The 72,089-nt window shown below is 37.4% G+C and overlaps 1 protein-coding gene across 1 annotated transcript; it reads right to left on the reverse strand.

Moving 5' to 3' along the window:
* Window positions 1-19,861: 19,861 nt before the first annotated feature.
* Window positions 19,862-53,907, reverse strand: PDIA4 (protein disulfide isomerase family A member 4). Its single transcript, XM_053714491.1, has 10 exons — window positions 53,753-53,907; window positions 48,115-48,286; window positions 45,892-46,097; window positions 43,582-43,720; window positions 35,128-35,333; window positions 24,060-24,218; window positions 22,818-22,969; window positions 22,236-22,392; window positions 21,464-21,697; window positions 19,862-20,589 (listed from the first exon to the last, which is right to left on the reverse strand). Exons 1-10 carry the CDS (start codon window positions 53,835-53,837, stop codon window positions 20,177-20,179), a joined length of 1,923 nt encoding a protein of 640 aa, XP_053570466.1. The 5' UTR covers window positions 53,838-53,907; the 3' UTR covers window positions 19,862-20,176.
* Window positions 53,908-72,089: the final 18,182 nt, after the last annotated feature.

The raw sequence follows: 72,089 nt of genomic DNA on the forward strand, positions 1-72,089 counted from the left end.
TGTAGAGAGAGAAGTTTTAAAAGATTTTTTATGTTTACTAGAAGGAGAAATAACAGACATAGCCTTCTTGATGGATTCAGAAACAAAATCTCTTATGTTATCAGGAACATTCTGCACCTTAGATGTTGAAGGAACTGCAACAGGCAATGGTACATTACTAAAGTAAATATTATCTGCTTTAACAAGTTTGTCATGACAAATAATACAAACAACAGCCGGAGGAATAGCTACCAAAAGTTTACAGCAGATACACTTAGCTTTGGTAGTTCCAGCACTAGACAGCGATTTTCCTGAAGTATCTTCTGACTCAGATGCAACGTGAGACATCTTGCAATATGTAAGAGAAAAAACAACATATAAAGCAAAATTAATCAAATTCCTTAAATGACAGTTTCAGGAATGGGAAAAAATGCCAATAAACAAGCTTCTAGTAACCAGAAGCAAAGAAAAAAAAGAGACTGAAATAATGTGGAGACAAAAGCGACGCCCATATTTTTTAGCGCCAAATAAGACGCCCACATTATTTGGCGCCTAAATGCTTTTTGGCGCCAAAAATGATGCCACATCCGGAACGCCGACATCTTTGGCGGTAAAGGACGTCAAAAATGACGCAACTTCCGGCGACACGTATGACGCCGGAAACAGAAAAGATTTTTTGCGCCAAAAAAGTCCGCGCCAAGAATGACGCAATAAAATGAAGCATTTTCAGCCCACAGGGAAAAAAGAGTCAAATTTTAAGGTAAGAAAAAAGATTGATTCAAATGCATTATCCCAAATATGAAACTGACTGTCTGAAAATAAGGAATGTTGAACATCCTGAGTCAAGGCAAATAAATGTTTGAATACATATATTTAGAACTTTAAAAATAAAGTGCCCAACCATAGCTTAGAGTGTCACAGAAAATAAGATTTACTTACCCCAGGACACTCATCTACATGTTTGTAGAAAGCCAAACCAGTACTGAAACGAAAATCAGCAGAGGTAATGGTATATAAATAAGAGTATATCGTCGATCTGAAAAGGGAGGTAAGAGATGAATCTCTACGACCGATAACAGAGAACATATGAAATAGACCCCGTAGAAGGAGATCACTGCATTCAAATAGGCAATACTCTCCTCACATCCCTCTGACATTCACTGCACGCTGAGAGGAAAACCGGGCTCCAACTTGCTGCGGAGCGCATATCAACGTAGAATCTAGCACAAACTTACTTCACCACCTCCATAGGAGGCAAAGTTTGTAAAACTGAATTGTGGGTGTGGTGAGGGGTGTATTTATAGGAATTTTGAGGTTTGGGAAACTTTGCCCCTCCTGGTAGGAATGTATATCCCATACGTCACTAGCTCATGGACTCTTGCTAATTACATGAAAGAAAAGGAAATTGATGCAGCCACATTTGTTGCTGTTGAAGTTGACGAGACAACAGATGTCACAAACAAATGCCAGATCTCTGTCATTTTCCGTTATGTGATGCGCAGTGAGGGGACATTTGAGGTGAAGGAGGCGTTCTTAGGTTTTGATGAAGTGATTGATAGACGAGCACCATCTATTGCTAACTATGTATTTGGTGTATTGGAAAAATACAATTGTATGGAAAAGCTGGTAGCTCAGACTTATGATGGAGCTGCTGTGATGGCATCAGATCTTAATGGGGTGCAATCTAAGATAAAAGAAAAAATTCCCGAAGCCATGTTTATACATTGTTATGCCCACAAATTGAACCTGGTGCTCTCGAATTCAGCAAAAAGTATACCTGAGTGTACAAGTTTTTTTGCAAAACTTGAAAAAAACACCTCTTTTTTCAATCAATCTACCAAGCGCGCTCACCTACTCGATGATGTTGTTAAGAAATGTTTGCCAAGAGCAGCACCCACCAGATGGAGTACACATTCAAAACTAGTGCAGACGGTCAACATGTACCAAACAGATCTGCGTGCTATGTTTGATATTATAAGCGAAAATGAAGGAGAATGGGATTCTGACACCACAGTGATGGCTGATGGATTTGATACATGGCTGAGTAAAGCATCTACCTGCTTTCTACTAATGGCATATGAGGATATTTTTTTAAAAACTGATATACTCTTTCGAATACTTCAGAATAGAGTAATGGATATTGCATTCTGCTGTGATCAAATTCGTGACACAATGTCATTTCTGCAGCTCCGGAGAGACGAATTTGATACGTTCTATGAACGATTTGAGGAAAAATGTGTCAAGCTTGACCTCAAAGAAAACCAGAGAAGCAAAGATCCTATTAAAGATACTAGGAGGAGGCTATATTTTAATATTCTGGATAATGTCAGTGTTCAGATGCAAGCTCGGTTTGAACACTTTGATGACCTTGCATTACTGACTTTGGTGGACTGCACAAAAATGAAAGACATGTCAGAAAATTTTGATGATACCAAACTGCAAACCCTTTCAAAATATGCAAAGCACTTTGACCTCCTTAGACTCAAGTGTGATCTGGTGGGTTTATATAGCATGGAAAGAGTCAGGAATGAATGCAAATCACCATTAGACCTCCTCAACTTTGTGGCTGCAAATTATCTGCTGAGGGGTCTTCCAGAGGCTGTAAAATTATTTAAGCTGGTGCTCGCAATACCAGCTACAACAGCCTCTGTTGAACGATCCTTTTCTGCATTAAAACGGATTAAAACACATAGCAGGAACCGTACGGACCAAGGCAGACTGTCATCACTGGCACTCTTGTCCATAGAGACGCCAAGACTTTTAAAATTAAGAGAGAGAAATCCAGAGGAGTTTTACAGCAAAATCATTGACAACTTTGTTGTGAAAGACCGCAGAATTGACTTAATTTATAAATGAAACTGTAGGTCTAACTCAATTGAAACTACAGCATGCATGCCTGCCTGTCTGTCTGCAGTACAAACATAAAAATATAAAGTTTAATACACCCCACATGTTAGAATTTGTTAAATTCATGTTATTTATTAAAGAGTTTTATTTAAAAAAAATGTTATAAATAAATTTATCTTTGAAAATAAAAAAGTCTGGTTTTTTTTATAAGAATTTATTTTGAAGTACAATTTTCATCTGATGCAATATTAGCCAAATTAAAAAAAAGCTTTATTCTGCAGGTAATCGACATATTACAAATGAGCTGGTGCTTTAGTGCAGTGTTTCTCAACCGTGGTACTCAAGTACCACAAACAGTCTAGGTTTTCATTATAGCGGAACTAGTGCAAAGGTGAAGTAATCAGCTGAGCAGTAACACCATGGTTACTAACATGGTATCTCACCCATAAACTGATTATTTCAACAGTGCACTGGATCACCTATAAAGAAAACCTGCCCTGTTGGGGGTACTTGAGGACAGCAGTTGAAAATAAATGTTTAAGTGTAACTGTCTGTCTAATTTTTATATTTCAAATCAAAAGGAAAAATTTAAATCTCATCACATAAAATGTTAAAGAAGATCTGCATCTGGGAAGGTAAGACCATGCATCCTATTTTTTTTTTTCGTTTGTCTTCAATGAGTATAAATACTAAAACTGCAAAATTTTGCCTATAATCGAATCATGTTTCTTACCTGTATGTGTGTGTTGTAATTAAAGTGCTAATTGCCCTTGTGCAACCTGCTAAATTATTTGTATATTTAAGCTACATCGATTAGGTTCATATATGGGTTTGTCGGGCATATCATAGCAAGTGCCTCACCAACCTCTGACTTCACTGCACGTCACTGCCTTAGATATACTTGCATTAAAGAAAATTTGTTCTTTAAATTGTAAAGCCCTCTTAGTACATGAGGGACAAAAAGTAATAGGGGGTTCCACATTGGCATCTAAACACAGAACATGTATTTTCCAGAAATTCAGCCATGACAACCAAACCAGCAATAGTAATATTGATCGTCTTTCACTTAATTAATCATAAATTATGAAAGCCAAAAATTGAATTTTTTTTTTTAAAAAACAGCATACGGAGTCTTTAAAAAATAAAACTGCAATAATTCTCTCTACTCCGCAATAAACTATGTAATAACGGGGAGCACTATTAGATCTTAAGTAAACTTTTACTCTATCTGCCCAGAATTAGCTATGCGTAATGTTTAAACAACTTTTGGCACTTGCACCTTGCCACAGCTCTGCACTTACCTGCCCCCACGAGACACTGAACACTCTGTGAGCAGCGTTCCTAAGCCTGTTTGTGAAAGTAGTATACACAAACTGACTTAGGCCCTACCGGAGCCCAGAGACCTGCTGTCGATCGAGGATCTGGATAACAACTGTGCGGGTAAGCGCACAAAGCTAAGCCCCGCCCATTGTGGGCGTAAATTAAGTCCCCAGCAAAGGAACCCGCCTGGAAATAAAAAATGTTGGTTTAACCACGTAAACCATAATAAAGAGAACCGCCAAAGTGCCCCTCAAATAAACAATACACTCCCGTCCTTTTCTTTAAGTTTCACAGTTAACGTTGGGGAAACAACTTCGCAATCTCCCAGCGTCAAGCCCACAAACATAGCATACCCACCGGGTTAACATTAGGGTACTGAAAAAACACAGTTGATTTCACCCAATAGAGAGGGGAACCCCAGGCACACCATCATGATCTCTGTGCAAGCTGATTACCCCTTCCCGGTATAGGGAATAAATGTCAGTCTGCTCTGAGATATCTCAGTCTCCCCAGAATCAAATGACTGCACATACCTCAATGCTGAGCGCAGCATGACGTGGTCCCACACAATGAAGATGTTCTTTTCATCACCTTCAGTCGATCTGTAGGAACAAGCAGGGTCTCAGATAAAGTTTGCTAAGACCATCATCATCAGGGCAGCGAATAATATGGGAGCCACTGCAAGATTTCCCCGGTTGCTGTCTACCCTGAGAAAAATAGTACTCACTGGTACCATTTAAAATAAAAAAAACTCTTGATTAAAGAAACTAAACTAACACCTCACTTTACCTTTTCCTATCACTAACACAGGCAAAGAGAATGACTGGGGTGGGAGGAGATATATATACAGCTCTGCTGTGGTGCTCTTTGCCTCCTCCTGCTGACCAGGAGGCGATATCCCATAAGTAAGGATGAAATCCGTGGACTCGTCATATCTTGTAAAAGAAATGTAGACAATTTAAACCACAGGTAAGAAAAATATTTCTTAATATGTTTATTTTTCCCAAATATGAAACGGACAGTCTGCAAAAAGGAAATACATAAACCTGACTCATGGCAAATATAAGTACTATACATATATTTAGAACTTTATATTAATTCATAAAGTGCCAAACCATAGCTGAGGTATCTTGAGTAATAAAAACATACTTACCGAAAGACACCCATCCACATACAGCAGATAGCCAAACCAGTACTGAAACAGTTATTAGTAGAGGTAATGGTATATGAGAGTATATCGTCGATCTAAAAAGGGAGGTAGGAGATGAATCTCTTCGACCAATAACAGAGAACCTATGAAATAGATCTCCCGTGAGGAAAACCATTGCATTCAATAGGTGATACTCCCTTCACATCCCTCTGACATTTGCTGTACTCTGAGAGGAATCAGGCTTCAAAATGCTGAGAAGCGCATGTCAACGTAGAAATCTTAGCACAAACTTACTTCACCACCTCCATAGGAGGCAAAGTTTGTAAAACTGAATTGTGGGTGTGGTGAGGGGTGTATTTATAGGCATTTTGAGGTTTGGGAAACTTTGTCCCGCCTGGTAGGATTGTATATCCCATACATCACTAGCTCATGGACTCTTGCCAATTACAGGAGAGAAAGAGACAATGTAATAATAAGTGTAATATGACTGAGTAGAATTTTTTTTTTTTTTTAAGCAATGCAACTTAATCCATTAATTGCTGTGCACCCCAAATTCATGCTAGAAATACTTGTAGCCCCTCATTTGATGCACCAAGGGTGTACTTTCTGCAAATGTGTGCTTTGTGTACCCCATTTTAATTTCTCAGGTAGCTAGAACTGTTTAATTTCTGAAAACAGTACAGTAAATTCTATGATGCTGTTTTTGATCATTTATCAAATTGACATGCTTGCAATAAAACAGTGGTAAAAAACAGTGAAATGTTCTTAATTTCTGCTTATTTCAGACAGGTTACCCACTACAAATATTTATCCACACAGGTTTTGAAGATGAAAAAAAAACAATATATAGTTTGTATAGTTTATTCACACAAACTTTACTTCTAAAAGTGTTTTAATGTGAACTGCAACAAAAAGCTCAAAACCAGCTTAGCAGCCAAAGAGTTAATCACATCATAAGATGATTACAGATTTATGCTAATGCAATAAATTCATAATAAACACTGTTCTTATTGTTTCCTTCCTGTTTCCCGATTACTTACTACTAACCCAATTGCCTTTAACCATATCCTGCTTCATTTGCAGATGCAGTAAATAGGAATAGAGAATATTCTGTACACCAGGGGTGGGCAAGAAGTAGATCACGGTCTACCAGTGGACCACAAGTGAATTTTAAGGTGACCGCCTGTAAGATTTTAAAAGTCTGCATAGCAAGAGAAAGATTTCTCACACATCTACGACGGCGAGGCTCTTCACTCAGAATCTAGATTCTGAGTGAAGAGCCTCGACACCATAGATGTATGAGAAATCTCTCTCTTATGCAGACTTTTAAAATCAGCAATGACCGAGTCTAAGACAGCGGTATGAGCACTGTACTTCAGCATGCGTGACACGGCTGTAGCTGAACTCGCTGCCCCAGCTTTGGTTACAGGACCTGCCCCTTAATCAACCTGACATGGCGTCCAGCCAATAAAATTACGTTGTAGAATGAGTCTTGAGCCGTCTTGATTGTGAGACTACTTATCATACGCAGGCATGGTACACAGATAAGGTTGCTCGACGGTCCCAGCTTGATGTAAATTATTTGTGTAAAAAATAAAATTTTCAGCCAGCAGGTCCTATTTGCGTCAAAAATACTATTCTTTGCGTTTTTTCAATAAATACATTATTGAAATTATTATTATCAAGATTTTTTTTTTTTTTTTTAAGCTATATGACCACATCACTTGGGAAAAAAAAAATAGAGGTAGCCCTTGCCTTACAAAAGTCTGCTCACCCCTGCTGTATATTATCATAACCAAGAAACACGTTGCATACTAAATAAAACCGACAGCCTCCATATCTCCTTGGTGTGCACTGTCTGTAGTCAGAGGGGGAGGAGTTTGAGTCTGATGTTTCAGTTAGCAGGAGACTGACTTCCAGCTGGCTTTTCTGAACCAGTTTGAGTGGTGCCTCCTCAAACTGCAATCTTTCTATTTTTAGACCACCACTCAACACAGAATTACGCTATGTCGGCACCCCATGGGCCCGATCCGATATGCGGCGTCGCCCGCAAATGCCGGCGACGCTAAATTTTGCGCTGGTTTTGTATTCTATATACGGCATAACCTAGAAGTTACGCTTGTATATTTCTACCGTCACCCGTAGTTTTTTGGGCCATAGGCACGTATACCAAACCAGCGCAGTTAGGTATCCAATATACAGCGTAAGGACTTACGTGGCGAAAATGGAGAAATCTTACTCCATTTTCACCTCGCCACAAAAAGCAGCCGTAGTAAGCCTTACGCTGTCTATTGGAGCCCGTAACTCCCTAAACGAGCTACAAAATAAACCTAACACCTAACGCATGCGCAATGTCTATCTACCTGTCAACCGCAATCCCCCGCCGCAATCCCTAATAAAATATTTAACCCCTAAACCGCCGCTCCCAGACCCCGCTGCCACCTACATTAACTACCCCCTAATGTGATCCCCCTACACCGTCGCCAACTTTATTAAACTACCCCCTAAAGTGAGCCCCTTACACCGCCGCAATCTACCTTACCTACCCCCTAAAGTGAGCTCCTACCCCGCCACCATCTATTTTAAAATTATTAACCCCTAATTTAATCCCCCTACCCCGCCGCCAGCTATATTATATGATTTAACCCCTAATCTAATCCCCCTACCCCGCCGCCACCTATATTAAATTAATTAACCATAATCTAATCCCCCTACCCCGCCACCAGCTATATTAAATTATTTAACCCCTAAAATACTAAACTATCCCTACCACTAAACCTAAGTCTAACCCTACAAATAGCCGTGAAAAGGGCTTTTTGCGTGGCATTACCCCAAAGTAAGCTGCTCTATTGCCAGCCCTTAAAAGGGCTTTTTGCGGGGCATGCCCCAAAGAAAACTGCTCTTTTACCAGCCCTTAAAAGGGCTTTTGGCGGGGCTTTGTCACAAAGTAAACTGCTCTTTTGCATCTAATCTAAATCCCCCTACACCGCCGCCACCTATAATAAATGTATTAACCCCTAATTTAATCCCCCTACACCGCCGCCAGCTATATTAAACACATTAACCCCTAATCTAATCCCCCTACACCGCCGCCAGCTATATTAACCCTAATTATATTAGGGTTAATATAGTTAATATCGTTATTATATTATATACATATTAAGTATAATAACCCTATCTAACTAACATCCCTAACTAAACTCTTATTAAAATAAATCTAATATTAATATTATTAATTAAAATATTCCTATTTAAATCTAAATACTTACCTATAAAATAAACCCTAAGATAATTAACTCTTAATTAATTTACATTGTAGCTATTTTAGGGTTTATATTTATTTTACAGGTAACTTGGTATTTATTTTAACTAGGTACAATAGCTATTAAATAGTTAATAACTATTTAATAGCAACCTAGTTAAAAGAATTACCAATTTACCTGTAAAATAAATCCTAACCTAAGTTACAAATACACCTACACTATCAATAAATTAAATAAACTACAAATATCTAAACTAAAATACAATTAAATAAACTAAACTACAAAAAATTAAAAAAAGATTACAAGATTTTTAAGCTAATTACACCGATTCTAAGCCCCCTAATAAAATAATAAAGCCCCTCAAAATAAAAAAAATTCCCTACCCTATTCTAAATTTAAAAAGTTAGCTCTTTTACCTTACCAGCCCTTAAAAGGGCCTTTTGCGGGGCATGCCCCAAAGAAAACTGCTCTTTTGCCTGAAAAAAAAAACACAATACCACCCCCCAACATTACAACCCACCTCCCACATACCCCTAATCTAACCAAAACCCCCCTTAAATAAACCTAACACTACCCCCCTAAAGATCTCCCTACCTTGTATTCACCCAGCCGGGCAGAACTCTTCATTCGATCCGGGCGATGTCTTCAAATCAAGCGGCAGTGAAGTCTTCTTCCACCAGGCGATGTCTTCAAGCAAGCGGCAGAGAGTCTTCTTCCATCCGGCAATGTCTTCAAGCAAAGCGCCATCTTCAATCTTCTTTCTTCGCTCCTCCGCCGCGGAGCATCCATCCGGCACGACGACTTCCCGACGAATGAGGTTCCTTTAAATGACGTCATCCAAGATGGCGTCCGTCGAATTCCAATTGGCTGAACCAATCAACCAATCGGATTGAACTTGAATCTGATTGGCTGATTCAATCAGCCAATCAGATTTTTCTACCTTAATTCCGATTGGCTGATAGAATCCTATCAGCCAATCGGAATTCGACGGACGCCATCTTGGATGACGTCATTTAAAGGAACCTCATTCGTCGGGAAGTCGTCGTGCCGGATGGATGCTCCGTGGCGGAGGAGCGAAGAAAGAAGATGCCGCTTTGCTTAAAGACATCGCCGGATGGAAGAAGACTCTCTGCCGCTTGCTTGAAGACATCGCCCAGATGGAAGAAGACTCTCTGCCGCTTGCTTGAAGCCATCGCCAGGTGGAAGAAGACTTCACTGACGCTTGATTGAAGACATCGCCCGGATCGGATGAAGAGTTCTGCCCGGCTGGGTGAATACAAGGTAGGGAGATCTTCAGGGGGGTAGTGTTAGGTTTATTTAAGGGGGGGGGTTGGGATTGATTAGGGGTATGTGGGTGGTGGGTTGTAATGTTGGGGCGTGGTATTGTGGGGGGTTTTTTCAGGTAAAAGAGCAGTTTTCTTTGGGGCATGCCCCGCAAAAGGCCCTTTTAAGGGCTGGTAAGGTAAAATAGCTAACTTATTTCATTTAGAATAGGGTAGGGATTTTTTTTTATTTTGGGGGGCTTTATTATTTTATTAGGGGGCTTAGAATAGGTGTAATTAGCTTAAAAATCTTGTAATCTTTTTTTTTATTTTTTTTTGTAATTTAGTGTTTGTTTTTTTCTGTAATTTAGTTTAGTTTATTTAATTGTATTTTAGTTTAGATATTTGTAGTTTATTTAATTTATTGATAGTGTAGGTGTATTTGTAACTTAGGTTAGGATTTATTTTACAGGTAAATTGGTAATTCTTTTAACTAGGTAGCTATTAAATAGTTATTAACTATTTAATAGCTATTGTACCTAGTTAAAATAAATACCAAGTTAAATGTAAAATAAATATAAACCCTAAAATAGCTACAATGTAATTATTAATTACATTGTAGCTATCGTAGGGTTTATTTTATAGGTAAGTATTTAGATTTAAATAGGAATATTTTAATTAATAATATTAATATTAGATTTATTTTAATAAGAGTTTAGTTAGGGATGTTAGAGTTAGATAGGGTTATTATACTTAATATATATATATAATAACGATATTAACTATATTAACCCTAATATAATTAGGGTTAATATAGTTAATATAATAACTATATTAACCCTAATATAATTAGCTTAGATTAGGGGTTAATGTGTTTAATATAGGCGGCGGTGTAGGGGGATTAAATTAGGGGTTAATACATTTATTATAGGTGGCGGCGGTGTAGGGGGATTTAGATTAGATGCAAAAGAGCAGTTTACTTTGTGACAAAGCCCGCCAAAAGCCCTTTTAAGGGCTGGTAAAAGAGCAGTTTTTTTGGGGCATGCCCCGCAAAAAGCCCTTTTAAGGGCTGACAATAGAGCAGTTTACTTTGGGGTAATGCCATGCAAAAAGCCCTTTTCAGGGCTATTTGTAGGGTTAGACTTAGGTTTAGTGGTAGGGATAGTTTAGTATTTTAGGGGTTAAATAATTTAATATAGCTGGCGGCGGGGTAGGGGGATTAGATTATGGTTAATTAATTTAATATAGGTGGCGGCGGGGTAGGGAGATTAGATTAGGGGTTAAATAATTTAATATAGCTGGCGGCGGAGTAGGGGGATTAGATTAGGGGTTAATTAATTTAATATAGGTGGCGGCGGGGTAGGGGGATTAGATTAGGGGTTAAATAATTTAATATAGCTGGCGGCGGAGTAGGGGGATTAGATTAGGGGTTAATTAATTTAATATAGGTGGCGGCAGGGTAGGGGGATTATCTTAGGGGTTAAATAATTTAATATAGGTGCCGGCGGGGTAGGGGGATTAAATTAGGGGTTAATAATTTTAAAATAGATGGCGGCGGGGTAGGGGCTCACATTAGGGGGTTATAGATTTAATATAGCTGACGGCGGGGTCCGGGAGCGGCGGTTTAGGGGTTAATAACTTTATTAGGTGGCGGCGGGGTCCGGAAGCGGCAGTTTGGGGTTAATAAATTTTTTATTGTTAGGATAGTGAGGGGGGATAGCGGTTAGAGGGTTAGACGTGTCAGGCTATGTTTAGGAGGCGTGTTAGATAGTACGGGAGATTTAATAACTTTAGTCAGGTTTTGTAGGCGCCGGCAGTTTCTAAAGTGCCGTAAGTCACTGGCGACTCCAGAATTTTATACTTACGCAGATTTCTGGACATCGCTGGTTTATCAGACTTACGGCACTTTAGCATCTGACGGCGCCGTATATAGGATAGCTCGAGTTGCGAGCTGAAACTGCGGGCGGCGGGGGTTCCCTTGCTTGCGCCGCAAACTACGCTGCATATCGGATCGCGCCCCTGGTTTATATAGTTTTTAGATGAATAATAGACTTTCACAGGCAGGTGGAGGTAAAGCTGCACTGGCTGTATATATTGTATTGATAATTGTGGGGATTCTAGAGTATTCATAATCAACATTTTAGACTCGTATTCTTTTAATTCTTAAAATTTTATATTCAGATTTATATTATTTGCATGTTTAGGTCTCTTAAGCTTTTGATCATCTTATTGGGATTCTGTTCTGTCCACCCAAGCAATTCATGATTCTGAAGCTACTGGCTGTTTTATGGATACGTTTGCTATTCAACATCATATACTTAAAGTTGTCTAAATCCTCTACTTTACCTAATGAGTCATTGATGGATCTTCCATAAAATCCACCACATGCTTTACCTGGAGGAGCCAATCAGGGCCTCTTACTGGAGTAAGCAAGGCTAGCCGGAGTTACGTATACCAAAATATTCATAGTTTTCCAAGTCTTAATTTCTTTTAAAATTAAATGTCAATCTCATATAAATAATCAAATCCAGCAGGTAACATTTCAGTTGAATTACAGCTCAAGCTAAGAATAAAAGGGATATTGATTGTCTTCTACTCAAGTATGGAGGAAATTCCCTAAACAGTGGCTTCATGTCTCCTGGAATCTGACAAGCTGTTCTACACACCAGCTAAATGAATAAGAACGTCTTTAGTAAGCAGGTTGAAGGTGTTCAAAAATGTAAAAGCTGTGAATCCCACTGAATACTTCAACACAGATCTGTTTCTGGCCCTCAGATACCACTGATAATTTGCGAGGAAATATACAGATATTAATATTCCACTTTTGGCAGTTATGGTTATGTAGAAATACTAATTAATAAATATATATATATATATATATATATATATATATATATATATATATATATATATATATATATATTTGCACCGATACTAGTATCGGTGCCGATATCAAGTATTTGCATGAGTACTTACTTGTACTCGTGCAAATGCACCAATACTTAAACTGATACCTCCAATTCCTACCCACACGCCATCTTGTGGTGCTTTTTAAACTGCAGGTTCCCATTTCATTTTAAGCTGGAGTGGAGACTTAACTAAAAATTTTCACTTCTGTTCTACCAATACAAATTGCTGTTATTTGTATTATTGAATGTCAGAGCAGTGCTCCAAAAGCTGCTACTTTACAGCTGGAAGCCTACCTGGGAGAGATCACTGTACCACATTCAGACAAACCCCTGAAGTACGGGGCAGTTAATAAACAGATTTAATGCCCCTAAATTATCTTTCTGACCCATGCAGCAGTGTGAAAGTGAAAGACTGTTCAGCTTAGCGTCAAACGTCCTTACTAATAGCAGAAACAGACTTCTAGATGAACATGCAGAGATGTTTCTGTTCCTTAATAAGAACTTACCACTAACTTTTGAAAAAACCTAATTTATGCTTACCTGATAAATTTATTTCTCTTGTGATGTATCCAGTCCACAGATCATCCATTACTTGTGGGATATTCTCCTTCCCAACAGGAAGCTGCAAGAGGATCACCCACAGCAGAGCTGTCTATATAGCTCCTCCCCTAACTGCCACTACCAGTCATTCGACCGAAGACAAGCAAGAGAAAGGAGAAACTATAGGGTGCAGTGGTGACTGTAGTTTAAAAATAAAAAACCACCTGCCTTAAAATGACAGGGCGGGCCGTGGACTGGATACACCACAAGAGAAATAAATTTATCAGGTAAGCATAAATTATGTTTTCTCTTGTAAAGTGTATCCAGTCCACGGATCATCCATTACTTGTGGGATACCAATACCAAAGCTATAGGACACGGATGAAGGGAGGGACAAGGCAGGCGCTTAAACGGAAGGCATCACTGCCTGCAAGACCTTTCTCCCAAAAATAGCCTCCGAAGAAGCAAAAGTATCAAATTTATATAACTTTGAAAAAGTATGAAGCGAAGACCAAGTCGCCGCTTTACAAATCTGTTCAACAGAAGCCTCATTTTTAAAAGCCCATGTGGAAGCTACCGCTCTAGTAGAATGAGCTGTAATCCTTTCAGGAGGCTGCTGGCCAGCAGTCTCATAAGCTAAGCGTATTATACTCCTTAGCCAAAAAGAAAGAGGTTGCCGAAGCCTTTTGGCCTCTCCTCTGTCCAGAATAGACAACAAACAATGCAGATGTTTGACGAAAATCTTTAGTAGCTTGTAAATAAAACTTTAAAGCACGAACCATGTCAAGATTGTGTAAAAGACGTTCCTTCTTTGAAGAAGGATTAGGACACAGTGACGGTACAACAATCTCCTGATTGATATTTTTATTAGCTACCACCTTAGGTAAAAAACCCCAGGTTTGGTACCCTTGAAGAACTAAATTTAAACTCCAAGGCAGAGCAACAGGTTTAAACACAGGCTTGATTCTGACTAAAGCCTGACAAAATGCCTGAACGTCTGGAACCTCAGCCAGACGTTTGTGCAAAAGAATAGACAGAAGACAGAGCAGAAATCTGTCCTTTTAAGGAACTAGCTGACAAACCCTTCTCCAATCCTTCTTGGAGAAAAGATAATATCCTAGGAATCCTGACCTTACTCCATGAGTAACCCTTGGATTCACACCAATGAAGATATTTACACCATATCTTATGATAGATTTTCCTGGTGACAGGCTTTCGCGCCTGTATTAAAAAGGTATCAATGACCGACTCTGAGAAACCACGCTTTGATAAAATCAAGCGTTCAATCTCCAAGCAGTCAGCCGCAGAGAAATTAGATTTGGATGGTTGAAAGGACCCTGAAGTAAAAGGACCTGCTTCAGAGGCAAAGTCCATGGTGGAAAGGATGACATGTCCACCAGATCTGCAAACCAAGTCCTGCGTGGCCACGCAGGTGCTATCAAAATTACCGATGCTCTCTCCTGTTTGATCTTGGCAATCAGACGAGGGAGCAGAGGAAACGGTGAAAACACATAAGCCAGGTTGAAGGACCAAGGCACTGCTAGAGCATCTATCAGCGCTGCCTTGGGATCCCTGGACCTGGATCCGTAACAAGGAAGCTTGGCGTTCTGGCGAGACGCCATGAGATCCAGTTCTGGTTTGCCCCAACGTTGAATCAACTGTGCAAACACCTCCGGATGGAGCTCCCACTCCCCCGGATGAAAAGTCTGACGACTTAGAAAATCTGCCTCCCAGTTATCTACTCCTGGGATATGGATAGCTGATAGATGGCAAGAGTGAATCTCTGCCCATTGAATTATCTTTGAAACCTCCAACATCGCTAGGGAACTCCTTGTTCCCCATTGATGGTTGATGTAAGCTACAGTCGTGATGTTGTCCGACTGAAATCTGATGAACCTCACTGCCGCTAGCTGAAGCCAAGCCTAAAGAGCATTGAATATCGCTCTTAGTTCCAGAATGTTTATTGGAAGGAGTGCCTCCTCCTGAGTCCACGACCCCTGAGCCTTCAGAGAGTTCCAGACTGCACCCCAGCCCAGAATGCTGGCATCTGTTGTTACTATTGTCCAATCTGGCCTGCGGAAGGTCATACCTTTGGACAGATGGCCCCGAGATAGCCACCAGAGAAGAGAATCCCTGGTCTCTTGATCCAGATTTAGTAGAGGGGACAAATCTGTGTAATCCCCATTTCACTGACTGAGCATGCAGAGTTGCAGCGGTCTGAGATGTAGGCGGGCAAACGGAACTATGGCCATTGCCGCTACCATTAAGCCGATTACTTCCATACACTGAGCCACCGAAGGGCGAGAAGTATAATAAAGAACACGGCAGGAATTTAGAAGTTTTGACAACCTGTCCTTGTCAGGTAAATCCTCATTTCTACAGAATCTATCAGAGTTCCCAGGAAGGAAACTCTTGTGAGAGGGGATAGAGAACTCTTCTTTTCATTCACTTTCCACCCATGAGACCTCAGGAATGCCAGAAAAATGTCCGTATGGGACTTGGCAATTTGGAAATTTGACGCCTGTATCAGAATGTCGTCTAAGTAAGGGGCTACTGCTATGACCCACGGCCTTAGGACCGCCAGAAGTGACCCCAGAACCTTCGTAAAGATTCTTGGTGCCGTAGCTAACCCAAAGGGAAGAGCCACAAACTGGTAATGCCTGTCTAGGAAGGCGAACCTGAGAAACCGATGATGATCTTTGTGTATCGGAATGTGAAGATAAGCATCCTTTAAGTCCACGGTAGTCATGTATTGACCCTCCTGGATCATAGGTAGGATGGTTTGAATAGTCTCCATCTTGAAAGATGGGACCCTGAGAAATTTGTTTAGGATCTTGAGATCTAAGATTGGTCTGAAGGTTCCCTCTTTCTTGGGAACCACAAAGATTTGAATAGAAGCCTTGCCCCTGTTCCTCCTTTGGAACTGGGTGGATCACTCCCATAACTAGGAGGTCTTGGACACAATGTAAGAATGCCTCTCTCTTTATCTGGTCTGCAGATAATTGTGAGAGGTGAAATCTTCCTTTTGGGGAAGAAGCTTTGAAGTCCAGAAGATATCCCTGGGACACAATTTCCAATGCCCAGGGATCCTGGACATCCCTTGCCCAAGCCTGGGCGAAGAGAGAAAGTCTGCCCCCTACTAGATCCGTTGACGGATCGGGGGCTGATCTTTCATGCTGTCTTAGAGGCAGCAGCAGGCTTCTTTGTCTGCTTACCTTTGTTCCAGGCCTGGTTAGGTCTCCAGACCGGCTTGGACTGGGCAAAATTTCCCTCTTGTTTTGCATTAGAGGGAGTTGATGCCGCGCTCGTCTTAAAGTTTCGAAAGGCACGAAAATTAGTTTGTTTGGTCCTTAATTTATTATACCTATCCTGAGGAAGGGCATGACCTTTTCCTCCAGTAATATCAGAAATGATCTCCTTCAGTTCAGGGCCGAATAGGGTCTGCCCCTTGAAGGGAATGTTGAGAAGCTTAGACTTTGAAGTAACGTCAGCTGACCAGGATTTAAGCCATAGCGCCCTACGCGCCTGTATAGCAAAACCTGAGCTCTTAGCCATTAGTTTGGTTAAATGAACAACGGCGTCAGAAACAAATGAATTGGCTAGCTTAATCGCTTTAAGCTTGTCAAGTATATCATCCAATGGAGTTTCTACCTGTAAGGCCTCTTCCAGAGACTCAAACCAGAAGGCCGCAGCAGCAGTGACCGGGGAAATGCATGCAAGAGGCTGGAAAATAAAACCTTGTTGAATAAACATTTTCTTAAGCTAACCCTCTAACTTTTATCCATTGGATCTAGGAAAGCACAACTGTCCTCGACGGGAATAGTTGTACGCTTAGCTAGGGTAGAAACTGCTCCCTCCACCTTAGGGACCGTTTGCCATAAGTCCTGTGTAGCGGCATCTATTGGAAACATTTTCTTAAAAATAGGAGGGGGAGAGAACGGTACACCTGGTCTATCCCATTCCTTAGTAATAATTTCTGAAAACCTTTTAGGTATTGGAAAAACATCAGTGTAAACAGGCACTGCATAGTATTTATCCAATCTACACAATTTCTCTGGCACTATAATGGTGTCAGTCATCCAGAGTAGCTAAAACCTCCCTGAGCAACACGCGGAGGTGTTCAAGCTTAAATTTAAATGTAGACATATCAGAATCAGGTTGAAGCATCTTCCCCGAGTCAGAAAAATCACCCACAGAAAGAAGCTCTCCTGCCTCAGCTTCTGCATATTGTGAGGGGATATCAGACATAGCTACTAAAGCGTCAGAGAGCTCTGTATTTTTTCTAGTCCCAGAGCTGTCTCGCTTTCCTTGTAACCCTGGTAGATTGGACAATACCGCTGTAAGGGTATGATCCATAACTGCCGTCTTGTAAAGTAAACGCCATGGGCGCGCTAGATGTACTTGGCGCCACTTGAACGGGAGTCCCTTGAGCGGGAGTCAAAGGTTCTGACACGTGGGGCGAGATAGTCGGCATAACTTCCCCCTTGTCAATTTCCTCTGGTGATAAATCTTTTAAAGACAGAATATGATCTTTATAACTTAAAGTAAAATCAGTCCATTTGGTACATTCTAAGAGGGGGTTCCACAATGGCTTCTAAACATAATGAACAAGGAGTTTCCTCTATGTCAGACATGTTTAAACAGACTAGCAATGAGACCAGCAAGCAAACACTTTGATAAATGTAAACAAGCAAAAAATAAAAACGGTACTGTGCCTTTAAGAGAAACAAAATGTTGTCAGAAATTGAAAAACAGTGATAAAAAGCAGTAAATCTTACAAAATTTTTACAGTGTGTATAATAGACTAACAGAGCATTGCACCCACTTGCAAATGGATGATTAACCCCCTAGTTTCAAAACCGGATCAAAAAACGATAAACATTTTTTTAACAGTCACAACTAACTGCCACAGCTCTGCTGTGGCCCTACCTGCCCATACAACGACTTTTGAAGGCACAAAAACCCTTTGTAGAGGTCCTAAGTGTTCAGGGGACTCCTTCAGGGAAGCTGGAAGTCTCAAGCTGCAAAAACTACTGCACGATTTAGGCCTGAAATTAGGCCCCTCCCAACCTGTACTCACAGTGAGAGGGCCATAAAAAACTATCCCTAGGCAAAATCTGGCCAGCCATGTGGAAAAAAACGGGCCCCAATAAAGTTTTATCACCAATATGTAAAAGAAAAACGTTTAAAACACTTCCAGCAAACGTTATCTTATTTTCAGTAATGTGAGAAAGTAATAAGAATATTACCTTTTACAGCAAGCATGATACTAGTAGTTATTAAATCACTGTAATCAGGCTTACCTTAAATAAATCCGGTATTAACAGCATTTTCTAGCATATTCATTTCTCTAGAAAAATTTAAACTGCACATACCTCATAGCAGGAGACCCTGCACGCCATTCCCCCAGCTGAAGTTACCTCATCTCTTCAGTTATGTGTGAGAACAGCAACGGATCTTAGTTACAACCTGCTAAGATCATCAAAAACCACAGGCAGACTCTTCTTCAACTTTCTGCCTGAGGCTAAAACCGTACAACTCCGGTACCATTTGAAAATAATAAACTTTTGATTGAAGATAAACTACATAAATACAACACATCTCTCTAGCTACTTCCTATGTTGTCAAGAGCTGCAAGAGAATGACTGGTAGTGGCAGTTAGGGGAGGAGCTATATAGACAGCTCTGCTGTGGGTGATCCTCTTGCAGCTTCCTGTTGGGAAGGAGAATATCCCACAAGTAATGGATGATCCGTGGACTGGATACACCTTACAAGAGAAATGTATTCTAATTGCTAGATTGTTTGTTATACTGCTACTTCTCATCTTGCACAATTATGCTCAAAACATATTGTACTCTGGGAATAAAAAGCAGCCCTGGAAAAATATGAAGGCCAGCCCTATTTTCTGTTGAGTCAGTAGCAGGCAAATACCCCATTATTCTCAAAGGGGATTACTGGGACACTCCTTCCCTAATATTTTGTTCAGAATTAAAATTGTTTTACTTTGTATAAGTACAAATAAATGGCAGATTGATGAGTTATATATGCACCCTACAACCCAACTGCATCTAGTAGTCACCCCTTTAAATTGTAGCTTTTCAGCCCCAGCTGTTATTTATTGTTATTATTAATATATGTTATTGTAATATTTTTATTTATAAACATGTTCTGTGAACTTTGTGACAACAAGCACATAAAACTGTTTAATTGTTTAAATGTCTTTTGAGATACAGTTCATAATTATAAAGAAGCAATCTTAAATCATTAGTCTTTTTTTGTGCTTGGTAAACTGTCATGACAAAGTATCGGTACTTGTTCTCGGTCTTAAAAAAAAAAAATTGTATCGGTGCAAATTTAAATATAAAGGCTAAATATTGTATACATCTATCCATAAGTCACACTTAATTGTAGTTGTTTGTTTATCTGAAATAAACATTTAAAATTTAAATTAAAAAAACTGGGTCAGGCTTGAAAAATTCTAGAAACCAGAGTCATATGCATAAAAACAGATTATGACTCAAAATCCTCTGGCTCATAAATTTATCAACCCTTAATTTTACCCAATTTGAAAACAACAATATAGAATGGAAATAGTTTCCTTTTTTGTTTTTAATTTTCCTTTTTACCAAAAAACTCAAACAGAAATAGAAGTGATACAAAAAAACAACAAAATACCTATAAAAATGTATTTTTTTCCCAACAGATCAAAGTTTGGATAAATTCACAGATCACACATCAAAAACAAGCAGTAACATTTGAATCCCATTAACTAAAGCTCACTTATAAAGTGCTCATTTTCATCATGGTTTGTCCCACAACATTGGACCCAGTAATCTCCTAATTGCAAATGTAAGTTAACAAAATATTAAAAAAAATAATAAAAAAAAACGCATTACCCCCTCCCTATTAAAGTTCTTCTTTTCGTTTAAGTTTTGTGGCATGTTCTTCAATAAATTTGCTCAATCCTTCTAAATCTCTGTTACCCCCTTCAAATTTGATAGGATTTTGTTTATCTTTCTTTGGTGCAAAATAAATGGTTGGGAATCCTTCAACTTTGTACTTGTCATTGGGGATGTCATTAGATGTAGCATCCATCTTTGCTATAATGATGCTCTCCTCAGATTTGTATTTTTTGCCTAAGTCATTGTATGTTGGTTCCAGGGATTTGCAGTGTCCACACCATGGGGCATAGAACTCTATGAGTACATCCGATTTTGGATCCATCACAATCTGATCAAATGTTTTTCCAACTACCACTTTGACGGGGCCTTTATTGTTCTTGGGACTTGGTTGGGACTTAATAATAGGTGAAAGTTTTCCTGTATATGCGTTAGACAAACAAAAATATATTAGCTGTAATATATATAGCATTATCAAAAACAAAAAGTAGGTCCCTGATAAACATATTTTACCAAAACATTAATGGCTAGATTACAAGTGGAGCGCTATTTGCGGGCGAGCGCTAAATAACCAGCTATTACAAGTGGCTGGTTATTGCTACCGCAAGCTCGCTTATAAAATTAACAATTAGCACTTATAAAATTAACCTGAGATCAGATCTCTGGTTAATTTTATAAATGTGCCCCAAATCCCCCCCCCCCCCCAAATGCAGTCTAGTGCATCTTACTAAAAAATTAAAATTGTAGCATTGTGGCAAGAGAGGGGTGTTTTTTCAATTTGCTGCCATCACTGCACGACTTTCTCAATTCGCTGGGCTAGTTCTCATGCCGTGTCTCACACTCTTGTGAGCGCATTGTGGTCAACTTGTAATACTAGTGCACATTTGCTTGTGCTGGTATTACTCAGTGGAGTGCAAATATCGCTTTCACAAATGCGATATTTAGCCCTCTACTTGTAATCTGGCCCTAAATAAACATTAAATATCAACAGCAACCCCACAATACTCTTAAACGTGATCATAATACAACAAAAACCAAGCTGAAACAAAAAAAAATATATAGTTATATAGAACATGCTGATGTGTAATCTATAAAAAAAAATATATAATTTTTCTCCGAAACCGATTAGGCACCATAAAACAAAAGGTGGAAAAAAAACAATGTTATAGAAAAAAGAAATGTAACTCCCAATATTGAATTATGATGTTAAAAAAAAAAAAAAAGGTATTATGTAAGGTCTATAAAAAAAAATCAAACATATACAATTAAAATAATTCATAAGTTGAGAACTCACCTTTTTTGAAAGCCAACACAAAATCTCTGAGTTCGCCAGAATCAAATTCCTCTGGCTCTTTGGCATATTTCTTGCCACCAGCATCTAGGATTGCAGCATTTACTTCCTCACCACTTTCATCTAAACCTAAATCTTTTAGTTCAGATGTATAATCTTCCTCATTGGAGATGGCAAAGGTGTACTCTGGGAAATCTTTAGCAACTTCCAAGACTTTGTTTCGCCAGTACTGGGTTGCTGGAAAGAAACAATTATATTGAATTTTCAATAGGAATTGTATATGTATAACACTAACTTTTATAGTTTCAAGTTAGCTTAGTTGTAAAGTATGTATATTATTTTCTTTTTAAAAAAAATACATGAAACTAATACTGCAATACCAACAACGGTAATTAGCAAGGCTTTTTTTAAAAAGAAAAAAAAAAAACTACCCAAGACAAACAGGATTACTTTAGAGACCATTCTGTAGTCATTTGATGATCATTAAACTACTTTAGAAGTCATTTGCACATCATCAGGCTTTTAAAGTAATCAGCTAAGGTAAATATTGGGTGATGACTTCAGAATGATTAGCAGATTCCTTCACAAGCATGAACAGCCAGTCAATGCCTCTAGATATCATCTCATTTAAATATTTTGGCCTGAGGGCATACTTCAGGGATTTCATTGAATCATTGATTACTTCATAATGACTCCAGGAAAGGTCATCCTTTATGGACTAGGGTATCCCTTGCCATGCAGAAAATATGAACATCTTTACATTCAGACAACCTACCTGTACGGAAATCAAAGCTGAAATCCACACTGAAATACACTACTACAAGTGGACGTTTTGTGTATCTCTTCGCTTCATTGGAGCTCTTTCTATGGCCAACTAAAGGCAATGTATGTTTTTTAATATGCTCCTTGATATCATCTTCAGATGTGGATTCCTACAAAAAAATTAAAGTCAAAATCTTAATATTAAAACGTTTTGTTAGTTAAACATCTTTATGGTTACCTTATGTTAAATTTCATAATTCACATACAAAAAATATATAATCATTGTCAGATATCACAGTATGCAAATGTTCTTTATATTATATGGGTATTTAGGTGTGCTCTGGTTACAAAGTATATTTTGTCAAAGACAAAACTTATTTTAACCAACATCTGCAAATGTTGCTATTAATAAGTGAGTGGTGTGTCTGCCTTTTGTGTATGCCCTTTATTACACAAATACCACCTCTCATGAGCTGAACATTCACATCACAAGAATGATGGGCGCTATACAAGACAAACAGCAAAATACTAATATAGACCAGAAGAGTTAACAAAACAAAAAAAAAACACACATGCATGTAATTATGTTACTTACTTTAAAATGTAAAATATATTTATTTGGCTCATGTTTGGATTGGAACCTTTCAGGCTGCATGACAAGAAGCTGGCCTGGCGAGACTTTCAGGAAGTTTATTATATCGCTGCTGAAGGTGTGGTAAAACTTGTAGTCCTCTCTCAAGTTGTTAGCTGCAAATAGTACAACCATATAAATATTAAAAGCAGAGGGACAAAAGCATCAGGATTAGTTTGTGACAAAATATCTGTTTTCTACTTTTATTATGCAAGTACGGAACTTAAAAAGGGACATTCTGTTTAATGGAATGCTCCGTTTTGTTAGAATATTTTATTTTGAAACAAAAGCATTCATTTTATTGTCAGAAATGTGTTCTGGTGACAGCAAGCACCTTGTAATTGCAAGACATTTCTGTTGTGATACTATAAAATAACATTCAAGCCAATTTAATCCAAATTAACATCCTTTTTACTGTAATGATTTTTCAATACCCAAAACACTACCCATTTGCCTTTTTTGGAGGAGCCCATCCAGGCTTTAGTCTGCAGAAAACAAGGCTAGTCACTGTCAAAGTTAAAGGGACAGTTTACTCAAAACATTTATCCCCTTTAAAATTTGTTCACAATTATCCACTTTACCTGCTTGAGTATATTAAAAATTGTTTACAAGCATTTCCTTTACCCTTATATTGGCATTTGAAATAGTTTATTTAGCCAGTGGTATCCCAAAATATTCTGGGAGTTTCTGGCCTTAGGTCCAAGCTATAGAAAAGCCGTGTAAACACAGCCATCAGAAGAAATTACACTCCCAGTGGGGTATAGAAAAGATAAGGTAATAAAACAATTCCATTGTTCTCTCCAAGTATTGGCGAATGGTTTATGGACAGATATATGGACAGATATAAGAAAGAAGCAGGTATATGTACACAATGTGATAAAGTAATGAGATCTGATTAGGTTGTGGCTTCAAAACACAAAATCAGCCTTTTTATAAACACAAATAAAAGCTGCGAAATGCAGTTATAAGAATTTGAAAATCCTCCATTTTTCAAAGCTTAATTACATGAGAAGGGGACAAAATAAATAAATAATGAACATATATAGCAATGTATATTGAATGCATAAGTCAATGTGTTTACTAATTCTCCCCATTTTTATTAAAGGGATAGCAAACATTTGGATTATACAATACTTTTTGCCCTTTATGTATCCACCTCAACGCTTTTGTGATACGTATTATTAATCAAATGTAAATGGGACATACCTGCATCTTGATACAACTGGTATGATTTATCTTCCTCTCCTGTGAAAACGGCAAGGATCACAACATCATCACCATCTCTTAGAAATTCCTGTACTTGCTTTACAGCCTGGATCTGTTTAGAAGGTGGGCCAGCTTGTTCAATCATGTAATCAACAATACCTGGGGGAAACAAATTAATCAGTCAAACAAAATAAAAGATTACGAGTTAGATTCACTAAAATGTCCTTAGTTAGATCAGTGGTGGCCAAAACATTTCATACACGGAGGATCAGTCAGGATTGGTTACGGGGCACATTACATTATACTGTATTCATACTTATGCTAAAGATAACACCTCAAAATAAAATGAATTGTAAATCAAATTTTAGTATATATATATATATATATATATATATATATATATATATATATATATATATATATATATATATATATCTCTCAAGATATCAGGTGGACAAGCTCTCGAGTCTTTCTGCAATCGCCACTTGCAAAACAGTATCGGGTGACAAAATGTAAAATTTGTGCAATGTTGCCCCCCTCTGGTGAAAGTGTTGGGGTGATTTATTTAACCAACTTTGAGATAAAAGCAGTTTCAGCTTCTTAGATCTGCACCAAGAAAGCCTAAAAATCTGTGAATGCATCTTAATAAATCTTACCTTATGGCAATGTACAAAAGCTGCATTATTTGATTTCATAGAATCCCAGATTACTTATAAAATATCACCACAGACCTAGCATAAGGCTCGCTCCGGTTAATGCATATGATCAATACATAGCTATAAAGAATAGCAAATACATACTATCAAACTTACACAGCACAGAGGAATGAACTATTTTTTCATATATTACGCAGTCATAACAAGGGTTATTTACTGGAAAATTAAAAGGGATAGTATAGTCAAAATTAAACTTACGTGATTTAGATAGAGCATGCAATTTTAATCAACTTTCTAATTTACTCCCATTATCAATTTTTATTTGTTCTCTTTGTATCTTTATTTGAAAAACCAGAATGTAAGCCAGCTACATTTAGACATCAGCAAGCGCTACCCAGCTGCTGAACCAAAAATGGTCCGGCTACTAAGCTTACATTCCTGCTTTTTCAAATAAAGATACCAAGAGAACGAAGACAAAATAATAGGAGTAAATTAGAAAGTTGATTAAAATTGCATGAATTTTTGACTAGATTATTCCTTTAACACTCAGCTTCCTTTGAGTGCTAAGCTGGATTTAATTTTTTTTCCATTTAAAAAAAAAAAAAAAATTAGACTCCCCCCAGATCCCCAAGACTTATACGGTTGGTTAGGCGATTACCTTTCCAACAGTGGGTCTTGGGGGTCTGTAGCTGCTTAGATGCCTGAGATGCAGGCTTCTAAGCAGCATGCCCCCTTTCCCTATATACCTTCTATTGTAAATTTTAAATAAAGTTGAGCGGTGACGTTATCACCGCACATAACGGGAAGCCCCGGCAATGCCTGTCACTATACAGGCCCGATTGCCGGGGTGAGAGCCGGTAGGAGCCCCCAGATTGCTAAAAAAGGTAGTTGAGTGCTAGTGACAGCTCTTAGCCGTCGTTAGCACTCAAGGGGTTAAAATGTATAGAATTAGCGCTGCGCAATCTGTTGGCGCTCTACAAATACCTGTTAATAATGCTTCCACAAATGTACACAAATAGATATTATGGTCCCCCATTTAAGTCAAGGAGCCTGTCCACCCAAGCTCACTGCCACTGATGAGAACATCACTGCAGAAAGTTATGATTGCAGGTAGAATTAGACTGAGGTGATTTTAAATCTGCCATCTCTAAAATGTCGGACAGGTTAGGAAGCAACAGTCTTAAAAGGGACACCGAACCCAAATTTTTTCTTTTGTTATTCAGGTAGATCATGCAATTTTAAGCAACTTTCTAATTTGCTCCTATTATCAAATTTTCTTCATTCTCTTGGTATCTTTATTTGAAAAGCAAGAAAGTTTAGATGCCGGCCCATTTTTGGTGAACAACCTGGGATGTTCTTGCCGATTGGTGGATAAATTCACCCACCAGTAAACAAGTGCTGAATAGCTTAGATGCCTTATTTTTCAAATAAAGATAGGAAGAGAACAAAGAAGAAAAATTAATAGGAGTAAATTAGAAAGTTACTTAAAATTGCCTGCTCTATCTGAATCACGAAAGAAAGAAAATTCGGGTTCAGTGTCCCTTTAACTTGTGGTTGCAACAACTTCATAAAAAGGAAGCCCTAAATGTCCTCCACTTTTGTGTTACTAATAATTACAGGGATATGAAACAAACATTTTTTTTTTGTAATTCAGACAGAGCATAACATTTTATAAAAAGTTTCCAATTGACTTCTATTATCAAATGTGCTTCATTCCCATAATATTCATTGCTCAAGAGCTACCTAGGTAGGTGTCTAGAGAATTACATGGCAGGACACAGTGCTGCCATCTAGTGCTCTTGCAAATGAATAACATTCTTGTAAAACTGCCGCCATATAGCGCTCCAGACGTGCATACTCCTGAGCTTACGTCCCTGCTTTTCAACAAAAAACCCCAAGAGAAAGAAGATTTGGTACTAAATTAAAATGTGGTTTAAAAAAGAAATTTTATGCTTACCTGATAAATTGATTTCTTCTACGATACGAGTCCACGTATTCATCCTTTACTTGTGGGATATTATCCTCCTGCTAACAGGAAGTGGCAAAGAGAACCACAGCAGAGCTGTCTATATAGCTCCTCCCTTGACTCCACCCCCCAGTCATTCGAACGAAGGTATAGGAAGAAAAAGGAGAAACTAAAAAAAGGTGCAGAGGTGACTGAAGTTTGAAAACAAAAATATAATCTGTCTAAAATGACAGGGAGGGCCGTGGACTCGTCGTATCGTAGAAGAAATCAATTTATCAGGTAAGCATAAATTTCCTTTTCTTCTACTAGATACGAGTCCACGGATTCATTCTTACTTGTGGGATACAATACCAAAGCAACAGGACACGGATGAACGGGAGGGACAAAACAGATACCTAAACGGAAGGCACCACTGCCTCAGAAGAAGCAAAAGTATCAAATTTGTAAAATTTGGAAAAGGTATGAAGGGAGGACCAAGTCGCAGCCTTACAAATCTGTTCAACAGAAGCATCGTTTTTTAAAAAACGTCTTGCTTGAAGAAAATAAAAACTCTAATTTTAACACCTCTTTCACTTTAACTCTTCCTATTACTAGTATAGGCAAAGAGAATGACTGGAGGGTGGAGTCAAGGGAGGAGCTATATAGACAGCTCTGCTGTGGTGCTGTTTGCCACTTCCTGTTAGCAGGAGGATAATATCCCACAAGTAAGGATGAATCCGTGGACTCGTCGTATCTAGTAGAAGAAATAACATTCTAAGTATCTGAATTGTTAAATGGATATTACAACTGTTTCTGTGTGTGTATGTGTATGTATATATTATATATATATATATATATATATATATATATATATATAGAGGAAAAAGGAATGCAGAGTCTTCAAAGTAGATGAAATGAGGTATTTATTAGGAGCAGGCTTATCGTCAGACACAGGTAAGCTCCTTTCTTACGCGTTTCGCGCATGGGCACATGCGCTTCATCAGAGATAATGGTCTCTGCTGGTCACGGTCTCTATAAAGGTGTAGGTAACCAATCAGGAAGGGTGTCATGTTAACCCTTAGGGTGTGTGAAAACTTACACAATTTGGTTTTCTAATGACATGGTGTACACCTGGCCTAGAGGTCCCGAGCAGCAGATTATATTCTTGAACAGATAATATGCTATACAGAAATATAAATGCATTATGCTTGAACAAACAATTTTCCAATAATCAATTTGTCAATAATTAGCTTTGATGCTGTTACAATGCTTTTAAAATGTTAAAAAGATTAGTTGAGATGATAGTTTAATGCATTTGAGAGAGAGCTATAGGTGAAAATATGTGTATTTGTGTACAGACATTTTCCCTTTTTTTTATATATATTTTTTTGGTATTTTTAAGTTGTGAAACATATTTAGACTTTGACTGCTTGTAATAAGGTAAACCAAGATGACCACCTACAGAGTGAATATATTGTATTGCTCTCTATAAGGTCCCTGCCATGTGTTGTATTCTTTTTAAAGTATGTATTTTTTAAAGCAGTTACACAAAGGCATAGTAAACTTTATCAATTTGTGTTAAAGTGGACCTTACATGATGACTAACAAAGAGGGAGCAATATGTGGCTGTCTGCAAAGCCATAGTTATGTATAACAACCATTGTTGTATTTTACTCTCTATAAAACAGCAACAATTAAAAATCATGATGATACATTAAAATAATTAATAACATTTTTAGGACATTGTGATAGTATCTAAAAATTAGCACTCTATTAGCTGGGGGGATCTGGGTGAGCCCCTGCCTGTTGTGATATTATATATAATATTCTTCACATAATTAGTTATGAAACTATAAAGAGGACTGACTAATGGTCCTAATTTACTAAGGTATTTTTAAGTTTCATCCTTGAGATAGAATACTAGGTTATATTAAGACATTAGTTCATAACTAGATGGTTTTAACAGTGCTAAGATGACAAAATAAGGCAAATGGATGGGTTATGTTAAAAACATTTTCTCATGACATAGTTTATGAAAAATTCTTTTTTAATTCTTTCTTTGAATCATTTGTTTCCTTTTTTGATTTTTTAATTTTGGGAGGGGTGGGTTATGCTTAGGTTAATAAAGCATAGACAATTTTAGCAAACCTTTGGTGGGAATGAGGAAGAGAGAGGGAGAGTAGTGTACTATATTAAAATGACCTTAAGGCCTGTGTGTGTGCTATAGGAGCTAACAAGTTAAACCCTATGGTGAATATGAATATTAAGGGATTTAGTAATATTTGTATTCATGTTATTGGAGAACCTAGAGACTGATGTGGTGTATGTATATTGTATTAATATTAATCCTGTCTACAAATTTTGTATGCTATGTTGCTGGGATATATCTTGTTTACTCTATATATAGATTGACATCATATCTTTTATTCATGCCTTGTGGTGCTCTGGTTTGTAACATGAATATCCAATATACTTCTCTTTTTGACAGCATCTTGTTTCTGTCACCCCCTAGTGGATTATTAGATATATGTTCTATGGCTTTAAATGTGAAATGGCTAAGTCTGTTATCATGTGTGTGAAAATGTTTGGCCACCGGTGTCCTAGGGAGTTCCTCTTCTATTGATAAGAGGTGTTCTCTTATGCAGTCCTTCAATGGACGTGTCGTAATCCCTATATATTGTTGTTGGCAATGTGTACATGTGATTAGATATATTACATGGGTGGACGTGCAGTCCATTCTATTAGTTATAGGATATGTTTTGTGTGTCTCTGAGGAGCTAAACATTAGGCATTTTTCAGTATATTTGCAACTTTTACACGGTACATGACCACATCTATAATTACCTTTAGAGGGACTTAGCCAATTAGTGGTTGGTAAAATTTTGTTATGAAATTTGTGTGTGATCTTGTCACGTATGGTTGGTGCTTTTTTAGCTACAAATCTTATATGTTGCTGTAATTTGTTTCTCAAAGTGATGTCACTGTTGAGTACTGGTAGATATTTCTTAATGATATTTTTGATAGTGTAAAATTGATTGCTGTATTTAGTTACAAAACAGATATTTTCTTTGGTTGTGAAATTTTCATTGTAGCTTCTACTAATTGTACCGGTTGTAGTTTTTTTGTTATTGTTGTTGAGTAGTGTGACCCTATCTATCCTTGCTACTTGGGATTTAATTTTAAGTAGCACACTTTTTCTGTAACCTCTAGATGTGAGTCTGTTGGTATGTATATATATATATATATATATATAAAAAAATTTTTTTAAAATATATTATCCCATATGTATATATGATCTATTGTTGAGACTTTGTTTCCAGCATATTCATTGTATAGTATGACTAACGTGTGTGGTTCAATGTTAATTGGTTTAGAGGTGTGTTTTCCCCAACCAATGAATTGCTTTTGTATGCTTTTTAAACTACACCTTCCAGTACTACTACAGGTTTATGAATACGGCTAACGCCGAAACGCGTAAAACCTGTTTCCTGTAACACAGTGTTGGACCTGTCCGTTTTATATGGATTAATAAAGCTCATTATTTTATTTTTCTATGGGATTATTTTTCTATGGGATTGATAATATTTTTTCTATTTTTGTACGTTATTCAGAGGACAACAAGGAGCCCTCTCCTTTTTCATTTCCCATAGACTTTTTTTCAATTGTTTAAATGTTCCTGGCTATCCTCTACAGATTAAATGGACTGTCTTTTACCTACAGGCTTTTAACTGTGCTTACTTTGGGCGATCTGGATCGTCAATGATTAGCGGAATCTGAAACCACGTGATAGCTATCCCATCATAGGATTGGATGAGCTACGCATCAGGAAGTTCTGGGAGAATAACGAGTGCCGCAGAGTCCTGTAAGACACGGATGTATGTCCAATATCCAGGCTGTGGTTTGTAGTCCCCGTCTTCAGCGTAGGAGCCATTGTGAACGTGCTCTGCAGTTAGTGGATGTTCAGCACAAGGGATATGAATCTACGTGGGTGAGTGAAATGTCTAAAGTGAACAGAAGGAGTTTGTATTTGCTCCGATCCGCATTAGTGGATGTTCACATAGGAGCAAACTGAATGACACAGACTGTATGTCGATACCTCTGCTTAATTGCTTCTCACTGATTATTCCTTTAAACCGCCCTTGTTTAAGCAAGCCTAGCCTAGCCTGTTTTTGGATTGCTTTAAAATTTAAGTGGTGTGAATTTTTTCAATATTTCCTGGAACTTTCTTTTTTCAACGTTTCTTTCCTTGTCACTGGAAATATACTGAAAACTCTACCACTAAGGGAGCAGTTTACTTTGCCATATTAATATTCAACATATAATTGTCTTGTTTTTTGACATGGAGACAACACTTGAACCCACACACTATTAAGCTTAAATGATCATGATCTGGAAGGATTGGAATTAGAGGAATTATTTTCATCAGTCTCACAGGACATTAAATTAGGGGACTTGTTCCACAATTTAGAGATACTAAGACTTAAAGAAACACGTTTAAAACTGGATTCTTGGATATTGAACAAATACCTGACATTGCAGATGATACCTAGATGTCTATGTGTAAAGAAATTGCCGAACTTTGATGTTATTGCGACTTATGACCATGATTATTAAGTATAAATCAGAACAGCTTGCTTTAGTTAGAAATAACAGATAAATTACAGGCTGATTTAAAATTACTATAAAGATAGTGATATGCTAGATTTGATTCTTTGTTAAGGGATGTAGTGGAAACTTCTAAAATAGATCTTATCCACATTAAACATACCACATTTTTACGTGATCAAAAAGATTACAATGATGGCCAGGTGTTCATATGGCAAAAAAAAAAATAGAAGGTTCAGAAAAAACAACTTTTCTAACAAACCGGGTTTCATGAATAAACAAAACAAAGATCAATTAGCAATTACACCAGGGGGTGAATCAAATATTCCTCATTTTAAAAGAAAAAAAAAAAAAAAAAAAAAAAAAAAAAAAAAATCAATAAGAGTGACTTTTTCAGACCCTGAAACCACTACTGATGATTTATCTTCACAGGCAGCATCAACATCCTGTTATGAGGGCTCAGTTAATGATTCTGAATTTAAATCACAATCTACCAGCATAGAGGTTAGGCCCACATCACAGAATATGAGTGCCAATGGAGATAACCAGTCTAATTTGGGAGCTAGACCAAAAACTCAAAAATGCATACATATTGCCACTGCCAAACCTGACTTAGACTCGCAGATACATTCAAATACTGTAGCCCAAAATATTAATACTAATAAAAATAAAAACAAAGATAGTCATAAACCAACTCAGGTTTTTCACGTGGCTCAGAAACACAGGAGGGGGAGGGAATCAACCCTTGACACAACAACATCGCTACACACAGAGAGACTCAAAAATGATCACACAAGACCAAACATTGTAATTAATGTATGATCTTATGCCCTTACCAAAATTGAAATTCGAGTCCTTGAGTATGGTTTAGTCTTTTGCCCTAATAGAAAGTTTAATATCTTCCAGACAATAATTGATGTTAATCGTTTTGTCAGGAAAAATTACTCTTAAGAAATATTTTCAGGAACACACGGACTCAGATGAATCTGTGAATTACCTGCACTCCAGATCATCCAATGAACTCTCTGCTATTCAGAAGCATAACCTAGATTTTCAGGAAGCCTGTAGTATGACTAGTCTAGAGACCTTAGGGGCGGAATCATTAGTTGATCTGGAAAAGCCCACTGGAAAATTTCCCAAACTAAAGCCCAGTTCTGATTTTCACCCTATCCACAATAGGGGCAAAGCTTTAGAAACATTTCACAAGAGTTGTGGAAGACTTGCATAAACTAAATCAGGCTACCAGCCACTCAACACAATCTATCTAGACTGGAAAATGAGGCTATTGCCTCCCTAAGAAATAATGAATCTATTGTTATTCGCCAGTCTGACAAGGGGGGGGGGGGGGGGTGTGTAGTTGTGATGGACAAGGCATTACGCCAGCTTAACGATGGTCACATATACTCTGTCCTAAATAGAAATCCTGTGGTGGCATTTCAAAATAAACTTGGGCAGATTTTGGATGATGGTGTTTATTTAGGTATTATGGACCAGCAGACAACGAATACCTTATATGTTAATCACCCAATAACTCCCATTTTCTATCATCTGCCCAAAGTTCATAAGAGTCTTATTGATATACAAGGTTGTCCTATTGTGTCAGGCATAGGTTCCTTATTGGAACCTCTGTGTGACTGGTTGGATAAAATATATTACAACCTTTTGCTCATACTCTGCCGAGTTATATCAGAGACACTACGCATGTCTTGAATTTGTTAGATGATGTGGAATGGAAATAAGAACACAGCTGGCTCACTATTGACGTGGTCTCCTTGTATTCCAATATCCCTCATGAAATGGGTTTGGAAGCAATAAGATTTTTTTCTGACAATGGATGAAGGTATGAACGAACAGAGTATTAATTACCTCCTGCGTGTTACAGTTTCTTTTGGAACACATTTATTTCTACTTTGAAGGGGCTTTCTACCTGCAGAAACAAGGCACAACCATGGGGGCTAAATTTGCCCCCTCCTTTGCTAATTTATTTATGGGCTGGCTTGAACGTGTCTTTCTGTATGGCGAGGATAACCCCTTCAGATTCGAAATTCTGTTTTATCGACGATTCATAGATGACCCGATTTTTATCTGGTCATCTACTGAGTCGCGAGCTATTGAATTTGTCAAATATCTGACCAAGGTAAAAATGGTCTAAAATTCAACCACGAATGGCACAAAGATAGTGTTAATTTATTAAACATCACTTTAAAAAGGTGTAAGCAGTGAAGGGAAAATCCATTTGAAACTTTACAGAAAGCCTATTTCTGGAAACATTATACTCATCCCTCACATGTGTTTAAGGGAAAAGCAAGAAGCCAATTTCTAAGGGCATGGAGGATATGTAGCCAGGAACAGGACTTTCAAACTGAAAGTACAGACATCCACAAAAGACTGAAATTGAGGGGTTATTCCCCTAGAATGCTTAACCATTTAGCCAAAAAAAACTTAGACGAAGGTAGACCTGTGACAAAAGGTTATACTAAAAGATCTAGTGATGTTAGGGGTTTATCCTTTATCACTCAATATGCATCTGACTTTCCATCTGTATGTAGCATTGTTAAGAAATATTTTCCTATCTTACTTGGAGATACAGGCCTTAAAACAGTGGAAAAAGGTTTCAAATGAGTCTATTCAAAAAAAAATCTCTCACTGGGTAACATCCTTGCCCCAAGTCAATTACCTAACAAGAAAAACACAGCTGGAGCATGGCTACAGGTGAATGGTACCTATAAATGTGGCAATCATAAGTGCAAAGCGTGCAATTTCATTATTGAGGGCAAGGAATTTTACTCATGTGACACTCAGATATTTTTAACAAAAGATTGTGTCAATTGTTCAACAAATTATGTTGTGTACCTCATCGAGTGTATCGACCATTCAAAACAATATGTAGGCATGACGAGCAGAGATGTCAGAACTCGCATTTGAGAACACTTAGGCTATATCAAACATGATAGGCCATGCTCAGCTCTGTCGAGACATTTCTTTGAGGTACACAATAAGGATACTAAATTGTTTAAGTGGCAAGCAATAGAGACAGCGAGACTCCCAGTGAGGGGTGGCGATAAAGAACAACTCTTAGCTAGACAAGACATTTATTGGATTATGAAACTGCGAACGCAAATTCCATTTGGATTTAATTCCGAATTTGATATAATCAATCACTGGAAATGATGGTTTAATAATCCATAAAATTAGCTTGTGCCCCTCCTTTACAATGTTATATGTATCTCCATGTCTTCATGTTGTTCCCCCTATTAAGGTATTAATTGTATAGTATGACCAACGTGTGTGGTTCAATGTTAATTGGTTTAGAGGTGTGTTTTCACCAACCAATGAATTGCTTTTTAAACTACACCTTCCGGTACTACTACAGTTTTATGAATACAGCCAACGCCGAAATGCGTAAAACCTGTTTCCTGTAACACAGTGTTGGACCTGTCTATTTTATATGGATTAATAAAGCTCATTATTTTATTTTTCTATGGGATTATTTTTCTATGGGATTATTTTTCTATGGGATTGATAATATTTTTTCTATTCTCTACCTGAATCATAAAAAAAATTAAAAAAAATAAAAATGGTAGGTTTCATATCCCTTTAAGTTAAACGTTATCCCCGCTCTACTCATAGGCCCGATCACTGGGGTGGGAGTCGGTAGGAGCCCCCAGATTGATAAAAAGGTAGTAGAGTGCTAGCGATGGCTACTACTCAACTACTGTTAAGTTAAAAGCAGTTGTGACATTGCATTGCAGTTTTAAGTATCATTCAGCTGCTAAACAATATCACTTAGAATAATCCTATGTAGATACCCAGTACAACATATTACTTGAGTGTGCTATATAGATGTTTATTTTTGTATTACCGTATCTTTCTCTGGGCCCATTGTATTCAAAAGCTTTGCCTTTACGGAAAATCTTCAGGGTGGGATAACCGGATACTGCATGCTTAGACCCAAGCTCTGATTCTGCTGTAGCATCTACTTTTGCCAAAGGTATAGGTGGAGAGCGTTTACTAAGCTCCTGTGCTGCCTTCTCATATTCTGGTGCAAGTTTCTTGCAGTGGCCACACCTAAAAAAATAAATAATAATAATTAAAAATATATATAAGCGATACTGAGCGATCCCTGGCAGCTTTATGAAAAGACTGTGCTTATCTTTCTTTGGAGATATATATATATATTTAATTTTTTTGCATGAAACAGCTTTTTAAAAATTAATAAGTAAATGGTTTAACAGCAATAATACTTTTTTAAATGTAGCCCTTTTTCATTGTTACTAAATAGCAGCACTAACATTTCCAAAATCTTTACAATTATTATTTTTCAATGAGAGGTTTTCCCTTTGTATGCAAACGTAAAACCATGTAAAATCTATTATGTTTGGTTTTTACTTTATAAATTAAGGAAATACAAATCTTAAGACGTAATAACTTTATCAATCTGGTCAAGACTGTACTCTTCCCCCTATTTGATCCACATTTACAGTTAGGTATTTTATTTTAAAAAAAATTTTTAGAGAAGCAGTTCCATGTAAAAAATTATTTCTGGCAATTTGTTTATGCCAACAGCATGTTATAAAGTCTATTTATGTTATAAAGGTCTTCTAATTAGGAAAGGTCTCATTTAAACCTGGAGATATTCTTCAGTAAATAGCATAGGCACCTGTCTACAGTTTTGAATTTGATTTCAGGTGGAATGTGGTTATTCCCAGCTTAAAGAAAATCCATTTTGAGAGGTTTTTTTTTTTGTTTTTTTTTAACACTGAGCTCATGGTCAGGAATTCTTGAGAGTTGTCATTTCTGCATCATTAGCTTCATTCAGAATAGCATACACACTCGGTTGCTGTGTACATTGCTCGGCAAATTGTATATTTTTTTTTTTAGCTATGATGTTGTCTGTAGAAGATCCATGGACCAGCACCAGCTATTCCCGTAAAACATAATTTGTGACTTTCATAAAAGTTTTTTTTTTATTAATGTTTGCTGTATCCAAATCATAATATCTCACAAAGTCAGGCAGCTGGCTAAAAAAAAAAAAATAATTCAAATGTGGTCCTTCAAATAATACAATTTGTATCGCATGCAAAAAAAATAAAAACATAATTTATGTAAGAACTTACCTGATAAATTCATTTCTTTCATATTAGCAAGAGTCCATGAGCTAGTGACGTATGGGATATACATTCCTACCAGGAGGGGCAAAGTTTCCCAAACCTCAAAATGCCTATAAATACACCCCTCACCACACCCACAATTCAGTTTAGCGAATAGCCAAGAAGTGGGGTGATAAAGTGCGAAAGCATATAAAATAAGGAATTGGAATAATTGTGCTTTATACAAAATCATAACCACCACAAAAAAAGGGCGGGCCTCATGGACTCTTGCTAATATGAAAGAAATGAATTTATCAGGTAAGTTCTTACATAAATTATGTTTTCTTTCATGTAATTAGCAAGAGTCCATGAGCTAGTGACGTATGGGATAATGACTACCCAAGATGTGGATCTTTCCACACAAGAGTCACTAGAGAGGGAGGGATAAAATAAAGACAGCCAATTCCTGCTGAAAATAATCCACACCCAAAATAAAGTTTAATGAAAAACATAAGCAGAAGATTCAAACTGAAACCACTGCCAGAAGTACTTTTCTACCAAAAACTGCTTCAGAAGAAGAAGAAAACACATCAAAATGGTAGAATTTAGTAAAAGTATGCAAAGAGGACCAAGTTGCTGCTTTGCAGATCTGGTCAACCAAAGCTTCATTCCTAAACGCCCAGGAAGTAGAAACTGACCTAGTAGAATGAGCCGTAATTCTCTGAGGCGGAGTTTTACCCGACTCAACATAGGCAAGATGAATTAAAGATTTCAACCAAGATGCCAAAGAAATGGCAGAAGCTTTCTGGCCTTTCCTAGAACCGGAAAAGATAACAAATAGACTAGAAGTCTTACGGAAAGATTTCGGAGCTTCAACATAATATTTCAAAGCTCTAACAACATCCAAAGAATGCAACGATTTCTCCTTAGAATTCTTAGGATTAGGACATAATGAAGGAACCACAATTTCTCTACTAATGTTGTTGGAATTCACAACTTTAGGTAAAAATTCAAAAGAAGTTCGCAACACCGCCTTATCCTGATGAAAAATCAGAAAAGGAGACTCACAAGAAAGAGCAGATAATTCAGAAACTCTTCTGGCAGAAGAGATGGCCAAAAGGAACAAAACTTTCCAAGAAAGTAATTTAATGTCCAATGAATGCATAGGTTCAAACGGAGAAGCTTGAAGAGCTCCCAGAACCAAATTCAAACTCCAAGGAGGAGAAATTGACTTAATGACAGGTTTTATACGTACCAAAGCTTGTACAAAACAATGAATATCAGGAAGAATAGCAATCTTTCTGTGAAAAAGAACAGAAAGAGCAGAGATTTGTCCTTTCAAAGAACTTGCGGACAAACCCTTATCTAAACCATCCTGAAGAAACTGTAAAATTCTCGGTATTCTAAAAGAATGCCAAGAAAAATGATGAGAAAGACACCAAGAAATATAAGTCTTCCAGACTCTATAATATATCTCTCGAGATACAGATTTACGAGCCTGTAACATAGTATTAATGACAGAGTCAGAGAAACCTCTTTGACCAAGAATCAAGCGTTCAATCTCCATACCTTTAAATTTAAGGATTTCAGATCCTGATGGAAAAAGGGACCTTGTGACAGAAGGTCTGGTCTTAACGGAAGAGTCCACGGTTGGCAAGAGGCCATCCGGACAAGATCCGCATACCAAAACCTGTGAGGCCATGCCGGAGCTACCAGCAGAACAAACGAGCATTCCTTCAGAATTTAGGAGATTACCCTTGGAAGAAGAACTAGAGGCGGAAAGATATAGGCAGGATGATACTTCCAAGGAAGTGATAATGCATCCACTGCCTCCGCCTGAGGATCCCGGGATCTGGACAGATACCTGGGAAGTTTCTTGTTTAGATGGGACGCCATCAGATCTATTTCTGGAAGTTCCCACATTTGAACAATCTGAAGAAATACCTCTGGGTGAAGAGACCATTCGCCCGGATGCAACGTTTGGCGACTGAGATAATCCGCTTCCCAATTGTCTATACCTGGGATATGAACCGCAGAGATTAGACAGGAGCTGGATTCCGCCCAAACCAGAATTCGAGATACTTCTTTCATAGCCAGAGGACTGTGAGTCCCTCCTTGATGATTGATGTATGCCACAGTTGTGACATTGTCTGTCTGAAAACAAATGAACGATTCTCTCTTCAGAAGAGGCCAAAACTGAAGAGCTCTGAAAATTGCACGGAGTTCCAAAATATTGATCGGTAATCTCACCTCCTGAGATTCCCAAACTCCTTGTGCTGTCAGAGATCCCCACACAGCTCCCCAACCCGTGAGACTTGCATCTGTTGAAATTACAGTCCAGGTCGGAAGCACAAAAGAAGCCCCCTGAATTAAACGATGGTGATCTGTCCACCATGTTAGAGAGTGTCGAACAATCGGTTTTAAAGATATTGTTTGAGATATCTTCGTGTAATCCTTGCACCATTGCTTCAGCATACAGAGCTGAAGAGGTCGCATGTGAAAACGAGCAAAGGGGATCGCGTCCGATGCAGCAGTCATAAGACCTAGAATTTCCATGCATAAGGCTACCGAAGGGAATGATTGTGACTGAAGGTTTCGACAAGCTGCAATCAATTTTAGACGTCTCTTGTCTGTTAAAGACAGAGTCATGGACACTGAATCCATCTGGAAACCCAGAAAGGTTACCCTTGTCTGAGGAATCAAAGAACTTTTTGGTAAATTGATCCTCCAACCATGATCTTGAAGAAACAACACAAGTCGATTCGTATGAGATTCTGCTAAATGTAAAGACTGAGCAAGTACCAAGATATCGTCCAAATAAGGAAATACCACAATACCCTGTTCTCTGATTACAGACAGAAGGGCACCGAGAACCTTTGTAAAAATTCTTGGAGCTGTAGCTAGGCCAAACGGCAGAGCCACAAACTGGTAATGCTTGTCCAGAAAAGAGAATCTCAGGAACTGATAATGATCTGGATGAATCGGAATATGCAGATATGCATCCTGTAAATCTATTGTGGACATATAATTCCCTTGCTGAACAAAAGGCAAGATAGTCCTTACAGTTACCATTTTGAACGTTGGTATCCGTACATAACGATTCAATATTTTTAGATCCAGAACTGGTCTGAAGGAGTTCTCCTTCTTTGGTACAATGAAGAGATTTGAATAAAACCCCATCCCCTGTTCCGGAACTGGAACTGGCATAATTACTCCAGTCAACTCTAGATCTGAAACACATTTCAGAAACGCTTGAGCTTTTACTGGATTTACTGGGACACGGGAAAGAAAAAATCTCTTTGCAGGAGGTCTCATCTTGAAACCAATTCTGTACCCTTCTGAAACAATGTTCTGAATCCAAAGATTGTGAACAGAATTGATCCAAATTTCCTTGAAAAAACGTAACCTGCCCCCTACCAGCTGAGCTGGAATGAGGGCCGCACCTTCATGTGGACTTAGAAGCAGGCTTTGCCTTTCTAGCTGGCTTGGATTTATTCCAGACTGGAGATGGTTTCCAAACTGAAACTGCTCCTGAGGATGAAGGAACAGGCTTTTGTTCTTTGTTGAAACGAAAGGAACGAAAACGATTATTAGCCCTATTTTTACCTTTAGATTTTTTATCCTGTGGTAAAAAAGTTCCTTTCCCACCAGTAACAGTTGAAATGATGGAATCCAACTGAGAACCAAATAATTTGTTACCCTGGAAAGAAATAGAAAGTAAAGTTGATTTCGAAGCCATATCAGCATTCCAAGTTTTAAGCCATAAAGCTCTTCTAGCTAAAATAGCTAGAGACATAAACCTGACATCAACTCTGATAATATCAAAAATGGCATCACAGATAAAATTATTAGCATGCTGTAGAAGAATAATAATATCATGAGAATCACGATGTGTTACTTGTTGCGCTAAAGTTTCCAACCAAAAAGTTGAAGCTGCAGCAACATCAGCCAAAGATATAGCAGGTCTAAGAAGATTACCTGAACACAGATAAGCTTTTCTTAGAAAGGACTCAATTTTCCTATCTAGAGGATCCTTAAACGAAGTACCATCTGACGTAGGAATAGTAGTACGTTTAGCAAGGGTAGAAATAGCCCCATCAACTTTAGGGATTTTGTCCCAAAATTCCAATCTGTCAGACGGCACAGGATATAAATGCTTAAAACGTTTAGAAGGAGTAAATGAATTACCCAATTTATCCCATTCTTTGGAAATTACTGCAGAAATAGCATTAGGAACAGGAAAAACTTCTGGAATAACCACAGGAGCTTTAAATACTTTATCCAAACGTTTAGAATTAGTATCAAGAGGACCAGAATCCTCTATTTCTAAAGCAATCAGTACTTCTTTAAGTAAAGAACGAATAAATTCCATTTTAAATAAATATGAAGATTTATCAGCATCAACCTCAGAGACAGAATCCTCTGAACCAGAGGAGTCATCAGAATCAGAATGATGATGTTCATTTAAAAATTCATCTGTAGGGAGAGAAGTTTTAAAAGATTTTTTACGTTTACTAGAAGGAGAAATAACAGACATAGCCTTCTTTATGGATTCAGAAACAAAATCTCTTATATTATCAGGAACATTCTGCACCTTAGATGTTGAAGGAACTGCAACAGGCAATGGTACTTTACTAAAGGAAATATTATCTGCTTTAACAAGTTTGTCATGACAATCAATACAAACAACAGCTGGAGAAATGGCTACCAAAAGTTTACAGCAGATGCACTTAGCTTTGGTAGATTCAGCACTTGACAGCGATTTTCCTGTAGTATCTTCTGACTCAGATGCAACGTGAGACATCTTGCAATATGTAAGAGAAAAAACAACATATATATATAAAGCAAAATTGATCAAATTCCTTAAATGACAGTTTCAGGAATGGGAAAAAATGCCAAGAACAAGCCTCTAGCAACCAGATGCAATAAAAAATGAGACTTAAATAAATGAAGAGACTAAAGCGACGCCCATATTATTTGGCGCCTAAATGCTTTTGGCGCCAAAAATGACGCCACATCCGGAACGCCGACATTTTTGGCGCGAAATAACGTCAAAAAATGACGTAACTTCCGGTGACACGTATGACGCCGGAAACGGAAATAGAATTTTTGCGCCAAAAAAGTCCGCGCCAAGAATGACGTAATAAAATGAAGCATTTTCAGCCCCCGCGAGCCAAATAGCCCACCGGGAAGAGTCAAATTTTTGAAGGTAAGAAAAAAATGAATAAATCAAAAATGCATTATCCCAAATATGAAACTGACTGTCTGAAAATAAGGAAAGTTGAACATTCTGAGTCAAGGCAAATAAATGTTTGAATACATATATTTAGAACTTTATAAACAAAGTGCCCAACCATAGCTTGGAGTGTCACAGAAAATAAGACTTACTTACCCCAGGACACTCATCTACATATAGCAGATAGCCAAACCAGTACTGAAACGAGAATCAGCAGAGGTAATGGTATATATAAGAGTATATCGTCGATCTGAAAAGGGAGGTAAGAGATGAATCTCTACGACCGATAACAGAGAACCTATGAAATAGACCCCGTAGAAGGAGATCACTGCATTCAAATAGGCAATACTCTTCTCACATCCCTCTGACATTCACTGCACGCTGAGAGGAAAACCGGGCTCCAACTTGCTGCGGAGCGCATATCAACGTAGAATCTAGCGCGAGAGAGAGAAAGAGAGAGAGAAAGAGAGAGAGAAAGAGAGAGAGAAAGAGAGAGAGAAAGAGAGAGAGAAAGAGAGAGAGAAAGAGAGAGAGAAAGAGAGAGAGAAAGAGAGAGAGAAAGAGAGAGAGAAAGAGAGAGAGAAAGAGAGAGAGAAAGAGAGAGAGAAAGAGAGAGAGAAAGAGAGAGAGAAAGAGAGAGAGAAAGAGAGAGAGAAAGAGAGAGAAAGAGAGAGAGAAAGAGAGAGAAAGAGAGAGAGAAAGAGAGAGAAAGAGAGAGAAAGAGAGAGAAAGAGAGAGAAAGAGAGAGAAAGAAAGAGAGAGAGAGAAAGAGAGAGAGAGAAAGAGAGAGAAAGAGAGAGAGAAAGAGAGAGAGAGAAAGAGAAAGAGAGAGAAAGAGAGAAAGAGAGAAAGAGAGAAAGAGAGAGAGAGAGATTTCTCTGTAGCAAGTACAGTATCTAAACGTTTACCTCACTTGGAGGCTGCTTCAACATAGCCAGAAATAGTATTGACCCTGTGTTGGTTGATGAGAGTGCACTCCCAACCCAGTATTTCCATTGGGAGGCAGCTATACATGCATCAGCAAAATAAAAAAGTGTTATGACTGGTGTTGTGCTAGTGATCTAATCCTTTCAGAGTATGAAACACTCCAACACAACATTCCAAAACACCATAAAGCAGAATTTTTTTTAGCGAGAAAATGGAAAAGAAACCTTACAAATGCAACATAATCTGAAGTATTATCCGCTGTGCTTTGTTTCAAACAGACCTTTAAGGGACATGAAACAACATTTTTCTTTCATGGATTCAGATAGTGCATATTTTTTTTTAAAGTTTCCATAGTGCTGCCATCTAGTGTTCTTGTTAATGTATAAACATTGTTGCAAAACTGCTGCCATATAGTGCTGCAGACACGTGCACACTCCTGAGCTTGCCTTCCTGCTTTTAAAGGACCAGTCAACACATTAGATTTGCATAATCAACAAATGCAAGATAAGACAATGCAATAAGCACTTAGTCTGAACTTCAAATGAGTAGTAGATTTTTTTTATAACAAATTTCAAAGTTATGTATATTTCCACTCCCCTTGCACCATGTGATAGCAATCAGCCAATTGCAAATGCATATACGTATAGTCTGAATGGTGACTCAAAAATTGTAAATATAAAAGACTGCACATTTTTTTTAATGGAAGTAAATTGGAAAGTTGCTTAAAATTACATGCTGTATCTGAATCATGAAAATTTAATTTAACCTGAGTGTCCCTTTAAACAAAAAGAAATTTTAATAATAGAAGTAAATTGGAAAGTTGCTTAAAATCGTATGCGCTATCTGAATCATGAAATAAATATTTTGGGTTTTACGTCCCTTTAAAACGACTTATTTCTCACTGCTATACTGCAACTGGCCTCAGATCTAAAAGGGAGGCTATAACAAAATGCAGCAGATAAAAGCCCAAAATAAAACAAGTGTTTTATGTATGAAATGCTACCTAGTCCTTAATGGATTAAGCACTTGAAAGAGCACACAATTTAATATTAATACCACTCACCAAGGTGCATAAAACTCAACCAATATGATGTCTGCGTTATTCACCACCTCGTCAAAGTTGTCTTTGGTCAACACCAGAGTAGCTTCAGGAGGTAGTTTCCAATCAGGATGGGAGATTTCCTTTACTTTTTCCACAATTTCTGAAACATTATGAAAAAAAAATGAGAAATGAAAACAAAACAAAAAAAGTTTCCAATTTACTTCTGTTATCAAATTTGTTTTGTTCCCATGGTATTTGTTGAAGATATATCTAGGTAGGTATCTGGAGCACTATATGACAGGAAATAGTGCTGCCATCTAGTGCTCCTGCAAACGGATAACATTCTTGCAAAACTGCTGCCATATAGTGCTTTTCAACAAAAGATTAGGAGAGAGATTAGGAGTTAATTAGAAAGTGGTTTGAAATTGCATGCTCTGAATCACACAAAGAAAATTTTCGAGTGTCATGTCCCTTTAAAGGTAATTACAGACCATGGCAACTACCTGTTCAGCCTGTAGATAATTCATTTGAATTAAAATACTACACACTTGCATGTGTATTTGTCTGTAATCTGTATGTGAAACTAGAACTCATTTAGAGCAGCCGCCACCCTATTTTCAATCAATTGTATTTTTTTTTTTTTTATACTTATGCTACTTCATTTGGTTATCATGTACGATGGGCATGAGACTCATTAAACTGCTTGACAGAACTACAATAACTGCTTACCATGCTAATGTGTTTTCTCCTGTGCTAACGGCTGTCTTTAGAGCATTCTATTTTAACACTTTATTGGTGCCAGATGCTTAAATGGACATAATACCTATATGCTAAAACACTTGAAAATGATACAACATAACTGTAAAAAGCCGACAACAAAATATCACATGAACATCTCTATATAAAAAAAAAATATATATATTTTACCTCAAACTTCCTTCAGCTCATATAGTAGCAAGCGCTCAGGTTGAGGAAAAAAAAAATAAAAAAAATAAAAAATAGGCAATAGGCATCAGAAATGCTGAGGTCATGCTTTCCTTTACAGTGATCTCAGGAAATTTCACAGAACATGAGTGTGCCTACACAATTAAGATGCATGCTCCTTTGCAAGTCTGGGGACTAGTATCCTGATTGGCTGTTTAAAATTCTTTTACAATGGGATGTGGCTACTGAGGAAATTTTTAGGTAAAATATCTTCCTTTTTTAAATAGAGATTTTCAGGTGATATTTTCTAGTCAGCTTTTTACAGCTATACTGCATCACTTTCAAGTGCTTCAACATTTAGGCTCCGCCTCATCATACACCCTGTGACAGAAGCAGTGCACATCCACATATCGGTAATGTTGCTGGCTTTTGATAGTTTATCATACATAGTAACCCCAAGGAAATGATACGTGTGAGCTTCACATATGTTTTTTTTTTTTAAGTTTTAAAGTTACAAAAATATGTAAAATAAAAAGCCCTCATGAATATAGAGCAATGTAGCTACTGCAAAAAGGTCCCACTCTATCATGCACCCTACACTGAAACACAATTGTAGTTGTCAAAAAGCCGGCAGCTACACCAATCTTCTTCACAGGGTATGAGAATATATGTGCTTCAAGTTGGTAGTACCCAGTATAAAGAGGTAGAGCTTCACCATCTGGCACCTTTAAATTGTTAAAATAAGAGAACCGCTATGAAAAGTGCTGCAGGCACAAGAGGCAAAACAATAGCATGTTATGTTGCAAACCTGCTATTGTAGTTGTGACCAGCAGTTTAACACCTTAAAGGACCAGAAACATACCCTGTACATCGCTGGTCTTTCTATTGGTCTTGCATTTTATATTACCGGCTAGCCAGCTGTAGGAAGGGGCGGTATAATAGTGTGGTCCCACTGCTGGCGGTAAGACCTGTGCTATTTTAACCAAAAAAACGTAACAAACAGAAACATACAGGATACGTTGTGGTTGTTAAGGGGTTAATGTCCCTTTTCTAGGTGCAAAAAAAAAAAAAAAAACTGCATTATAACTTGCCCCTAAAGAACAAGAGAGGCTCTTAGATTTACCTTCTCTGATCGCTTATTCATACTATGCTACTCGTATAAGTATCACTTGATGAACCTCTGGAGCTAGGTAGTCACGACTCTTAAATTCTAGTTAGGTCTCCTAACATTCTGGATTCATGTGCATATATCCCAATATAAAAGAATTTCCTAACTAAATGGAGAGACCATTCCAGTATTAGCGATCCAAGGGCAAATTTAAAACAAGCTAAAATATACCTTATGATGTCCAGTGCTACACTACAGAACTGCATATGGTCAGACGTAATCACATATAGACGTGTTACCTGCTTCAGTTCTTGAACCATCATAGTCAACTGGCTGTCCTTTTTTGAGGATCTTGATTGTAGGGTATCCACTAATTTCATATTTACTAGCAACAGTTGTTTCTTTTGTAGCATCAATTTTAGCAACTGGGATTGGTGGATCATTTTCCTTTAATGTCTTTGCAATTTTTTCATATTCTGGGACAAACTGTTTACAATGTCCACACCTATGGGAAAAGAATTGGAGGCATTAATACAACGAGAGGACACATTCCAACATGTCCTTGAATTTCAAAATTTAATTTTAACACACAATAAAAGTGCTAGGTGATAATACAATTCTGTTAATACCTGTATATACACACACATTTTTTTACTTTATTTTTAATCCTTGCTTGCAGGGAAATGTACCCGAAAAAGGAATTAATTTCTTCAGACACCAAACTTCACCTCCTCTATTGACAGAGGCAAAGAGAATGACTGGGGATTGTGGGAGGGGAGTGATACTTAACAGATTTGCTGTGGTGCTCTTTGCCTCCTCCTGCTGGCCAGGAGTGATATTCCCACTAGTAATTGAATGACGTCGTCCATATCTTAGGAAAGAAATATATATATATTTTTTCCTAACACCTGAGATCTCATATCTTTGATCCCTTACAAAACTTTATTTTTTTTATCAGAGTGTTATGTGTAACTGTACATTTAAGTGTAATTTTAATGGTCCCCCCCCCCCAATTCTTTTGTCATGCGTTAGTTAACCAGAGATCTGAAGTTGCGCTATTCTAACACGTGTTGAATTCAATTACACTCAAACAAACGCATTTACTTTCAACTCATAATACGTGCACTACTTCGGACTGTGCAAAGAGCCGGTATAAACCCCCTTTTCGTTTGCGTGCAACAGCTCGCCACTCGTAATCTAGCCCTAAATAGGCCATTGGGAGAACATTCTATATACTATATAATACACATGTGCATGCCCCAGCAAATAATAAACATACAGTTGCAAACACATAATAAAACATGCTTGGTTGTTCGAAGGGGGCCTTGGTTGACAGAAACTGCAAAGTAATGTGCAACTCTCCATACTATACGGAGGCCAGAGCGGGGAAAAAAATAAATAAATGGTATGTTGTAATGTGCCTACCTATTTATTATTTACAAGCTTAACTGATTGTTCATTGAAAATTTTGCTCAGTTTGCTAGATCTGTATTAAGAGTCAACAAAAACCATTGCTTACTTTTTTCATATTTTTTTTTTATACAGTGATCATATTGATCCTCATTATATATTAGTATCTCTGTTTTGCAAAGTTGAATATAGCAGTTAAAAACTTGATTGCCAAAAAGGCAACAAAAAACAGCCATGGATGGCTGCTTCAGATTAAATGGTTAAAACATCTTGATGAAGATGACAAATTTTAAAAGTTAAACAGTGTTAAATATTGTATATTTAATATAAAACCGTGGACACAAATTATTTAACAACAAAGTAGCTGATTTAATCCTTTCCCGTCTGGATTAAAGGGACATTCTACACAATTTTTTTCTTTTGTGATTCAGATAGAGCAACTTTCTAATTTACTCCTATTATCAATTTTTCTTCATTCTCTTGGTATCTTTAATTGAAAAAGAAGTCATCTAACTTTGTTCTTGGTTCAGACCTCTGGACAGCACTTTATTGGTGGATGAATTTATCCACCAATCAGCAAGGACAACCCAGGTTGTTCACCAAAAATGGGCTGGCATCTAAACTTAAATTCTTGCATTTCAAATAAAGAAAATTTGATAATCGGAGTAAATTAGAAAGTTGCTTAAAATGTCGTGCTCTATCTGAATCATGAAAGAAAAAAAAAAAAAAAAAAAGTGGGTTCAGTGTCCCTTTAAATTGTCTACATCGGAACCAAGTTCAGATGTAAACAAATTGAAATCATGCAATTGCGGGATCGGGTCTGGGGGAAGTGCCTATAACGCTAGGCACACCCTCCAGCCCGTGATCCCATTTACCAAGCGACTATGGCTTCAGGACAGCCAAATGGCTAGGACGTTCCATGCCTTCCTAACAGTGCTAAAGCCCAACACAGTTAGGACGGCATGGAACGTCCTAAAGGTGGGAAAGGGTTAATTAAAAATGCAGTCTCCCTGGTGTAGTTGTTGACATGCCGAATAATTATTTTTTAAAAATAATTTGAGATTACTTTATTAGCCAATTAACTGAAATACCAATCACTGAAGCGTGCTTACCAAGGTGCATAAAATTCCAGCAGCACAGTGTCTTTATCAGCTATAAAGGTGTCAAAGTTTTTATCTGTCAGCACCAAAACACCATTCTCATCCTTTACTTCACTATCATCTTCGTCATCATCGTCCTCATCGTCGTCATCATCATCGCCAATTTCTTCTTTTATTTCAGTTTCTGTAGAAATATACACAAAAAGTGAGATTAGATACAATTCAAAATGATACACACCATCTAGACCTGGGATTTTACCCCTTGCTCCTAACTTTTGGGGGTTATTATCTATATACAAATACCACTGTCTGATTCCTAAACGTATGCCTGGCTTCTAAATATTCTTACTGGCTCCTAAATTTTAAACCAATTTGTCAACCCTTGATCTAAATTGTCAGGTGTTATTTTTTTTAACAAATATTACTAGCTATGGATGTGCATTCACCACCTTTGTGAGGATACAAATGCGGAAGTAAGAAGCGGCTTATCTTTGAGTCCTTATAAAACTATTTTTTTTAAATGTTCAGTGTTATGAATGTAACTGTACTTTTAAATGCACAGATCAGAATCTAAGGGAACGAGAGCTTAACATTTTTGGTGTTTACTATTCCTTTAAAGGATTCCAAAACTTTCGTTTTTGTTGCATCAACTGACCATCAATATCATATCCTAAACGTTTTTATATCATCACATACCTATTTATACTGTCCAACGAAGTTTCTGAACATTATAAAAGCTCATTTTTATTTTCTGTGATGACGTCATATTATGGGCTGTGCACTATACAGATAACTTTCCAATACTATTCTGAATTTGTGCATCTCATTAAAACGGCCATGTCGTCACAATGCGCATTTCTATCCGCAATCGATTACATAGTTTGTTCTGTTCTCGCTGAATACGGCTCGTTAGCAATAGAAACTGTATATTGTTTCACTGCTCCTTATCTCCTTATCACTGTAGGTTTAGTTGCAGTGACGTATGATACGACGAGTAGGGCGTTTCGCGAATGCGCATATCTGCAAGAATCCACCATCTTGATGACCTGGATTATCGCTCTCGATTTCAGGATGATAAGTTATTGGCCGTTTGGAATTCAATACATTTTCGGAATCTAATTTCTCATAAAGGGTAAACATAAGCAACGCAATGTAAATTACAAAACAATAGCAAATATATTGATATGGCAATTAGAGATTACTTTTTTTCTGGGTTTAGTGTCCCTTTAAAGTCAGCTCTGGGGCAGCAAAGCACTGCTGATCCTGAGCAGAACACACACACCAGTGGTCATGAGCAGCATATGTGTATAGCCTCTAAATACCAGTTATGTTCACCTCAGGATCTGCAGTGTTCTGCCACCTCAGTAAGGACTTTAAAATGGACATGAAAACCCCAAAAGATGATTTTTATGAATAAGATGGGAAATACAATTTTAACAAAGTTTAAAATGAATTTCTACTATCAGAATGTTTTTGGTCTCATGGAATTCTTTGTTGATTACAATATCTAGGTAGGCAGCGTGCATGGCTCTATGGCAGTTCTGCAAGAATGCCATTGAGAACTAGACGACAGCAGCAATGCCTCCAGAATGTAAAAAATTGTTAAAAGCATTCTTGCAAGCTTGCTGTCACATAGTTCTCCAGACACTTGCACACTCCTGAGCATACCTACCTGCTTTTCCCAAATTATGAAGTAAATGAGATGATGAATCAAGAGTGATCTTGGGTTTCCTGTCTCTCTTTAAAAGGGATATCAAACCAAAAAAAAAAAAAAAAAAAAAAGTTTCCTTTTGTGATTGACAGATCATACACAATTTTAAAAAGTTTCAAATTTACTTCTATTATCAAATTTGCTTTAAGAGATACCTAGGTAGGTGTCTGCAGCATTACATGACAGGAAATAGTGCACATTCTTGCAAAACTGCAGCCATATAATGCTCCAGAAATGGGCATGTCCCTGCTTAGAAAGTTGTTTAAAATCACATGCTCTGTTTGAATCATGGAAGAAAAATGTGGGGTTTCATATCCCTTTAAAGGGACACTAAATCCAATTTTTTTCTTTTGTAATTCAGATAGAGCGTGCGTTTTAAGCAACTTTCTAATTTACTCCTATTATCAAATTGTCTTCATTATCTTGGTATCTTTATTTGAAGAGCAAACATGAAAGTGTAGATGCCAGCCCATTTTTTGGTGAACAACCTGGGTTGTTCTTGCTGATTGGTGGATAAATTCACCCACCAACAGGTGCTGTCCAGGGTACTAAACCAACAATTGTCTGGCTCCTTAGCTTAGATGCCTTCTTTTTCAAATAAAGATAGCAAGAGAACGAAGAAAAATTGATAATAGGAGTAAATTAGAAAGTTGCATGCTCTATCTGAATCACAAAAGAAAAAATTTGGGTTCAGCGTCCCTCTAACTATGCATTTTTAACCCCTTTCCAAGGTTAAGCACAAGTATAAATTATTAGTGCAATATGAAACACCTTAACATTTTCTTATTGCAGTGTTATATGCCTACTATTAAAACAGTGAGATAAAAGATGAACACTATGAATAGCCTGCAAAAGCAGAATCATGGCAATGCTTTCCTGCGTGTGTGTGTGTATATATATATATATATATATATATATATATATATATATAATAAAAAAAGCATCCATTATTACTCCCATTGAGACAATAATTTAATGTAGCAGACAAAACAAGGAGCATATTGTTATATTGCAATTAGAGAACCCATGGGTACTGCAGATCCTCTTGGGAAGTGTAACAGTAGAAACTGCTAATTACACTAAATGTTCTTCCTGAAAGAGCATCAGCATTGCTGTGCCTGGATGAACGATGCCAGCTTTGATATGATCGCCCAGCTGAATTATACGGTTTTAGAATCTGTAAAATATTTATGTGAAGGAAACCTAAACAACATTTTTAAAAGATGTTTTATTGTGCTTGGTCAATTAAAGATTATGTCTGTTGGAATTTTGTACCAACAACATATACTAGACTGCTCATTATGGCTACAGTATAGATAATAGTGGTAGAATAAAATCAAGTCTAAGACAAATAATCAGTAAGCATATCTGATCACCCAATTAGTAAACTCAATGCAGGGCTTGACAAATTCCAGGAGCCAGAGGGTCACATATTCTAGAACTTTACCTGTGGCTCCTAACTTTTGTATTATTTAACAGATACAAGCACAATTGTAATAACTTCATAAACTGTAGGGCTGGCTCCACGTTATTCCTCCTAGCTCCTAAGTTTAAAACAAAGCTGTCGCCTGACCTAAACTATCAAAAGAGCAAAACTGAACAAATTAGATCCTATAAAGCAGAGGTGGGCAAATTTAGGAGCCACTATCAATACTATTTAACCAGCTATTTATTTTCAGAAGCCAGGTTATTTATAGATATAACATCCTCCAAAATGTTAGGGGCCATCAATTAAATAATGAACTCAGTATTAACAGCTATCAATATATAGCATTTTGATTGTATTTCATAAACTATTTACAAAATGTAAATTATAGATAATTACAATATTGTAATATGGTCTATGGGGTTGAACTGGCTTTTACACCACAAAAAGTAGATAATCTAGGCATTCACTTGTGTGTTCAGAGTGCTCACCTCCATGCTTAAAGGGACAGTCTAGGCCAAAATAAACTTTCATGATTCAGATAGAGCATGTAATTTTAAACAATTTTCCCATTTACTTTTATCACCAATTTTGCTTTGTTCTCTTGTTATTCTTAGTTGAAAGCTTAACCTAGGAGGTTCATATGCTAATTTCTTAGACCTTGAAGCCCACCTCTTTCAGATTGCATTTTAACAGTTTTTCACCACTAGAGGGTGTTAGTTCACATATTTCATATAGATAACACTGTGCTCGTGCACGTGAAGTTATCTGGGAGCAGGCACTGATTGGCTAGACTGCAAGTCTGTCAAAAGAACTGAAAAAGGGGCAGTTTGCAGAGGCTTAGATACAAGATAATCACAGAGGTTAAAAGTATATTATTATAACTGTGTTGGTTATGCAAAACTGGGGAATGGGTAATAAAGGGATTATCTATCTTTTAAAACAATAAAAATTCTGGTGTAGACTGTCCCTTTAACTGAGTACCTGTAATAGTCACATAGGGGGCGATTTAACAGTCAACATGCCGGTTAACTTAAAATAACCAACAGAAATATTTAAAACACGTCTTCAATATCAATGTAATAAAAGGTTTGCACCACACCTCTGACTTTAGTATTTATCTCGGCAGATGAAAACTTACATGCTGAAGATGCCAAAATTACTTGTATTACTCTTATTTTCCTTTGAAAATTAAAGAATACTTTATAGTTACATATTACACTTTCATTTTTTTTTAATACACAATCAAGGAAATGCATAAAAACACACCACATACTCTGATAAAGTACTGATTAAGTATAGTGGGAGGGCTGTGGAAATTACTAAACTATTTCCTTTAAAGAAATTTCAACTGATCTAATAGTATATATAGGGGTCAATTTATCAAGCTGCGGCGGACAAGGGCGCACATACGTGCCCCAGATCGCCCTAGTGGGCTGAAATCCTTTGCCGGAATTAAGCATTGCACACAAGCGCTATTTTGCGCTTGCGTGCAATCCCGCCATGCGCACAGCCAATCACACGCGGGCAGGAGCTGTCAAATCTCCCCGGTTGGACAACACTGGGGAGATTGAAATTTGCCACTTAAGAGGTGGTGAAAGGTTAAGGAAGCAGCAGTCTGATGACTGCGGCTTGTTAAATACGGACTGCAGGTACTCCTGTGAGAACCTGCAATAGTAGGCAGGCTTCGCCTGCTGAAAAGGTTTAATAAATTGACCCCGGAGTACTTCTAGTAAAAGTTCTTACTGTTTTTTCCACTGGCATACACACATATGCTGTGAGGATTTGTCCACCAGTATTCAAGCTCCGAGTCCTGATAGTGAGGTTTTATTGTGCCTTTGAAGACTTAATTTGTGTCACACAAGCAAATGCTTACTCTTTGAGAAGGTGTGGTGTTTAACCTCTTAAGGACATATGACGGAATTTTTCCGTCATAAAACAATTGAGCAAACTGAAAGCTGTGTCCTTAAAGGGTTAATAAATGGTTCACGTGCCCTCAGCATATGTGTGTATGCCACTGAAAACCAGTAATAACTTTTACTAGAAGCATTCTATTTATATATACACGTTAATGTACTGTAACTATAAACTTAGAGTAGTCTCCTGGCCCTTAAAATAAATGTATTTTAGTATAAAAACAGGTATGTTGGTTCAATCCCGTGCTGTGAACAATAATGCAGTGACTGTGTCCCCAGCGCAGAGACATATTTTGAGGCGCAAAGCCCTGTTCTCCCCATAAGCTTTACACAGACACCAGCTTCAGTGGAACTCCACAGATCCACTTTGCAGACATTGAAAGACTTTAATAAATAAATGGTTAACAAAATGCAGGTTATACTGTATATGTTCGCAATAATGCATAACTACCTATGGTGCAAATGGCATTTACAGCCCACAATATGGATTATCTTGTCTACCAGGGATTGCTTGACTCTGGAACCCTAAAGGACAAAATAATGCAATTAAATGCGCATGAATTACATAATTTCACCGCATGCTGGTTTAATACCCACCTTTTTCTTCTTGATCACTGGCCACTATAGCAAGATGCACCAAGCCTATAAGCAGCAATAAGAGCCAGGCTTTCTTCAGACCCATCTTCTTAGGAGTAACAAACTCACACAACCCACACTGGCACCTTTGACGAATGCAGCCTAACTTTCCAACACCACTCCAATAAAAATTAAACATGAAATAGTTGCGACGCCCTATTGGAAAATCGTGTTATGTGAGTGGTTGAAAGAGGGGTCTATCACCTCACGTGGACCAATGAAAGTTTAATTTGCTCTGTACACAATGTAACGCCCTCTGTGTCTTTAACCCACTTATACAAAACAAATCAGTTTTTTGTTAAATAAACATATACATTATATGTTTGTTTTTATTATTATTATTTATGAAAATAGGGACTTTAACACTTTTAACGTAAAGATGTGTGAAGTGACATTTAGACTCAGATTTTGCAGGTGCGCTAAGAATTCGGCTGCCTGATTTGCATGACACATTGGATTGGAAAACTGCAGAGTTACTGGGGCGCGAACCCTCAACCCTGAGCTGCTCTTGTCCCATTGGCTACCCAACTTGTCCACCAATAGCGTGCTGCCACTTTTGCACAAGCAAGCCGGAAAGTGGGTGGGGTTGTCACTGGTTGGGAGAACACGTCGCCACGTTATTGGTCTGAAAACTTACAGTGTGGTGACGTCACTTAAAGCATCTAAAGAGAAGGGAACGCATTATTTATTTGTTTTTTGTGAGGTAGAATTTGGAATTCTGTGCGAGTTCCACGTTTAGTTAATCGCGTGTATATATTAATTCCCTTCAGAGTATATAAGGCGTTTTTTTTCCGTTTATTTCCATCTTCAGTTTGTTTTACTGTAAACATTTACTTCATGTGTCCCGCATTTTCGTTCACCACCTGACCAAACATTCCATCTGAACATGTTGATGGAAATACAAAATATATATATATATATATATATATATATATATATATATATATATATATATAATTAATAAATTGCTGCTACTTCTTTGCTTGATTTCTTACAATAAATCTCATTTCATGTTACTGCTTTCATAGTAGTTGGATTTATTTTATCAGTGTTTAGATAAAAGTCAATAATTGAAACCAAATGAGTTTGAAAACGAAATCAGTTTATCTCAAACTTTTCCAGAACTATTTATTTTAGCTTAAATTATTGTTCAAATATATCAATTTTACATGCAAGTCCTATATTCATAGTTAATAGTAGAAGAGGTGCCAAGTCGTAGTGTGAGACAGTGTGACACAACTTGAGGTTTGTTCTACAAATCATAGTATAGGGAAGAAGTTCAGCCACGCTACAGAATGAAAAACTCAGATTGAACCAATCTCTTCCTGTCTGATTACCCAGGCTCAGTATTCTGCAACAAATGTATGTGTCACAGGTTCTGGCTTGTTAAAAACAACAACCCTATAATGTTACATGCTCAGTAAACTATAACATGCACACGAGCAATTTATTTAAACATGTTAAAGGGACATGAAACATAACATATTTCTTTCATGATTTATAAGTAGAACATACAATTTTAAACAACTTTCCAGTTTACTTCTATTATCACATTTCTTTCAGTCTCTTCGTATCATTTGTTGAAGGAGCAGCAATGCATTACTGTTTGTTAACTGAACACATGGACGAGTCAATGACAATCCATATATATATATATATATATATATATATATATATATATATATATATATATATGCAGCCACCAATTAGCAGCTAGAACCTAGGTTCTTTGCTGCTCCTGAGCTTACCTAGATAAACATTTCAGCAAAGGATAACAAGAGAAGGAAGCACATTATATAATAGAAGTAATCTGAAAAGTCGTTTAAAATTGATTACTCTGACTAAATCATGAATGTCTAATTATGACTTTACTGTCCCTTTAAACTAGGTTATAGGTGAAAATAAAGATTGAATATAGGCATAAATACGCAGTAAAACTACTTCTAAGTGTGTTGAGGTCTGATTATAATCACATTAACATTTAAAATCAATCCTAGCAACATGTGTTGTTGATTTATGCTATATAATGATTTATGCAACTGTATGCTAATGAGTACAGTAGGTATTTTTTTTCAGTAAAGGTGTCAACCCTATATGTGAGTGGAGAGAAGTCTCCCATAGAATGTAACAGAGCTTGCTGGAAAGGGAACTTTGCTAGGGAGAGTGAAGTTAGCAGGAAGGGCACTTTAGAAATTAAATCCTGCAGCCAATTCAAATTAGATTACTCTGTTTTCAGCATACAGTACCTAAGAGTATTTTCACACACTCTCTACACCTTTTAGTTTCCAAAACAAAACAGCGAGCTCTGCAGGGGGGAAATGCTTGGATAATACAAATACCAGCTATGGGCTAGATTATGAGTGGAGCAGTAGTTTGCACTCACGTTCAAACATTAAAACTGCTAAGTATTGTAAAAAGTTTGCTCTCTCATGTTCGTAATATCATGTTCGTAATATATAGTGAATATAAAAAGTCTACACACCCCTGTTAAAATGTCAGGTTTCTGTGATGCAAAAAAATTAGACAAAGATAAATCATTTCAGAACTTTTTCCACCTTTAATGTGACCTATAAACTGTACAACTCAATTGAAAAACAAACTGAAATCTTTTAGGTGGAGGGAAGAGAACAAAAAAAAAAACTAAAATAATGTGGTTGCATAAGTGTGCACACTGGGGATGTAGCTGTGTTCAGAATTGTATATATATATATATATATATATATATATATATATATATATATATATATATATATATATAATACTAAAGCAAGGCAGGGAGAGGGTAAAGGGACAGTCTACACCAGAATTTGTATTGTTTTAAAAGATAGATAATCCCTTTATTACCCATTCCCCAGTTTTGCATAACCAACACAGTTATAATTATATACTTTTTACCTCTGTGATTATCTTGTATCTAAGCCTCTGCAAACTGCCCCTTTATTTCAGTTCTTTTGACAGACTTGCAGTTTAGCTAATCAGTGCTGGCTCCCAGGTAACTTCACGTACATGAGCACAGTGTTAAGATATGCAAGAGAAAAGCATACACATTTAAAGCACTCCTAGGTCAAATTGCAAACTTGTTGAGCACAGTGTTATCTATATGAAACACATGAACTAACACCCTCTAGTGGTGAAAAACAGTTAAAATGCATTCTGAAAAGAGGCGGCCTTCATGGTCTAAGAAATTAGCATATAAACCTCCTAGGTTAAGCTTTCAACTAAGAATACCAAGAGAACAAAGCAAAATTGGTAATAAAAGTAAATTGGAAAGTTGTTTAAAATGGCATGCCCTATCTGAATCATGAAAGTTTATTTTGGACTTGACTGTCCATGTACTCACAATAATTCCTCACATACAGTGAATGGAAACAAGGGGGAGTTACAATATCAATAGATTAACGCTCTGCCAGGAGAGAGCCAGCAATAGAGCTCTGGTGCAGACCCTCTAAATTAGATCTAGATCCAAATAGAAAAAGAGAGATATGTATCAGAAATCAAAATAAGATTCTGAAAAATGAGAGGGGTTTCTGCACTCTTTTATCCCATATTTGAAAAATAAATAAATATATATATATATATATATATATATGACATATACAAGTGAAAATGCAAGCACCTATAGTATGCTATACACATACAAAATCTATACTGCTGCGGTAGATAAAAAAGGGGGACAGGCAAGCTTGTAAAAAGAGAGAAGAGATTAAACATCAATAAATCTTATCAAAATATGCAGCAATCGGGGGGCGGAGCTCCTGGCTCCAAAGTGACACAAATGGCGTTTATTTGTATTTAAACTAACTTTTTTTTTTCTACTGTGGATCCCTTCTCTATCTAACATCGCTGGGGATAATTGAGCTTTCCGGATAGCCTTTTCTACCTCTGTGACGAGACCAAGTTTTGCTATGTCGGATTCCCAGGATGCATGGAGGTTAGCTGTGACGCAGCTCTTGCATAGCCATTTTGCTAGTTTGGCGCTCCTACTGAATGACTGCTGCTTAGGTGGAGTGGCAACAGATGTCAAGCATTCCAGACCAGCCGATCAACATCCCACTTCCAGTGTGCACCCCATTGCCGCACTCACTCTCCAGGGTCTCTATACTGATGCCCCAGCTACTAGATCTGTGTCCTGTCACCCTGACCCCATGCGGCAGGGAGATGCTTATACTTACCGGTTTGATGGTTTGCTAGGTGGTGTTGCCGAAGCAAGGAGTTGTGTTGAGGCGGCTCCTGATGTGGGGCGGCTTGAGAAGTCAACGCGGTCCGTACGTGATCTGATCCGGTTGCAGGTTCCTTCTCTGAGCACAGGGAGTGCACCCTCTGATGTTGTCTGCAGGGTTCCGGTTCTTCTTCCTTTGTTATGCGGTACCGATGCTGGGCTGGTTGTGAAGGGGACACAACTATCGGCTGATGTTATGCTGTTGCGTGGAGGCGCCCCTTGTCCTTGCTGGGGCATTCTAATTCCACTTCAGGCTCCCGGTACTCTGTGCGGCACAATCCTGTTGTTTTTCGCTTGGGACCCGGGAGGTGTGCTTCTGCCAGTTGTCCTCAGGGTTGAAGTGGCATTGGTCTGAAGATTGGTTCATTGATAACCCTTCTCAATGATAATCTGCATGGATATGATTGACTGTTCTGAGTGAGTGTCCGTTACTCATAGCCGAAATACTTTCTATCTGGCTATTTCCATTTGAGGATTCCCGGATCGGACTTTCCTGACCAGTTATGCCATATTCTAAATGTGATCTCATACGGCACTGTTATTATATTTGTGTTTTTACTTTCACTTGCATTTATGATGTTGGACATTTTTCTCACTTAAGATATTTATTTTTTTCTCAATGTACTTGTTGGAAGAATGTGTCCTTGCTTGTTATTGATTATTCCAATATTGTTATTGTGCGTTTGTTTAGAGAACTTGTTTGTTTTGTCCTTGACACTTGCTATATGTACCCCTCCTCCTATTTTTACACTATCCCATTTAAAGTTGTAAGAGCTACCAGATCTCCCTTATTTACCTGTTAGCCTGAATAGGAACTTGTGCACTCGTCTTACAACTATTCCTGTTATTTGGCGACATTGGTTGCTTGATGCTACACTTGGCTGTTAGAGCTTTAAAAGATGGTGTTGGCTAACCATAAGGATCTAAACACACAGATTCCTGGTTTGGTTTTTTTATGACTAATAATTTGTTCCATGGACTTAGCAAGGTATTTAGGAACTTTTCCTACTAGTTAGTTGTTTTTGAGACTCTCTACTATCGCATATATTTGTTTAACCCTGTTTGCCATGTTTCTGTGAAATAGATATTAACTCTCACCATTAGGGAGCTGCAGTAGCTGGGTACAATGATCATCTAACGGAGTACACATTTATCAATTTAGTTGACCTGTCTTTGGGTATAGGGCCCGTGCCCAGGTGACAAGGTCTACACATATAATAAAGAAAATGTTCTCCCTATATTACAAATTAGATGTAACTACATCTTGGTCTAGAGCTAACATTGACCCTTTATCACATTTTCTAATCGCAACCATATTTATGTATTTAATCTCTATACAAGCAATAACAGATTCAAGCTCTTTGCAGGGGTTGCTCTCGATCTGCTCATATCGCTCACTTGCTAACTGGCTCCACCTTTGTCATAATCCCAAAATGTATGTAGAAATTACACTAAACTGCCCTCTACTTTTAATTACCATTGCCTCACTACATGCAGTTGGAGTTTGTGTTTTCAATAGTTAATTAGTATGCACTATATCTAAATATTTTACTCCAGCCTCGAGAAAATTTTAATTTGTAAGTTTATTTAGAGGTGACGTTTTCTCTTATTGCTCATTATTCCCCAGTGATTAAACAACCACAATACAATAGGCTTATGGTGCTCCGCTGGCCAATGGGCTTTATAAAAGCCTGCGCCTTTTGTTTCTATATTCTTGGTCTCCAACCCCCCCGCATGTGTTCTATTCTGACATATGCGAGTATCTTAATGTGCTCTGGGTTTCCCCCCAGTAGTTACTCTCGCGGTTTCCCTCGTAACACACCGCAATTTTCCCCTATGTTCACTCAATTAATGTATATGTTTTACAATCATATGCTTAAGCTAAGAGGTATAATGGTATACAATATATTTTGTTTGACAGTAGATAATAAGGATTGCATATATTTTTTTTTTCATACTCTGTCACTTTTTGTTGCACATTACAGCCTTCCTATTGGCCGCTATATCCGCTCTTACGCTATGTAATTGAGAGTTATACCATTTAGCCTGAAACAAGCAAGTATACTGAATTAGATATCATTTATTTTAAAATACTTGCCTAAGAGATTGTACATGGTAGTGTACAGGATGGCCTGAGTAATTGTTGATAAGAATATTATCATGCTGTATCTTGTTATACATTTGTGCTGTCCTAAATCTTTTAGCTATGTAATTGCTGTCATGAACATCCCCCTACCTTATGTAAACCAATGGCCTTTAGTAATAAGTATATCTTTGCTATATCTTATGTGTTTTTTTAAGGCTACTATATTCATGTGTAATGATAATTTCTTATTTGTATTTAGAAAATGTGTGGTTCAAAGTTTTCCTTCTCTATGCAACAAAAATAGAAAATGTGAGGTTTATTTATAGTATTTTTTGCATAACTGTGATGTAGCAGATTTGTTTATTTTGTGGCAACTTGATTGCTATGTTCTTTTCTGCATAAGTATCTGATTGCTGTAACTCATCACGTTTGTTATTTCATATTTATCCTCAATAAAAATTATTTAAAAAATAAATAAAAATATGCAGCAATCAATTGCTTATTCGATCCAGAGCCACCCAGGCAGGTAAGTTGGTAAGTGGGCTGTTTTCTCACAGGTGCAGGAATAGGTTAAAACAGTAGCATTATGAACCTCCACAGGTGACCAACAGAAGTAGGGTAGATACAGTTTCAAACACCGCCACTGGAACACAGACTGCTTGCTACTAAGTTTCAAAGTATCAGTCGACGCACGTTTTGCCCCACAATGCTGAGGAAAAGCTGGGGCCTCATCAGGACTGTCCATTGGCTGTCTTACCAGCATATTTATTGGCTTCAACTGTTTAATTGGCGTGGCGACATTCTGTTAACCAGGCTTGCTAGACATTGGCTAAAGTAGCCAAACATTCTGAGTTGAATTTTGATAGTTCTACAAAGTATCAATCATTTAAATATACAATGCAGTGTTGTAATAGACACGGTAAGAAAGTAACCTAAATGCGTGCTGACCCGTTAATGCACTGTCAACGGTACATAGTCTAAAAATAGACTTTCATGAGAAAAAGTTTGTTTATGAAAAGAAGAGCGGAAGATATGCTGTATAGCTTAAGTGTGCATACTTGGCAATATATATACTAAAAAAGTCATACATATAGGAAAGAGAAACATTTTGAAAAAACTGCAAACGCAATTCCTAAAGTAGTATGCTCCGCTTCATGTGGGGGTTACCTTTAACACATTAGGAGTATATTGAATATATTTATCTCTCTATTTATTAGCAAAGTATAAAAGTTAATCATAGCTAATGTTTGTGTATATATGTTTAATTCAGAACCTTAATCTAAAAATGAGGCATATTCAATTCTCACATTTAGGCCATATGGGGAAACCGTCTTAAGGCAATACAGGGAGTGCAGAATTATTAGGCAAATGAGTATTTTGACCACATCATCCTCTTTATGCATGTTGTCTTACTCCAAGCTGTATAGGCTCGAAAGCCTACTACCAATTAAGCATATTAGGTGATGTGCATCTCTGTAATGAGAAGGGGTGTGGTCTAATGACATCAACACCCTATATCAAGTGTGCATAATTATTAGGCAACTTCCTTTCCTTTGGCAAAATGGGTCAAAAGAAGGACTTGACAGGCTCAGAAAAGTCAAAAATAGTGAGATATCTTGCAGAGGGATGCAGCACTCTTAAAATTGCAAAGCTTCTGAAGCGTGATCATCGAGCAATCAAGCGTTTCATTCAAAATAGTCAACAGGGTCGCAAGAAGCGTGTGGAAAAACCAAGGCGCAAAATCACTGCCCATGAACTGAGAAAAGTCAAGCGTGCAGCTGCCAAGATGCCACTTGCCACCAGTTTGGCCATATTTCAGAGCTGCAACATCACTGGAGTGCCCAAAAGCACAAGGTGTGCAATACTGAGACATGGCCAAGGTAAGAAAGGTAAGAAAGGCTGAAAAACGACCACCACTGAACAAGACACACAAGCTGAAACGTCAAGACTGGGCCAAGAAATATCTCAAGACTGATTTTTCTAAGGTTTTATGGACTGATGAAATGAGAGTGAGTCTTGATGGGCCAGATGGATGGGCCCGTGGCTGGATTGGTAAAGGGCAGAGAGCTCCAGTCCGACTCAGACGCCAGCAAGGTGGAGGTGGAGTACTGGTTTGGGCTGGTATCATCAAAGATGAGCTTGTGGGGCCTTTTCGGGTTGAGGATGGAGTCAAGCTCAACTCCCAGTCCTACTGCCAGTTTCTGGAAGACACCTTCTTCAAGCAGTGGTACAGGAAGAAGTCTGCATCCTTCAAGAAAAACATGATTTTCATGCAGGACAATGCTCCATCACACGCGTCCAAGTACTCCACAGCGTGGCTGGCAAGAAAGGGTATAAAAGAAGAAAATCTAATGACATGGCCTCCTTGTTCACCTGATCTGAACCCCATTGAGAACCTGTGGTCCATCATCAAATGTGAGATTTACAAGGAGGGAAAACAGTACACCTCTCTGAAGAGTGTCTGGGAGGCTGTGGTTGCTGCTGCACGCAATGTTGATGGTGAACAGATCAAAACACTGACAGAATCCATGGATGGCAGGCTTTTGAGTGTCCTTGCAAAGAAAGGTGGCTATATTGGTCACTGATTTGTTTTTGTTTTGTTTTTGAATGTCAGAAATGTATATTTGTGAATGTTGAGATGTTATATTGGTTTCACTGGTAAAAATAAATAATTGAAATGGGTATATATTTGTTTTTTGTTAAGTTGCCTAATAATTATGCACAGTAATAGTCACCTGCACACACAGATATCCCCCTAAAATAGCTATAACTAAAAACAAACTAAAAACTACTTCCAAAACTATTCAGCTTTGATATTAATGATTTTTTTGGGTTCATTGAGAACATGGTTGTTGTTCAATAATAAAATTAATCCTCAAAAATACAACTTGCCTAATAATTCTGCACTCCCTGTAGGTCCAACGAGTTTCTTTTCTTAGAAGACATTTGTTTTCATCCCCTCTTCGCCCATTTGTAAAACCCCTATCAATGCCTACGCTCATCTAATATCAAATTTTCTACCAGTGTTTGTAGAAAAGCTTTTGCACTTCAACATATAGGGGCAGTACACACAGTAGCCACAGAGGTAGTTTCCTTTAACCTGTTGGTAATTTTGCAGCCAATTTGTTTGAGGTTGAGACCTTATGAATCTGCTTTTTTACCAATTTGTCACTCAAATTAGGACATTTCTTTGCGGTCATAAGAGGATTTTCGCCTACTTTCTCAAATAGTTTCTCGTCTAGTGTTAAAATATGCCAATTCTGAGTTAGTATATTTCTAATATTATGCCAATTTCAATTGTAAGTTGTGATGAACCTAATTTTGTTATTACTAGGTTTATTGAAGTTGGAGTATAGAAGACTATCTCTATCTAGTTTTCTTACTAGATATATATCCTCTTTTAATAAATCTCTCACTCATTTTTTTTTTGCATGATATTCAAATTTGGTTCTTGAGGAACAATCTAAGAAACTGACCATACAGGATACCTTTCTTTAGGGGTTCTGGGTAACTACTGGATGCCTCTAATAAGTTATTTGTAGTGGTTTCTTTTCGGAAAATTTCTGTTGAAATAGAGTTCCCTTCTTTCTTAATTAAAATGTCTAAGAAAAGCAGTTCTCTATCACTATGGGCATATGTCAGAAAGATGTTGTGATTGTTATGATTTAGGCTGGAGACAAACTCTTGCAGACGGGTCAGGGGGCCATCCCAGAGGACCAAGATGTCATCCACGTATCTAATCCACAGGGAGACATGGGATTCAAGGACCTCTCCGAACTGTTAAAAAATGTCCAGTTCCCATGATCCCAAATGGAGACACCCAATAGGTGGGGCACATACTGCACCCATTGCTGTGCCCCTGACCTGTCTGTAAGTGGAGTTATCAAACTGAAAAGTATTGTTCTCCAATATAAAGCGCAACAACTTTAGTACAAAGGTACTGTGTTTCTCACACTCTGATCCCTGTGTATCTAGGAAATGTATACACACCTTCAACCCTATATCGTGAGGAATAGAGGCTTTTGACATCTAAGGATACTAGAATGGTCTCAGGTTTAACCCTTAGGCCGTCTAGTTTCCTTAAGAGGTCCGGAGTGTCCTTTACATAGGTAGGGAGAGAAAGTAAAAAGGTACGTAGGAAATGGTCAACACATATTCCTATGTGCTCACTTATGCTACCAATCCCCAAGACTATTGGTCTCCCAGGGGGATGGGACATATTCTTATGTTATTTAGAAATTACATAGAAAGTAGGCCTAACTGGACAGGTAGGACACATATATTGAAATTCTTTTAAAGATATCAAGCCATCAGAATTGGCTTCTTGGAGAATTTTGGTCAAGTTAGATTTCATGGATGCCTTGGGGTTACAAGATAATTTTTCATATTTATTTTTGTCATTTAATTGTCTTTTAACCTCGTTCAGGTAGAAGGACTCATCAAGCAGGACCAAATTGCCTCCCTTATTTGCAGGCTTAAAAATCTAATTTTTAGCTGTACTTAGTTCCATAAAGGCTTGTCTTTGTTTGTTATTCAGATTATTTGCCCAGACCCAATCATCTGGTATTTTTTCTATTTCACATTTAACAGCTTTTACAAATACAGAGACCGCTGGGACCTGTGCAATGGATGGCATGTAGGTGGATTTAGGTCTAAAATTAGTCTTAAACTGCTGCTGTCTACCTGCATGTTGTCCAATATCGTCTTTCTCATTTTCATCTAAGAGTGATTTTAATATCTGAACAGACTCTTGGTCATTTATTTGTTCAAGAATTTTTTGATGCATAGTATGGTGAAGGACCAATTTTCTAGCAAATAGGTGGAGGTCTTTAATTAGTTCGGTGTGCCACCGTGAATTGGTCCCTTCTTGCTTAAGTGCACTCCTGAAGCGGAACAGAAGCCGGTAGCTGCTGCTACCCTACGCACTCATCCGTACATGCAGGGACAATCATATCCCAGTGTAGATTGTATGTAAAACCTTTTCCTCACCTCCCTGCTCCTGCCTAGCTTGTTTGGGTAGGTCCTTTACCATCACCTTTTCTTTTTCCTCACAGGTCGTATCCTCTGTCCATTTCCCTGAGGTGAGGATTTGGTCCTAGCAACCTATGTAGACGTATATGCATTGTTTGTTTCCTAACTGTTAATTGATTCCTAAATGTAGTGACTGGCTTTGTGTTTATCTAAACAGGCCCAGGTTTCACACTGAGTGAGTATAAACAAATTGAGAGACTAAACTGTTGCCTTTTGTTTATTGTTCTTGTTTCCTCACTATTGTTGTTGTTCACTTTGGTGTACCACTGCACTGTATTTTTGTAATAACTAATTTTTTCTTCATTGTTCATTTTTGTTTTTTGCACTTGTTGCTGTTTTGTTGTTGATGCAGGTTGTTGTTCTCAGTGATATTTTGATTGTTATTATTGTGCCTCTAGCTTTGGCAATACAGTTGTAGTGACTGTCATGCTAATAAAGCTTAATTGAATTGACTAATTTTTTCATATATATATATATATATATATATATATATATTTGCTTTATTAGGCTACAATGTGTGATTTTGTAAAATTATGGGATGGTGGTGTGCCGCAGGATTTTTGTAATGTAAACAAATGTGCTGTGGCAAAAAAAGGTTGAAAATCACTGGACTAAAGGAGAGGCCTTTCTTAAAGTGAAGGTTAAGTTACCTGTTTCACAAACTTGAATTAAATTCTGTTTGCCAAATAAATATGAGTCTCATTCATCATCTTCTTCACATTGAAAGTTTTAAAAAGTTATCGCCGTATGAAATCACAATTTTAATGTAATCCAAATCAACTTTTTTTTTGAGTGTGTTTTTTATTTACTGGATCACGTTCTCAAAAGCACCAATTGAAAATCTGGCCATTAGGCGGCCATCGTTCTATGTCACCCGCCCCATATTTTAAATGCGTCACTAGCTCGAAATCTGTGACTCTTAAACCCATACAGCGCAGCCTGATTACCAGGGCACAACTTTGTTTCTAACATCGCTCAGACAGAGAGCAGTGCAACAATATAACCTATAGAGATTCTGTTACGGTGGTTGTACATGCACAAATTTGCTTAATCAGCTGTGAGTATGTAACTTTAAAATTAAGCACAATAGTATCAAAACTCACAAGTTTTGCAATACAAGCATTTTTTTTATATATATTGCGCTCAATTCATGTTGTGCTTTGAACAAACACGTATCACTGATTAACATACCACACTGTATGGGTACCCTAACACAGCGAGGCACTTAACTTCTGTTCAATACACTCTATTCTTGTGGCTAGATAAGAGTGCACCTTATGCAATTAGCTGTGAGCGTGTAACCTCCACCCAAGTCCATTTAACATATAGAGATTAAATTGAACTCAGACTCACAAGTTGTGCAATATACCACTTAGGTATACCTTTTTACTGCTGCTTAAACTTATGCTATATATCGGTTACAAGAGCTGTCAAATATACATATTGAGAGCACTGGTAAATTTAACTCAATTACTTCCAAAGCAATACAAAATAATTAAGGGCAACTTAATAGAGATTGTAATATACGATAAGCACTGAATAGCAATACTTACCATAATACAACTAAGATATTGTACATAGCTAGTAGGCACAATCAGCTTAAGTTTATAAAATCAACGGTGCAAACTCTGCAATTATAATCAAAGTGTTTCTAATATCAGTGGTTTATGTACAACCTTAGATGATCCTATAACACTATATATTTTTTATCCAGTTGATGAACGATTAAGTATTCACAATATCTAAAGAAACGTGAAACTTCATCAAAATACAGTTCAATCACCAATACACACTTTAAGACCGCCCACGAAAAATAGTTATTGAATTCCTGAGTGAGTTTTTTTACACTTTAAATTTCTGAGTAGGTAATTGCTATCGTAGCAGTTCAGTTACTTTGGACAAGCAGTAATACTGTTTGAATCTGTTAACTGCAAACGTTTTAAATATACTTTTGTCTCAATGTGAGTGATACTTAGAATTCATTTAATAAGTGGTCTATATAATTTTAGCTTAATATAAGCAAACATAAATTATATGCTTGATATTCCACTTATACTAAGATTCCTATATAAAGACATATCGCTCTTGAGACATCCACTATAGAGTATAACGTTATTTATTGAATTGCCACAATAGATTTGTGGAATAAGTATTTTACAGACACTGTGTGGTGCATCACATTTCTATGGTATAATTACACAGCAATCCCTACTCTAGCCAAAATCATCATACAAGTGCCAGGAGTAGAAATCCTAATCTGGATCACCATAATAGTTTGTTTGTACAAATTACATACAGTCGGTGCCTAAGTGTGGTTTTAAGTTTATTCCTATTTTAATTTAACCCAATAAAAGTTATATTTTAATTTTCTAATTTGTTTTCTCCCCCTTACATTTATTCCTTAGGGAATAATCTGTGTCACCCAGTCAGATTAAATTTATCTCTAGACCTAGGAGTGCTATAAGTGTATACTTTTTCTTTTTTTGCTACAAAAAGGCTTGTTTGAGCCGTTTGAAGGGGGTCTTGCCTGGCTCAGCTGTGACCACGAAAGGGAGGTTACCGAACAACGGATTGGGTTTCTTAAAGACCTGTTGTACTGCTGGTAGGTTAGAGAGGTCTGTATGCAGAGGGATTAAGGTTAAGGTGAAGAAAGAACAGGCTAGAACCAGCTATCCTCCCTATCCCCTTGTGTTTGGTGCCCCAAAGGAACGGCCAATTTGAAAATGGGATTTTTCAGCAGAATGGCTAAACGGTTTGCATAACTTTTTCTTTCTATCATCGGATTAAAGTCTTGGCATACCTATATAGCTTAATTTTCTCACTGTCTAAAAAAAAAAAAAGGGATCAAAATGGCTAATGTATATAAGAATGACGTTTTTGTCTTACTATAGACTAACTCCTTTTTAAGGCATCCAGGAGTTGAGGGATGCTGTTTTCCAGGCCAAAGGAGCCTGCATTTATTTTCTGGCTTCAACCAACCCTGTAAAAAGTGGATGATATCCCTCTCTTATGTGTACTATCTTATAAAGGACAGATATCTCTGAAGCTGTCTTGAGACATTTCACAACATTCTACATGGTCCCACTATCTTCTCAAAACATTGCTTTTGTATTATAAATTAGAGACTTGGGCCATCTTATTTGTTTGTTTTTTTAAAAGAAATATGGTATAATCTAATATGGCATAATCAAGCTGTATTGTGTTAAAATCCATGTATCAGATTTGGTGTCAATGTTCTGATAAATCTCTCTACCACCCTCTAATAATAACTGAGCATAATACTAAATGTATGGTGTGCTGCACAGTGATATTGTCTCTTACAGATATTAGCTACCTGTTAATGAAGATGTTTTCTTGTGCTCCAGGAAACTTCTAGAATATTTTTTTTTCTGTACTTAAGGGTATCTTAGAGGTCTACTACTGTCTTATCTCTTGTCAGTAACTCTCAACGGGGGTGTATACACTTGTTTTTTTCCCCATTTTTTCCCATACCTTATCTTACAGGCCTAGTTGCAAAGATTGCTAACTCTTGCTCATCCCACACCTAGGAATCTTTTTTATTTTACTTGCACTTAAAAAAAAATTGTCATGTTAGGGGTCCACACAACCCCTTCAAATATATATTTCAAGCAATTGATTTGTGTTCCTTCTTCTGTATTTTCTTTGTATGCATATGTTCACTGTGTTGTTCTTTTTTTTCAAAACCGCTATCACAATTAATGGAAAGGTTTGTCACACAGGTGAAAAATCACTCACCCATAATAAAGTCACCAATTTGTAGCCATCCAAGTGATGGTAGCAAAAGACAAAGGCACCCTCCTCAGGCTATCGTTGATGGTAGACACTTCACCAAGGTCAGCTCTTCTTAAATATGGATAAACAATCTGGACATGAAAAACAAAGAGAAGAAGGCGCTCCAATGGTGCAGAATGTTACAACAAATTATTGAATATCACTCCCAGAAAACACCCTCTCTATAGATGGATACTCACAGAGAGAGCGCACTGTAATACAGTGCTATTCATACAGGCTGGATTGATCAGAGCCCACCAGCTAGGTCCCACAGGTAACAATGTGACCTAAATCCTGTAGTAATGGAAAGGAGAATAGGGAAAGGGGAAAAAACACACTCCAATAGTGCAGACGGTCACTATGATACAGCATGAATCCCAATAGTAAATCCCCACTGATACTGGATACTCATATAGGCTGTGCACTATGATGCAGTGCAAGTAACACAAGCTGGTGTATCAGAGCCCACCAGCTAACTCACTCCAAGGCACAGGATACACAATCCACAGTCAATTCCCCAAATAAAAGCTCACAAACCAGTAAAACTAAAATATCCCAAGAAGTGGGAAATAATTTATTAAAAGATAAATTAAAATCAATACAATGAATCTCTGCTACGCAAGGTGCTAGTGGCACCCTTTCATCAGGCAGTGGTAAGTGAGCTATGAAAAAGTGTCAGGGTTTTTCCCCTGTTTTGTTTGCCATGTGCTGCTGGCAGCCATTTTACTCACCTCTCTTGCTGACTCTGGTGCATACTGTGTGATGCTGCTTATTTCCTGTACTTCCTTTTATGGCCAGACTGGTGTACATCATCCGTGTGAGACAGGATGCAGTCTCAGAATTGTGATGTCATCACTTATTATTTAAAGGGCCTCTGTTCAGTATGCTTTGCCCTTGCGTTGTCTCAGACCTGTTTGTGAGAGCTCCTGTGTATTACCTGGCTGTCTGACGTCCCTCCTGGTTCCTGATCCCTGGCTTGTTTCTGACTCTGCTGTTCTCCTTGTTCCTGATTCCGGCTCGTCTGACTACTCGCTTTGACTCCTGACTTGGCTCGTCTAACTACCAGCTCTGGTTTTGATTCCTGGCTTGTTATTTGACTTGTGGACATTTTATTATTTTTTGCTATTAATAAAGGTGTGATTACTTTTGCACTTCTCGTCTCAGTCTGATTCCTGGCACCCTGACAAAAAGACAACATATATATAGAGGATACTAGCAGACATTGATTAAAATCACATTAGATGCACATGTTAAAATCTAAACACATGATTTTGATTGCTGATGGTCTACAGCTGAGTTGAGACAACACAGGAAAAAAAACCTTTCTCCAATATAGTACCATTTACTAGATACCTAATGATAGCGATAGATATAATTGTTGCCTCATTCCTGAGACCACACACCGATCATAATCAAATAATAACCAATAATTACAAGAAATTCATACATCCTTTTTTTTTTTTTTTTTTTATATATACTTTTTATTGAAACAAAATGGGTACAGTTTAAAGACAAAGAAAACATCATATTGCAGTCATATAATAAAATCTATAATTATATCTCCATCTTAATTTATTAATAGAGTTCAAACAAAATAAATTCTCATACCCATAATGAAATTTTCACAGAATTTTAACCTTACCACCTTTCTTTCCACAGTGGGAGAGGGTGGAGGGAATCCATTCATCCACTCATAACACGGACAATAATAAGGGGAAAAAAAAATGGAGAAAAAAAAAAAAAAAAAAAAGGGGGGGGCGAAATACTCTCTGAAACCCCACTCCTCTTAACCATCCCTTCTCCCCATATTACCTATACTTTCCACCGCCCACTCGGGCTAGGTTTATCTCAAATCAATACCATTCAGTTGGGAAGACCCCCGTCAAAATCAGAGTTTCAAAATATTCTGTCCTTCTAAAATTAGAGATAAGAGAAAACTGAATATCGCGTGGGTAGGATAAAATAACTCTTAACCATTTTGCAAAAAAGGCTTTAATTTTTCTTTTTTGTACAATTGAAATAGTCAATTGTTCAAAAATTAGTTGTGCATATATTGAATTAATGAAGCAAGACATAGGGGGAGCCTTTTTGCTTTTCCAATATTTTAATATTAAGTTACGTCCCAGTAGGATTACTGTATTAATGAGGTTAGTATTATCTCTATTGTTCTCTATAGTGGAAGGAAAAAAAAAAATATGTTTAGGTGTAAGCTTTACTCTGGTATCTGACCTCTTATTGAGCCAAAATTCTATTTTGGTCCAAAACTGTAGAATTTTGGGGCATTCCCAGAAACAATGCACTATATCTGCACCTAGATTGTTGCACCTGGGACAGTTGTGAACGGAATTTAAGTTCCATTTAGTCATTTTCATTGGTGTCAGATAGGCATTGTTAATTAACTTTATGTGTGATTCTTTCCAAGCTGTAGAGATAGTAGCACTTTTAACCCACTTAAAACTTGATTTTAGCATATCTATAGTCATGTTATCAAAATGAGTATTCCATTTCTCGGATAGACCCTCAGTTATTATTTGGCCCTGTTTAGCGATCATAATTTGATATAATAAGGCAATACTATGTTTGCCTGATTTATAATATGTTAAATATGTTTCAATTTGCCCCCATCCTTCAGGTTCTGGGTATGCTATTTTATTTTCTGCTATAAAATGTCTAATCTGCAGGTAAGCAAAAAAGTTTTTGTTTGAAAGATCAAATTCTCTAGCAATGTCCTCAAATGATCTAATCTGACGAGAATTATTTAAACATTGATAGACATATAATAGGCCTTTTTGAGACCATACATTGTAAACTTCATAGGATAAGCCTGGCGTGAAATTTGGGTTTCCTCGTATTGGCAGGAGAGGGGATATTTCAAAATTGAGATTAAGTAGCTTATTCAATTTCTGCCATGCTTCAATAGTATTGCGAATCAATAACATCATTTTAATATCCTTTGGGAGATGTGCTGTCGGGGAATGCAACAGGGCTTTCAATGTATATGGGGCACAAAGTTGTTCTTCCAGATACACATGTGTCAGATAGCTAGCTTCTGTTACCCAGTCAAATGCACGAGCTAGCGTGGCTATGTTATACTTTTTGATATCGGGAAAAGATAAGCCACCTTCATCAAATCTGAGTGTTAATTTTGCTATAGATAGCATATGTCTTTT

This window comes from Bombina bombina, chromosome 5 (genome assembly GCF_027579735.1).
Source record: "Bombina bombina isolate aBomBom1 chromosome 5, aBomBom1.pri, whole genome shotgun sequence".
Taxonomy (NCBI): Eukaryota; Metazoa; Chordata; class Amphibia; order Anura; family Bombinatoridae; genus Bombina; species Bombina bombina.

Bases quoted from the DNA above. Each gene is read 5' to 3' on its own strand.
- PDIA4 (XM_053714491.1), bottom strand. From the start codon at position 53,837: ATGGGTCTGAAGAAAGCCTGGCTCTTATTGCTGCTTATAGGCTTGGTG. The intron at 43,721-45,891 runs GTAACACGTCTA...ATAATGTTTCAG, and splicing joins TGGTTCAAGAACTGAAGCAG to AAATTGTGGAAAAAGTAAAG. The intron at 20,590-21,463 runs GTGAGTTCTCAA...ACGCATATACAG, and splicing joins TGTGTTGGCTTTCAAAAAAG to GAAAACTTTCACCTATTATT.